Source organism: Solanum verrucosum, unplaced genomic scaffold (genome assembly GCF_900185275.1).
Source record: "Solanum verrucosum unplaced genomic scaffold, falcon-dt-bn FXZP01000218.1, whole genome shotgun sequence".
NCBI classification, from domain to species: Eukaryota; Viridiplantae; Streptophyta; class Magnoliopsida; order Solanales; family Solanaceae; genus Solanum; species Solanum verrucosum.
In genome coordinates, this window is record NW_026020464.1 from 449,717 (window position 1) to 517,878 (window position 68,162).

General features: G+C 31.3%; 6 protein-coding genes and 2 pseudogenes across 6 annotated transcripts; 6 read left to right on the top strand and 2 right to left on the bottom strand.

The window, feature by feature from the left end:
- Positions 1–8,794: 8,794 nt before the first annotated feature.
- On the top strand, positions 8,795–10,637 carry LOC125808816 (protein THYLAKOID ASSEMBLY 8-like, chloroplastic). The gene is made up of 2 exons (XM_049488476.1): positions 8,795–9,288; positions 10,080–10,637. The coding sequence occupies exons 1-2, from the start codon at positions 8,908–8,910 to the stop codon at positions 10,467–10,469; spliced, it is 771 nt and encodes a 256-aa protein (XP_049344433.1). The 5' UTR covers positions 8,795–8,907; the 3' UTR covers positions 10,470–10,637.
- A 3,558-nt stretch (positions 10,638–14,195) lies between these two features.
- LOC125808893 (Werner Syndrome-like exonuclease) lies at positions 14,196–18,060 on the top strand. The gene is made up of 6 exons (XM_049488564.1): positions 14,196–14,556; positions 15,154–15,333; positions 16,187–16,317; positions 16,413–16,571; positions 17,497–17,607; positions 17,693–18,060. The coding sequence occupies exons 1-6, from the start codon at positions 14,274–14,276 to the stop codon at positions 17,732–17,734; spliced, it is 906 nt and encodes a 301-aa protein (XP_049344521.1). The 5' UTR covers positions 14,196–14,273; the 3' UTR covers positions 17,735–18,060.
- Positions 17,035–17,355, bottom strand: LOC125808899 (uncharacterized; annotated as a pseudogene).
- Positions 18,061–28,394: 10,334 nt separating the features above from the next.
- Positions 28,395–30,175, top strand: LOC125808796 (UDP-glucuronate 4-epimerase 6-like). The gene has a single exon (XM_049488457.1). The coding sequence runs from the start codon at positions 28,628–28,630 to the stop codon at positions 29,972–29,974; it is 1,347 nt and encodes a 448-aa protein (XP_049344414.1). The 5' UTR covers positions 28,395–28,627; the 3' UTR covers positions 29,975–30,175.
- Positions 30,176–36,509: 6,334 nt separating this feature from the next.
- LOC125808847 (glycine-rich RNA-binding protein 4, mitochondrial-like) lies at positions 36,510–39,807 on the bottom strand. Its single transcript, XM_049488509.1, has 5 exons — positions 39,695–39,807; positions 38,002–38,143; positions 37,834–37,902; positions 37,108–37,214; positions 36,510–36,788 (listed from the first exon to the last, which is right to left on the bottom strand). The coding sequence occupies exons 2-5, from the start codon at positions 38,135–38,137 to the stop codon at positions 36,645–36,647; spliced, it is 456 nt and encodes a 151-aa protein (XP_049344466.1). The 5' UTR covers positions 38,138–38,143; positions 39,695–39,807; the 3' UTR covers positions 36,510–36,644.
- Positions 39,808–41,977: 2,170 nt separating this feature from the next.
- Positions 41,978–44,566, top strand: LOC125808897 (toMV resistance protein Tm-2(GCR236)-like). The gene has a single exon (XM_049488567.1). The coding sequence runs from the start codon at positions 41,978–41,980 to the stop codon at positions 44,564–44,566; it is 2,589 nt and encodes an 862-aa protein (XP_049344524.1).
- A 3,493-nt stretch (positions 44,567–48,059) lies between these two features.
- Positions 48,060–49,754, top strand: LOC125808682 (toMV resistance protein Tm-2(2)-like; annotated as a pseudogene).
- Positions 49,755–51,008: 1,254 nt separating this feature from the next.
- Positions 51,009–53,597, top strand: LOC125808896 (toMV resistance protein Tm-2(GCR236)-like). Its single transcript, XM_049488566.1, has one exon. The coding sequence runs from the start codon at positions 51,009–51,011 to the stop codon at positions 53,595–53,597; it is 2,589 nt and encodes an 862-aa protein (XP_049344523.1).
- The last annotated feature ends 14,565 nt before the right edge of the window (positions 53,598–68,162 follow it).

A 68,162-nucleotide genomic window follows, 5' to 3' on the forward strand; every position in this document is an offset into this window, starting at 1 on the left:
ATTCTAAATATTGAGGATTTGCTCTAGAATTTTATTTACTGATTAATATTTTATTTCTTATTTCTCTATTATTATTGTAAACAATAAATATGTCAATTAACCATTCATTAATACTTTAATAATTTAAAACTTGATGGTCTTTATTTACATTACTCCAATATTTTTTTATTATCATAACTCCTAAAATAATTAATAGTCATTATATTATTTCGGTATACATATTGTAGTTCTATAAATAAAGACATGGTAAAACATAAATGATTACATTATAAGTCTCTCAAGTTATTATATTTTTGATACGAAATTCTTATATTCATGTTTTAGTTTGACTTGAATAGTAAATGAAGGCTATTGAATGATGACCGGCTTGTGGGAATGAATGTTGACAAGAGTTAGGAAAATTGTACATTAATTTCATATTTTTTTTTCTTCAATTTTTTAAATGATCAAGATCATAATAATGATGTACATTATTTATTATTTATCGTATGTTCTATCCATAATTTTCTTTGTTTTATATTTTATACGATTTTTTTACTATTGTAAGTTTATAAAACAAAAATTGGTTCCAATAAATGACTTATGACATTGTTTGGAGTCATGGGACTACTAATCAAACGTTTATCTTTATGAAATCAATTATACGTCTGGATGCATATATATAGTATACATGTACATATTATAAATATCTCTTCTATTTATATTATATTTTAATAAAATTATCGACATCTTATCATCTTTTTTAACTGCGCGAAGCGCGGATAAGTTCACTAGTAATTCAATAAACTTAAAAATCCGTGATTCAACAAAGAAGTATTATAACTTTTTAATATTGATAAGGTTTTAATAAAGAAGTATCACGACATCATAAACTATTATCCTTCACCAGCTAATATATCTGTAACCCTCACCTTTTTCGTTACTCAAATAAATACCATCCTCTTGTGTAGTCCATTGACAATAAGTTTTGGAGGTAATTTGCGAATCTGAAATGCAGTTATCTTCTTCGTTGAATACATCAATTTCTTGGGCTTTCTCACCCCACCAAAAATGACAACTGAATACAGTTCTAGCTAAAAAACCACTTAGTAAATTTAAATGACCAACTAAAATTTTCATAGGAAGAAAGTACATGAAATCCTAAATCATTATCTTTAGAATAACAGTGAATCCTTAATTTTGGAGAGTCAACTGGAAGGCTATTATATACACAAACAGTATATTTCCGACTCCCTTTTGCTTGAGGACAGCAAAAAAAGAAAAAAATGCATAACAACACTATAGTCTTGAATTGTGAATAATCCATGATAGGAAGAAACTATTCAGCTTTAACTTGCTAGAGTTTATGGCCACTATATAATTGTTCCCCCTTTTATAAAAGAAGAAAAAAAACCAAAATTTATGAGCAGAGAAAATTTCAATTTATAGATATTAGATAGTAGATAGTAGATACCATCAACATTAATAGCCTAGTTTGACTATATTAATTAATGACTGTATATTTTCCTCTAGTTCATATTACGTGTATTATTAGGATTTGACACAGAAAAATATATTCAAGAGTGGGAAATTAAAGACTATTTTCTTACTATTTTTTTTTTTTTATTGTTAAACTAGTCAACTAAAAAATATAAACTATTTAAGATCTCTTTAAATGAAGGGTAAATATGGAAAAAAAGTTCAAATATTTCTTTTGAATGTTGAACAATTCACTTATTTTAAACTATAAAAAAATCTCAATAATTTACTTAATAACTAGAGAGAGTACTACTTATAAAATGATAACCCCCCCCCCCCCCCTCCCTCCAAAAAAAATTGCTATGAGCGATTTTTAATTCTTCGTAAATCTAATTTGTGTACGCTAATAATTCAATGAACTGCAATTCAACAAAGTACTATTTTTTAAAAAAAAGTTAACAAGGTTTCAATAAAAAAAAAAAGGTTCTGCGATATATACCATAAAGTTTTATTCCTCACCATGTAACATATCTATAACTATCACCTTGGTCATTAGCCAACCAAATACCATCCTCGTGTGCAGTCCAATAACAATAATTTGTGGCACGCATTTGCGAATCCATAACGTAATGATCATAATCATTGAATACAATAAAAGCTTTGTTTTCCTTACCCCATCAGAAATGACAAGCGAATAAAGTTCTAGTCCAAAGTCACTGATTAAATTTAAATGACCAACTAAAATTTTCAGCAAAAGAAAGTACATGAAATCCTATGTCATCATCTCCCGAAAAACAATGAACTCTTAATTTAGGGGAGTCATTTGGGAGGCCATTAACTACAGTAACAGTATATGTCCCCCAATGATGATTCCCTTTTGCTTGAGGAAAGCAAAATATGAAAAAAATGCATAACAACAATATAGTCTTAATTTGTGAATAATCCATGATAGGAAGAAACAATTCAACTTTAATTTGCTAGAGTTTATGCCTTCACATATATATATATACTAGTAAAGAAGCTCGGGCGCTGCCCAGGTCCAACATTAATAAAGTTATATTGTTACTCTCTCCGTCCCATATTAGATGAGAATCTTACTAAAAATATTTTTTTCATATTATTTGAGCACTTGTTAAATTAGGATAGAATTAATTAATTATTTTCCATTTTACCCCTACAATTAATATGACCATTCCTATATTGTATGTATATTTTTTGTAACTCATTTCAATGTGCATTGATATAAACAAAGGGCAAAATGGTGAAGTCTTCCAATGTATTAATGATTTCTTAATCACCGTGTAAAGTTGGAAGTGCCCATCTAATATGGGACGGAGGGAGTATAGTTTATATATTGTTATAAAATTAGTAAAGATTGTTATAATATATTTTGCTCATAAGTGAGCTAATATAGAAATTTATTTGTCATTTGTCTTTTTAATTTCAATTTTAAATAGCAAATAAATGTAGCGATAAGATTGAGAGTAGAAATGAAGCATATCTTTGTAAATTTAAGTAAAAATAAACAGAGTAGAAGTAACATTAGGGTTATCGATAGGACGATTTATTCGGTTATTTTTTAAAAAATTATATCATTCAATTTTTGGGCTATTTTATAATGTATACCCTAAATTAAAATTTTAAAAGCATCCCAATCCTAATTTATGTGACAGAAGCAGTACAAAAATTAGTCTTTTTTTTGTTGTCTTGTAGATATTTTAAGTTATTATTTATTGTAAATTATAGTACTTTTTATTAAAGTTTTGAATAACATATGTTACTTTTTATGTTTGAGAGTTAAACCAACTTTTTTTTATATGTCTTTTAATTTTATAATCCGTATGTGTTTTGTCCTTTTCCATTTTCAAAAACTAATACTCTCTCCGTCCCATATTAGATGAGAATCTTACTAAAAATATTTTTTTCATATTATTTGAGCACTTATTAAATTAGGATAGAATTAATTAATTCTTTTCCATTTTACCCCTACAATTAACATGACCATTCCTATATTGTATGTGTATTTTTTGTAACTCATTTCAATGTGTATTGATATAAACAAAGAGCAAAATGGCGAAGTCTTCCAATGTATTAATGATTTCTTAATCACCGTGTAAAGTTGGAAGTGCCCATCTAATATGGGACGGAGGGAGTATAGTTTATGTATTGTTATAAAATTAGTAAAGATTGTTATAATATATTTTGCTCATAAGTGAGCTAATATAGAAACTTATTTGTCATTTGTCTTTTTAATTTAAATTTTAAATAGCAAATAAATGTAGCGATAAGATAGATGGTAGAAATGAAGCATATCTTTCTAAATTTAAGTAAAAATAAACAGAGTAGAGGTAAATTAGGGTTATCGATAGGATGATTCATTCGGTTATTTTAAAAAAAATTATATCATTCAATTTTTGGGCTATTTTATAATGTATAACCAAATTTAAAATTTTAAAATCATTCCAATCCTAATTTATGTGACAGAAGCAGTACAAAAATTAGTCTTTTTTTTTGTCTTGTAGATATTTTAAGTTATTATTTATTGTAAATTATAGTACTTTTTATTAAAGTTTTTAATAACATATGTTACTTTTTATGTTTGAGAGTTAAACCAACTTTTTTTTATATGTCTTTTAATTTTATATGTGTTTTGTCCTTTTTCATTTTCCAAAAATAATACTCTCTCTATTTATTTTATATGTCATTTCTTTTTATAAATATATTGGTCCCTCTTCTTATTGGAACACATGTTGAGTTGTTGTGGTTGGTTATTCCCTCTTCTTATATAGTAATATAAAATATATATATATATATATATATAATAAAATAATTATCCCCTCATTTTACAAAAGAAGAAAAAAAATCAAATTTTATGAGCAGATTATGAAAATTTCCATTTATAGATAATTAGATACCATTAACATTAATTGTCCAGCAGTTTGACTATATATTGACTCAGTATATACTCCCTCTGATATATATTGAGTAAATTACTTAAAAGTTTGGTAGATTGGTTAAAAGAAATATTTAAGGACATATATTAAATGTTATTTTCTAGTATTATCTTTTTTAAAAAAAAATTATTCTCAAACTAGTCTAACTAGAAAAGACCTCAATAAATGTATACTTAGTAAATATGAATAAAAGTCTAAACAATTATCTTAAACGTTGAACAATTTATTTATTTTGAACTATAAAAAACGTTTTAATAATTTACTAATATAGATCAGAGAGAGTATTATTTTATCAAATGATAATCCACCCAAAATTGCTATGAGCATTTGGAGATCAAATATAATATATTTCTTTTTTATTTTTCGTGAATCATTTTATTTTTGTTGCAAGTAAAATCATAAAATCAGCTTAAATTAGAGATATATACTTTTAATTTAACTTCAATTAATACGTACTAAATTAGAAGCCCAATTACCACTATTAGGGACATTTGCACTTAGTTACCTAAAAAGCTTTTCTATATCAAAAGAATCAAACAAGATCACAAACGAATTTCTTAAGATAAATATAAAATTTTGATTAAAGCTATTGAATTTGACTGTGCTCTAATCACTAGCTTTCACCCCTAGATAGGACTGACAAAAAAATAAATAACAATTATTTCTACCAATGGACTTTGGGTTAATTCATGTATAGTTATTGAACATTAGCAACTATCCACAGTAAAAATATAAAATTGATTTGTTATGCACATTAAAGCAATTAAATATTCTTTAAAATAGTTGAAATATGTATGAATTGCTTAGAAAATATAAATAACACGTCACTTTTTGGTTAGCATGTTAATTTCTTATTAAACTTCAACGAAAAATCTAATTTATTCACTAATAATTCAATTAACTTAAAAATCATCGATTCAACAAAGAAGTATTATTATTTTTATAAGGTAAAGTTTCAACAAAAGTATTACAATATCACAAACTTTTTTCCCTCACCATTCAGTATATCTATAACCAATACCGTCACGGTTAGTCAAATAAATACCATCTTCTTGAGTAGTCCATTGCCAAAAAATTGTTTTAGGAAGAGGCACAATATAAATGCAGACATCATAATCATTGAATACCTCGAAAGCTTTATTCATTTTACCCCACCAAAAATGACAAATAAACTTTGTTCTAGCCCAAAGCCATTGATTAAATTTAAATGACCAAGTGAGATTTTCATAGGTAGAAGGTACATAAAATTCGATATCGTCATCACCAGAATAACAGAACCCTTAATTTGGGAGCATCAGATGGTCGGCCATCATATATAGAAACAGTATATTTTCCCCAATGGTGATTTCCTTTTGCTTGTGGAAAGCAAAAGTTGAAGAAAATGCATAAGAATAATAATATATATAGTTTTGAATTGTGAATAATCCATGATAGGAAAAAACTATATTCAACTTTAATTTAATTTGTTTTAGAGCCTATATGGTTTCTTATATATGATCATTTTATGGGAAGAGATGATGAGATAATTTAGATATTAATATCCATATTAATTTGCAGTTACTTTTTCCTTTACTAGTTTTGGAGTCTTTGAATAAAGAAATTCAATATTTCTAGTTTGACTACAATCTATATTGGATGAATTTGATCTTTTTATTTATTTATCTATTATATTTTGTTTATCTTTTTTTTTTTCTAATTTTAAAAGATATAAAATTCCACCTTAAAAATTTATTGAACATAAAAAATAGTAATATTTGATTCCTTTCATTACATCAATGCTATTAGTATCTTTTCTTAAGCTTGAGATTTTATAGAATATCAAGGATATTATATTTAATTTCTTTCATCATTAATCTATTAATCTCTTTATTTCCTAAATTTTTCTCAATTTCACATTTTTGTCTTCTCTTAATCTTATTATTGATGTTATTTATATAATTTCCTTAAATTACTTATTATACTTTCGTTCCTTTTTTACTTTCTTTTATTTATTTAATCCAAGAGGTTTATATTTATATATAATATAAAGTTATTTCTTTTATCTCCTTTTATTTGTGTTTTTTTCTCTTTTTTTTTTTTTTGAAGGTTCATTTACATAACTTATACCTATTAAACTTTTATTTCTAATAAAATAAAATCATCAACTCTAATTTATACACTAATAATTCAACAAGATTGAAAATCAGTAATTCAACAAAGAAGTATTGTTATTTATATAAGGTAAGGTTCCAACAAAAAATATTATTATAAGATCATAAACGTTTATCCCTCACCATTCAGTATATCTATAATTATCCCCTCTATAGTTACTCAGCCAAAAACCATCTTCTTGTGTAGTCCATTGACAATAATTTGTCGTAGGAATGGGCGAATACAAAATACAGTGATCAAAATCATTGAATACAACAAAAGACTTGTTTTTTCCACTCCACCAAAATTCACAACCGAACCTTGTTCTAGCCCAAAGCCATTTATTAAATTTGAATGACCAACTGAAATTTTCATTTGCAGCAAGATCATGATATCCTAGATCATCGTCTGCAGAATGACAATGAATCGTTAATTTCGGCGAATCAAATGGAAGGGCATTATATATAACAACAGTGTATTTATCCGCTCGATGATCCCCATTTGCTTGTGGAAAGCAAAAGAAGAAGAAAATGCATAACATTAATATAGTTTTGAATTGAAAATAATCCATGATAGAAAGAAACTATTCAACTATATGCTTTTTTATATATGATCATTCCTCCTTTTATACAATTAATTTTATGGGTAGAGATTTTTTATCTAATCTACTTTAGATTTTACCATCATTATTATTACTTGATTCTTTTTCCAAATTTTGGAGTCTTGTATAAAAATATTCATTCCTAGTTTGACTACATTGATAACTCATATATATGTCATAATTTCAATAAATGACAATCACCAATAGTCAATACTACCACAGTCTACTTTTATTTGTCATGTTGCATTTTTTGAAAATTAATTTGACTAATTTTTAAAGTTAGATTAGATTATATTAATTCAATTTTTTTTAAAAAGAAAAATTAGATATTCAAAAACTATACGAAAAATATTATAAGTTTCAATTTTTTGCATATCAATACGATGAAAAAGTGCATCGTAAAATATTAGTCAAATTTTTTATAATTTGACTAAAAACAAACTCTGACTATTAAAAGGGAGTATATATTTATATATATAGCTTTGGTGATGTGGCACTTTTAGCTCATATCTTGTATTTGTTTATATAAATTCACAAATTCTTGTTTCATGAGACCCTTTTTAAGATCATCTTTTTTATTGCATATTTGCTATAGTATTTTCCTTATATTAGTATTATAGTGTCAAATTCATGCTTAAATTTAATTTAAAATAATGACTCTTGAATGTTGATTTAGTTTAACGGAGAGAGAGTTGATGAGAAAGTGTAGAGAGAACACTTGCAACAATTACTAAACATTTATTTTTAATTTGTTGACTTTTAAAGCCAATTTAATTCAACTAATCTCATATATCATTCAAAAACTTTTGGTTGCCCACATTTTTTTTGTTGCTAAAAAAAACCCATTTTTGATTAATTTTGGCTAAATTAAAAGTCACGCTGTTGTCTTTCATTCCTTACTTTCTCCATGGTCCCATGTGTGAATTACACGCCATTATAAAATTGAAATCCTAAATTTCATTGATCGATAAATAATATATAAAATTATCATTATTAAATTAGAAATTTAATTTTAATACGACGATTTAACAAAAGAATATATCACGAAATCCAAAGTTCATGATATCTTAAATCACCGTCTCCATATGCACAATGAACTACTATTAGTTTTGGTGTGCCAATTGGGAGGGCACTATATATTAAAACAGTATATCTTGGAGACCCTTTTGCTTGTGGAAAGCAAAAGAAGAAGAAAATGAATAACAATAATATAGTTTTAATTTGTAATTGATTCATGATAGGAAAAAATTATTCAACTTAGTTTTTTTAGTTGTTATATTTCTTTTTGAGAGTCAATCAATATGATTTTGATTAATATTTTAAAATATATTTTTATCATATTAATACGAAAAAAATGCTATATATATTATTTTTCATATTATTTTAAAATATATAAAATTAATGTAATCTAATTCAACTTTAAAAGTTAATTAAATTAATTATCGAAAAATAACAAGGAACGGACGGAGTTCCGTACAACTGTCCACGCTGGACTGCCTAGGTGGACAATTTGGGACTAATTAAGTATTTTTCAAAAGCTATTCGGACTAAATGTTACTTTTTGTAAACATAAGGTGTCTAAAAGTAAAACACTACTACTACTACTATTTCTTTCCCAATTTCAACTTCATAATCGGAAGTTCTCAACCCTAGTACACAATTTCACTGATTCTTCCGCCGGAGCATAACCGGCGCCGCCGTATCCATCGCCTCCGCCACCATCACCGGCGTACACACTTTCCCTTTCATAGACAATTTTTAAAAATGGCAATTAGAGCCATTTCAAGACTAAAAATTCCATCTTTGCTCCTTAAACACCTTTCAGTTTCTCCATTACCATCAGTTTCTTCCACCTTAACATCTTCTTCTTCATGTTTTACATCATGGGTTCCAGAGCTTTCTAGAAGTTCAGTGAGGGATGTGAGGTGGTACCATGATGGAAGACCAAGAGGGCCACTTTGGAGGGGAAAGAAATTGATTGGAAAAGAAGCACTTTTTGTGATTCTTGGGTTAAGAAGATTCAGAGATGATGAAGAAAAACTTGACAAGTTTGTTAAAACACATGTCCTTAGGCTTCTTAAAATGGATATGATTGCTGTACTTAATGAACTTGAACGCCAAGAAGAGGTCTCGCTTGCTGTTAAGGTAAAGCTTTCTAATGCCAAAAGATGTAATTTTTCTTATATCTGTTCATATTGGGAGTTAGTGAAATTGATAAACAGGAATTGCACTCGTAGTACTTTTATTACTGGTGTAAGGGCCAGCTTGTATGCAGCTCGACTAATTGCACTGAGTATATGGGTACTAGGTAACTCTGCCCACCAGGATTGAGCTGCTTTTTGTCATTCCTATTTAAGAAGTTATATTGTTGCATTTAGTGAAAGAGGAAGTTGTTGCTGTTCGAATTATCACAATAACACAAAGCTGTGATCTTTCTCTGTTCCCTTTTAGTGTCTAGGTGCCCAAATTTAGTTGGACGCGATAAAACTTGTATAGTTTCACTTGTAAGGCGATAGCTGCAGTAAAGTGCGTTCGGTGCTTTAGGATTATCGAGTTTATAGTCAATGCTATGGTAATGAGACGTAGGAGAAGGTGCTTATATTAGATCATAATATAAATAGAATTGGTCATTAGTGTTTGCTTTTCAGTGGTTTTATAATATTTTTTCTTGTGAAGTTGTTCTTCTATTTTAATTTATCAAATGGGAAAACATTGTTAAAATTGTGCTGTTGGTTTTTTGGATATCTGTTTACAGCTATTCTATTTTCTTCCTTTTTGGTTGAGATCATACATTTTGAATCTTGATATGCCTGCTAATTTCATTTTCAGTTAATTTATCGAAGTGTATTTATTCTCATTAGCTAAGCAGTTGCCTTTTCTACTTTGGGGGCATATGGAATGGCATTATCACACACAGCTAGTTGTTTGTATTACAGGTGTTTTGGGTAATTCAGAAACAAGCCTGGTACCAGCCCGATGTCTATCTTTACAAGGACCTGATCATTGCATTGGCAAGACGGAGAAAGATGGATGATGCAATGAAGTTGTGGGAGAGTATGAGAAAGGAAGATCTATTTCCTGATTGTCAGACATTCACTGAAGTTATTAGGGGCTTCTTGAGAGACGGATCTCCTGCAGATGCTATGAACATATTTGAGGACATGAAAAAGTCTCCATACCCACCCGAGGAGCTTCCTTTCAGGGTTTTGTTGAAGGGACTTTTGCCACACCCCCTATTAAGAAACAGGGTTAAGCAAGACTTTGAGGAGATTTTTCCGGATCGGCATATATATGATCCTCCAGAAGAGATTTTTGGATTACGTTGAGGTTCGTATGCTTTATATTTTGCATTAACTTGTTTCATATGGAGTTGCTCGTTGGTGCTCCTTATAACTTGCAGGAAGTGGCTCCCCATTAGCTCCTGCATCAACTACTTATAGAAGTTGTAGCTTATTACGCTTATTATCTCATTGGAAAATTACTCCTCTTAATACTTGTCAAAAGATAAAATTATTCTCTGAATGGCTAGCTCGTGATTCTAAGTGGTTGCAATTTAAAATAATAGAAGTGTGAATATCAATGTGATTCTCTATTCGGGATTAAGACTTGGTGCTGCTATGAGGCATGTACAAGTGGGGGCAGGGGAACAATGTGGTGGTTCTTCAGTTTTCATGAGTACATTGGCTCTTAGGAGATCATAGAAATTCGTTGTGCCCTGCTTACTGGCGCAATCTGGTCTACAGCTCACAAAAAGCATCAGTATTCATAAACGATAACTTTGAACAATGTTCCTCTTCTTTTACCCCCTTGGGTTCTTGCACAAGTACAGCCTTTTAACAAATGTTGAATAGGATAAAAAAAAGAAGCAACTGAATAATTGACTTTACAGAAAATAAACAAGTTCAGAATTACTTAAGTAGCTCTGTGCTATTGGCATGTTCTTATGTATCCAATATTTCCAAGGTCTCATGGTTCTGGTGTAATAAGTCTACTTAGTCATTCATTGTTCTTTGTTACACCGTGATTTTAAGAAGCATTTTCCATCATATTCTTATGTCCAACGTTTCGAGACTAGGTTATTCTAGGAACTGAAAAGCTTGCTGGACAAAGGACTCTTATGATGAAATTAAATGGCCTCGTTCTTCTTACCTTCCCATTTTAAACCAAAGGCACTTTACTTTCTGCTTATGCCTTTGCTTCAGTCTTAATGATTCTGGATTTTGTCGCTTGAGACTCTAGGAACAATTACCGTTCATAGATTAGGTTGTAATTGTATGATGCTTCTCTTAGTGAAGTGCTTCTTTCATTATGTAGGATTTCTGTATTCCAAGGGGCAAAATATAACCAGAAATTAGGTAGACATTGTTAGCTGTATCTTGTCTATAACTTATTAGGAAGTTTCTTCTCAGCATTGTTTTCTTGCCTGCATTCTGAACAATATCTGAAAATTGGCAAGTACATTGATAATATCACCACTTATGATTCTCTCTGTTTTAACTCATTCATTCTTCTAATAAATTGCTCGACGGTATTAGCATTCAGAAGCACCCCTTTGGAAATGGGGAAAGAAAAGATACTTTTATTATATCATATGCTATATTATCCATTTTTTTTTTCCTGTTTATGCTATTATGTTATTTTTGCTTCTTTTACGCTTCAATAATACATGACTCTTTTGTTTGGTCTCCAGGCTTTCATAAAACAGTGCCAACAATTGTCTCTATTGCTGCACAAATATTATATTAGTGGGGAAGATCATGATATCCTGTTGTGGGAAGTTTATTCCACCTTGATATCATGTAGTATCCAAACACTGAGAGTGAGTATCCGTGTTTCTTGCTATCCTTGGTCCCCGAGTACTATGGAATTTGAGTAGTGGTTCTTATAGTTCTTTTGGACCAGACATGTTGATGCTAGCGTGAAGTTCAAGACTTTATCTTAGGCTCTTAGCTACGCGACTAAATGTTGCTGCTCCATTCACATGAGACGGTTCCAATTTGGCTGCTACAACTTAGGTACTGATGTACACTTGATAATAAATTAACTTCTCATCAATCTCCAGAGTTCCATATTTTTCCTCTTGGCAAACTTATTCAGATTAAGTTGCTATTGCTTAGGTAGGTCAATAGTATGTTTTGGTACCTTTTCTGAGATTTTGGTTGTTGACTTCTTGTCATTATAGCTTGTAAAGGTGCTTTTGACATTTAAAATGTAGAATTATGTTACATTTGGTTTACAAACCAAAGATTTGATACTTGGGCTTATTGCCTTTTGCATCTCAATTTACGGATTATGGCTTATACACATATCTCGGTTGATGAATAGTGTGTGAATTCAAATTCAGAGACAAAAGATTGTTTAAAATGTGTTACTTGAGCCGAAGGTTCATCAAAACCACCTCTCTACCTTCAAAAGGTAAAGTACATCACCTTCTCCAGATTTCACTTGTGGAATTATACTAGATATGTTGTTATTACCATATTTAACACTTTAAGAACCACAAACCTTAGAGACGATAGAAAATGAAAGAACAAACATTACAACAAAACAAGATCTTTAAGAATGATTAAGCTTTCCCTTTTTTCCCCCTCAACAAATGAATGGTCATTACAAAGATAAAACACAATCCCTTAATTTTAGTTCATTTTTACAACACAAGAATAAAATTAATTAAACCCCCCACAATTTTTAAAAAAAAACCTCTCTTCATAAAGGGTGGTAGAGAGATCATTTATCTCTACCAATCTTTTTCAACTATCAATAACATTTCCATATAAAACAAAGAAAACAAGAAAAGAACAATGATAATACTCAAGTAAAATTTGGGGTTAAAAAAAAGAAAAAAAAAAAGTTTTTTAAAAAATAAAACTAATTATGGCTTTGATCTCCTTTTCTTTATCAAGGAGGTCAAATTCTTTTCTTATAAAATTAATTCCTTTAGCCTTTTTCCTTTGCCTATCTCTTCAATTACCAATTGTCAAAGGAAGAATTCAACTTCAAACCTTAAATATTATTCCTCCAAACCTTGCCAAAGCATGTAGCAACAATAATGAATGCATTTCATGGATTCAAACAGACAGGTCAAAAGCCGACCTCGATTCGCTCCAGAAAGCCGATTTAAAAACAATCGGCTTTCTGGCGCTTAAAAAAATTGAGCAAGAGGCCACTAATGTGTCAATAACGGTCCGTATGAAGCTCCTTAACAATAGTGACAGATTATCGTCCGATACACAACAAGCTTTAAGTGATTGTAATGATCATTTTATACCGGCTATCGAGTTAATCGACGATGCGGTCGATTCTACGGTGAATGGTGCGTTTAATGATGCGATTAATTATTATACGATCGCGATAACGGATTTCGAAGTGTGTTATCCTCGTCTTAAGGCAATGCGTACCGCTAATTCGGTTGATGTTGATGATTATGTTGATAATCATATTGCTGAGGTTGCTAATGCACGTAATGCTTTGGTTAAATTTATTCATATTCCTTTAGATATTCTTAAAGTTGTTGCAGCTAGTAGCCCACGTTAAGTAATTTTATTTCGATTTGTTATGTTGGAAATATTAATTTAGTATAATGTGTGTGATTCAACAAATGTTTGTTGTATCAAATGTATAAAGGGTATGTCATACATAATTTGACATACAATAATAAATATTTATTTTGTATAGCCTTTATCTTTCGCGATTCTTCATCTATCGATAGATAAAATGCTTCAATTTTTCATATGAGGCCGAGAAGTGAATTGACAATAGATCAGTTCGAAGTGATTCATCATGTTTAAATCATGAGCGATTGCTTGTTGTTAGGGAAAGTTTTGACACAAGCTTAAATAGAACTACATGGTCATGTGGAGATTTATATAGCTGACCTCAACTTACTTGGAATTGTCGCGTAATATAGTTATTGTGTAATATCATTCGTTTCAAATTAATTAAGGTTGACAATATGAATATCCGACATTTGTGGGTGGAAAGTGTAATTTTCAAATAGATAGTGTGTCAATCAAACCATATAATAAAACTAAAAGGGAGTACAATACAATTTTAAAAAATCAAAGCTCAATAATGCCGCTATTTTAGCTACATAAAAAAGAAAAATCAGTTTTGGTACTCTTTTAGCGAAAATGGGAACTCCGATCTCCGGCGAATTCGACGATTGGGATCGACCTTTTACAGAGGAAGAACTCCAAGAAATAGATGCTGCATTTCAATCGGCTACAAAGAGACGAAACGATTCTGAAGATGTAGCCGCTGCCGGCGAAGAATCTCGTCGGAAAAGTCGCCGGAGATTGCCGGAATCTCTTTTTGTTTATCATCAACAAAATGAAGCTTCCAATTCGTCGTTGTTGTCACCTTGCTCTAGAAATCGGTCTCCGTGTAGTTATTCCTATCGTTCTTCTAATCAAGGTGACGGTTTCTCCTATCTGTTTGCCAAATTGTAGTTATTTTCGTGTGCAGTTAGCTTTTGTTTTTCGATTTGAGCTCTATTTGACAAACTGTAGTAAATTGTTAATCAGGGATGTCACTGGCGGGAGGTGACGGTACCCCGCAAAATTAGTCGAGTTTGAGTGAAAGCTGGACAGACACCAGATAGTAAATTCAGAAGGGGAACATTTTAGGGGTGGTATTAATATTTTGTTTTTTCACCTAAAGATTTAATTTTTAGATTTATGGGTAAATTTTATGCTAATTTCCATTTTAGTGAATTAATGGATTATCATGCTAGCGGACATTTATTTTGAATTCGATATAATGAGAATCAATCCTGCACACTTTTTTTTTTTTTAATCATTTTTAGGCGAGTACTTGGAATAAGCTAGTTAAACTTATTGGAGGAACGAACACAGTTTGGCATACCGTTTTACTGCTCCGATAAAAAATTGTCTCTCGAGCCTTTAGAAGTCATAAATTGTTTATGTTTGTGTATTATAAATGTTTGCTAGTTTGTTAAAGGATTTTAATGTCCAAGTTTTCGTTTTCATTTTTGTTTTTTTGATGTAGCAGCTAAGTTAGTGATGCAATACCCGGAAATGTCTTTTAAAGGACAAGTTATATACAGCAGAACTATTAAAGAGGTGGAGAAATCTGCAGTAGAGCTGTTAAATTTTGTTGAGGAAAAGAAGAGGAAAGAAGGGAATGTTGCTCTTGGATTTGACATTGAATGGAAGCCCTCTTTTAGAAGAGGTCAGTTCAATGTTAATCGAATGATAGTTTCACTACTGTCTGAAATATGAGAACTATAATCAGAATTCTTGAGTAGTTTTAGAATTCTATCAGTCTTTCGATTTACTAGCTTTTGCATTTATTCTCTTTCTTTAGCTTTTTACTATACTAAGCTTCACTGAGGGGGTGTTAAATGGAATGTTGCAAGTTATAAAATGTGACATTTGTTGAAGAATCATCCCACAAGGTCAAAAGGTTACATTGTTTGTTATGACACCCGGTGAAGTTTAATAGTTCATACTTGATGTTGGGGAACTTACTTGATCTTGTTTTGTCTTCAAAACTTCAACAATCACTACTATGCTTCATCTCGAGCTAGTTGGGGTTGGATATATGAATCTTCTAAATCATGTAACTTTATCTGCTGTTGTTTTCTTGGAGCAATGAGAGTGTATAGACAAATGTCATGAAAAGTACATCCAGAATATGTTGACGACAAAGATATTTTGAGAAAACAGACATAAGTCATTGCATCTTAGTGATTACATCTGCATCTTAAGTAGATATGTCTACCAAGAGTTTCTCAATATACTTGTGGTGATTAGAAAGACTTCTTTTCTCTATATAAAGTTTCTCCTAAAATATATTATTGAGAGATTATTCTTTTGTATGTTCCTATTTGGCTTCACTTCTTGCACTCATACTCTAGTTGTTTAGGCATGCTATTTAGTCTATAAGTAGGCGAATATAACCCCCCCGACCTTTTGTTTTAGTTATCACATGTGTAATTAATTGGATTTCTGTTTCATTTTACTTGTGTTAAGTGGAATGTTGTAAGTAATAGTGATTACAGAATACTAGGTGTTCTCTTCAGGTGTTCCACCTGGGAAGGCCGCTGTTATGCAGATATGTGGTGACAAGGGTAATTGTTATGTTCTGCATATCATCCACTCTGGAATCCCTCAAACTCTGCAATCTCTTCTTGAGGATCCAACTGTTGTGAAGGTTGGCATTTGTTCACTTTTTCTGGTAACATTTATCAAACAATGAATTATAATAGGATGTGGTTTCTTAACTTTGTAGTGTTCGAACAAACCTAGGTGGGTGTTTGCATTGCAAATGATGCTTACAAAGTTCGCCGAGATCACAATGTATCTGTGAAGGCTTTGGAAGATCTTTCTGAACTTGCCAACAAAAAGCTTGATGATCCTAAGAAGTGGAGTCTAGCATCACTAACTGAGAAGCTTCTTGCCAAGCAGGTCTTTTGGTTTCTGATTCAACCGTTTATATTGTCTCTCTATTTTATGCTTTTCCTTTCTGCTTTTGAGATCCTTGACCAGGGGTCAGGGAGGAGGCAAAGGGGAAATCCGGGACTGGTTTCTTGCCTGTTCCAGTCAGTTTCGTATCAATAGAGTTGAGGTTTTTTAGTTGACTTGTTAAGGAATGTAAAAACTATAAAGAACTTCAAACTTGCAACTTTTAAAGAAGAGACGAGGTAGAAATGCTACCTCATCTGCTGGACATATGTGCATATTAGAATGTAAAATAATTTTTTTTAAAAACTGAATCAGTCAGCAGTATTTACTGAATTAGAGCAAATTTCAGAAGTTCTGAAATAAGATTCCAATTTCCACCAAATCCCAAATTACAAAAGAACCAGTCTTGTGCTTTTCTTGACAGAAATTGTTGCAGACAAAACAAAACTCAGAAGCCAATCTCCCCTCAACCCCCAAAACCATACAAAGATGAGCCCCATCTCTTGAAGGCATACACACCATCCGTGGCAGTCCTTCCTCCTTGCATGCTCTGTGTAAGTAACCGCATCAGGAATCACATTCTCCAAAGAAAATCTTGAGCACCCCACGAGTCTCTTCATAGATATGCCCACTAATACACTTAGCTCCTCTATGTGTCAAACGCCTAATGGCTGGCTTTATGTATACCCTGAATGTCATCACGGAGGACCTTATGGTGTTGATTTGCTCCTCCTTTTCCCAATCCTTTCCTCCCTTTTTACGATCCTACATTTTGATCAATCTTGAAGTGATTATAAAATCTTGCTGGACAGAATTTGCCTTATTACTACAATAACTATGTTGTGCTGCTACACTCTCCAGATCTTTCTAGTTGTTCTTTTCTTCCAATTAAGTGTGAGATTCAACTGAGATTTTCTATTTTTTGCAGCTCCCTAAGCCAAGCAATATCAGGTTGGGGAATTGGGAGGCTAATGTGTTATCTAGGGACCAACTACATTATGCTGCTACAGATGCCTTTGTTTCCTGGCACTTGTATCAGGTCAGCAGCAAGAATCATTGTTCAATCACCATTTCATAATCTTTTCTCTCTCCCCCGTTGGTATTAATCTCTTTTTCTATCACAGGCACTGAAGAGCCTTCCGGAGATTGTTAATAACAAAGAGTGAAGACGGGTTCCTTGGCCGGTGAAGGATCTTGTTACTCTGGTTGCTGAGAAGAAATGCAGCCTGAACTTCATTAATCTAAAGTAAGCTCTACTCGAGCTTTCTCCATGAAAGCTACTCATTCACTTGTACTATGTAGTTAAGTTCCATGTCTCACATTGTTGTGCAATTCCTTGTTACTGATTCATAATCGTAAAACCTCATGATAAGTTAAAGCGTTCTAGGTAATGCTACTGTTGTAAAATAGATAAACCCTCTACATGATTCTTACAATGTAATAGCCCTCGGGGCTTTGTTTCAATGGTGAGAGTGCAGCCTTGATGTTTGAATAGAGCTCGAAACTTTACTTTTGTGAGGCTTGATTCTTCTTCAATCCTTCTGTTCTACAAGGTATTCTCTCCTCTCATATTTGAAAGAAAGTAAATGGAAAAACAGTAGACATGTCTCTGAGAGAATGATTGATTGAGTGGTTTTGGCATATAAGAGTAACAATCTAATGATCTCAGGTTCGAACCTTCAGCTACAACGTTTACTATGAGCCTATTGTTATTTAACTTTGTCTGACAGATTTACTCGATATTTGTGCTCGTTGACTAACATGAGTTTACTTCATCGTCATTATATAACCCATATTCAGTGAAATTCCACAAGTGAGATCTGAAGAGGGTAATGTGTATGTTTTACTCCTACCTTGTGAGGATAGAGATGTTGTCCTCGATAGATCATCACCTTAGACAAAACAGATTAAACAATATAAAAAGGAAATACAATAGTATAAAAATCATGTAGAATATAATGTAGAAAAGAATAATAACAACAACAAATATTACGAATACCGAAAAAGCAAGAAAACAACATGTAGTAACAATAGGATAGCGAGAGTCATAATAATGATACTGATAAGAGAAACTAGACAATATTCAACTACCTTCTAATCTTTAACTTTAATACTCGACCTCTATATCCTCATATTGGTCATGTCTTCAGTATAATCACTTGTCCCAGATACTTCTTTGGTCTTCCTCTACCTTTGCTTAGACAACCTCTCACACCTCCTCATTGAGACATATATACATCTCCTTTTCATATATTCAGATCATCTCAACCTCGCCTCCCAGATTTTACATCTAATGAAATTTTATCAAGAGCACATAAGGTGGAAAACAGTACACAAATGATTGTGATATGTGAGATTTTGGTAACTGAAAATACTTTTTGTCTCTTTATTTTATTTTATTTTCAAAAAAGTCGAATATGACTTAAGAAAAGAAATACTCCGTACATTAAAAAGATGATAGCAACTCAAAATATTGACTTATTAATCCATTGCATGTGGGTGGGCCTTTTGTGTACTTGGATTTGTTCATATTCCTTTATTATCCAATCACCTCACTAACATATACTCCCTCCGTCCCTATTTACTTGTCCATATTTCCTTTTTTAGTTGTCCCTATTTAGTTGTCCATTTTGACAAATCAAGAAAGGACAACAATTTTTTTCCTATTATACCCTTATTTACACTTCTTGAAAATTGTAAAAGTGTATGTTGTTTCCCTCCAATTTATTTCACTTAATTCAAATAAGTGGTTGTAATTTTGAAGTGAAAAGTTGTCATAAGGATAAAATTGTAACTTCACTGTGCTAATCATTGTTGCCTTAATCTGTGTGCCATTTCTAAAGTGGACAACTAAAAAGGGACGGAGGGAGTATATACCAAAATAAAATGAAGATTATATTGAAATATATTAGGGGAAATTACAACATATCTCTTTCCCTTTTCCTTTTTCAAGTTAAACATTTTTCTTATTTTTTATTGCATAGGGACCGCGAGAGGGGAAGAAGGGATTAACGAGAATCGAGCTCACACTTATTATGAGGGAGACTCCCATCGATATCATTAGACTCTAAACATTGTGTTGTAGCTAGGTTGGACATATTAAATCAAGTGATTATTAAAAAAATTAGTGGATAACAGTTGTGCAAAATTGAAATTAAAAAATAATACTACCTTCACCTATTAAATGTGGTAAACACTTATTGAACTTGATGTTTACACTAATTTAATAAAAACATAATACAAGCCTTTTTATCGTTAAACTATAGTTAATGACTAATACGATCGCTATATAAATATGATCCTTGCAACAAAGAAATAAAACTAGCCATAAGAGAAATAAAAAGAAGCTAAATTTACTTAATAATAGAATAAAATGATTAAAAAATTGAAAAATAATACGTGAATATTTCAATCAATTAACAATATTAGTAACAAAAGTCAACATGTACGTAGTCTTCTCCATGTCGTGGAATTTTTTTTTGGGACATAAGTCTATAAAATAAAATATTAAATCCCTAAAATTCAACTCTTAAGTAGTCAACAAATTATATTCGTGTTAAATTGTAAGTCTTAATTAAAATTCATCGCTAATTCTATTTAAGTTATTTATTAATCGATTAACGATGATATTTATAGCTAATTTTAGACAGTTTATTCTTTTGTCATATATATTTTTCTTTTGAATTTGAATATACACATACGTAGAAATCTAGTTAAATTTAACCGCACCATATAATATTAGATTTTTTTCTCTTTAAAAAAAGTCACTTGATTGATTTCTTCATCAAGATTGGAAATTGACAGAACATAATTAATTAATGAGAAAAACCTATTTTTTTTATTTTGCACTCAATGTTTATACTTGTATTGGAGCTCAATTATTACCAATTCACACCGCATAGTGCCCCATTCCGGTTGAAGTATTCCTACAAAAAAAAAAAATTCATACTCAAACTCAAACCTGAGACCTCTCGATAAGAAAAACAGTTTCATCCGGTGCATTGCATTTGGTAAGAAATGTCTATTTCAGGAACCAGCACAAAAAGAAACAAAACAAAAAAATAGGAAGGGACATGTCTATCACATTTGTAAACGTGTGGGGTCAATGTGTAGGGAATGTAATTCAATTATATATAGAACTTATAGTTCATGAAATGACATTAAAACACCAAAAGTTTCATGAAATTACAACAAGAAGGAATAAAAGTATACTGTGGACTATAGTTCTCTGCCGACATTTTTTCATGGACGTTGTATATTAATGATAGGTTATAATTATAAAAAATAATAATTATATAGGTGATAAAAATAAAATAAAATAAAATGATATAGGTGATATAAGAATATATAAATATAGCAAAAAGGAATTTGGACATCCTACCTTTGTCGTTTTGGTTGTTTTATTTATATTTACCTAATGAAACCACATTTCTTACTACAATCATGCCATTTAATTTCCTCATAAAAAATGTGATAGAATAATAAATATTATTTAATTAGATGTTTTTGATCAATTCTTGGATGTAGAATCGCTTAATACTTCATAATGTGAAATTTCTTTGTACGAAATTGAAGTTATAAGTTGAGGTTCAATACTAATAGTAGATATAGACAAATAGTCTCAAACCCAACGCACATATAAGTTCAGACGATATGTTATGAATTGAAAAAATCAAATGAATTGTGAATACTCATGATAAAATTTAAATACTGAATTCGTTCCGAAAGATATTTGATAAGTTTTCTTTTTGAGTAAAAAAGTTAGATAGAGGGGCAAGTAGCTAGTCCACTTGCACATTTAAGGACAAATGAAGAGCTGTGGAGTTTGGTCTGTCCTTATAGCTTAGGGGTGCCCTCATCCTTCGTGTACAAATGGGAGAAACAATTTCAGAATTTAAAATTTATGAATCATTTTAAAAACTTAGTTACTTGAGTATGTTATTTATACTCTATAATATACTTTTGAAAAGCAAAACACAACAATTAAGATGAGATGAAGAGAATAATACTTAACTGTAATTATTAATAAGCATTCTAATCTCATTAAATTACTTAACTTTAATAAATTTTATATAATTCGACGTAAACACTTGATACTCGTAAATATTTATCCGTTAATTATATTTGAGGTGGACCCTCTGGATTATTATATTGCATATGTAACATGTTTTACTGATACAATGTCCCATTGTTCTTTTGTCAGCTCACATTAATTAGTTGTTTCATAGAATTTTATCATCCTACTCCTGCAATTCCTAAGTTGTCTATTTGCATATAATCTAAAAAGAAAGAATAAATGAAATGTAGAAAAATAAATGCAAAAATTGAAGCTTTGAATTTACTACTACCACATTTATGATTTTCAGTGTTAATTATCATAATTATTATTTTGGTTTTACTCAACTATTCTATAAAGAAAGAGAGAGCATGTCACGTCTACCACGACTAACGATTCTAAGAATGTTAAAATATATATAAAAATAACAAGAATACTAAGAAATTAAATGAATTTAACATGTAGCATATATATATATATATATATATAAATATAAAAGATTTTTAACTAAAGTGAAATATGATTTTAAATTGACCAACAAGGGTTGTGATGGAGCGGTAAGTACTCCTTCATTCTTAACCAAATGTTTCGAGTTTGAGTAGTCCCATGTGTACGGGATCACCTTTGTTAGATAGCACTTTACCCCAATGTGGGACTTCACAGCGCGAATCTGAATTTAATCGGATTTTAATATGAGTAGCGAACATCAAATGAAAAATAAATTAAATAATTTTTATGATCAAACGGACTCGCAAAATATGAAATAATTAAATATTTGTACTTCCAACTTGTCTACTTGCACATTTAGGACGACAAGGAAGTCTCAAATTACTCAGAATAGTATATAGGGTAGTCCCAAGGAAAATTACATCTCAACTTTATGCTAAAAGGAAAAGGATTCAATTAAATTATGTACCAATCATAGTATATATATAAAGATTTTTACTATCAGTATAATTTAACTTGTAATAACAAATTACTTACGATAATTTTATTACTATGTATGACGAAGGGTAACGAACCACCTACATCGTCATAATCTGAATATTTTATCGGATTATTCCATTTGTAAAAAAAATTAAAATATACACAAAAATATAAGATCATTATTGAAACTTACAACACTATGATAGCGATGCTTATCTATATAAATAATCTGATCGTATAAATATTTCTTTTAACTCGAACAAACCCTTTGAAAGTCAAAATTGATATGACTCCACCTCTCACTCAACCAACCATAAATTAATGTTGTGAAAGCAAGAAAAATAAGGACCATGCATTATTTTCAAATCCCTATATATTCTATGAAAACTGTGGGCTTCAATTAAATCTTTGTAGGGGTACCCCTTCAAAGAAAACACATCTTCTATTTATTTCATTTAATTTGTCACATTATTGTATTTTAGAAAAAAACATACATGTCACTATAGTACTATGTCCCATAGGTTTTGTAACTCTCACATTAGATTTTTGAACGCATATTTAATTTAGTCAAATTTCAATATGAATATTGAATATCGAATAATCGACGAATAAATAATTGTTGTTTTGTTTTCTAATATGAAATTGGTAATCGTTAAGAGTGTCGGCACATATCCAATTCAATGATTGACAAAGAAATGGGCATAAGTAATTAATTAATAAATTTTCCTTTTTTTTTCTTTAGTAAAAAGAATAAAATAAAAAGTGAGTAATAAAAATATCCCGTGACTTCAATATGACAATAGCATGATCATTTAAAATATTCTAAGTTGGATAAGGCTATTTAGAAGGTCTAGGAGTAATCATAAAGAGCATTTAAAATTAGGGAAGGGAAAATAATAATAAAAAAATCTGCAATTGTTTATATTTTTTTTCAACTTTCTTAAAATTTATGTTTCTTATATTACTTTGGGTTTTGATAGCAGTAGTGATCGACTAATTTGCATGCATTTTAATTATTTTATTAAATAGTTATAAGTATGAAATAACTCTGTTCATCGAAATTATATTTCAAGGCAAATGGAAATTATGGTTCTTTTTTTCCTTATTTTATTTCACTTAACTATTTTTAATCTATAAATAAAGCTGACTTTTACCTTATGGTTCCTCAAAGAAAAATTATCATGAAATATTAAATGATCAATTTTCTATGTTTTCCCATTCTCAACATAATATTTATCGGATTTTTCTTTTGAACCTAGCATTCATGTAATTACTCAAACATGACACAATTATATCTAGATTCTCAAATTCAAATTCTGAAAATGAAAAAGAAATCTGCATATAATATAATTAAATCATCTTTGTATTAGTGCCCATGTGAATAAGTCACTTCAATGAATTTCAAGGTACATTAAAATGTTTGCGATACATGTACCATCTATATGTGTAATATCGACATATTAACCTAGGCATCATTAATCTGCTTCAAACTATTTATCTTATTTATAATTTTCTTATCGACCATCACTATCATATAATTAATCATGTTAAATGCTAAAAATGACATTAAGGTTGGTACATTTTGGATAGTACATACTTGTTTGATAAGGCCATAATAAGTGAAATTCTAAAAGTACAAAAATCTAAAAACAAACAGTTAAAATCTCTTATCTTCCAATATTGAGGCAACCTTAGCCCCATCAAATTAAAGTCGACCTAACTCTAATTAGTTAATTTATTTAATACAATAAATGATAAATCAATCTTTAATGTACTACCGTTGGCTTATAATAAATGAGTAGCTAATTTGTGGTTTCATTTCTTTTTCAATTGTCTTTTGTATAGTGTGTATAATATAGGTATTAACCAATTTCTTGATGAGACAGAAATCAGAATCCATTATTAATAAAAACAAAAATTGAATAGTAAATATAAATTGTCGTGAAATTAAAGTGTTTATGGTCTACCATCGAGAGTTGTAGTCGAATGATAAAATCTCTCCTTTCTTAACTTGAATTCTCGAGTTCGAGCTTTTGGAATAGAGTTTTTTTTTATAGAAAATATTTTTTCTTTAACAAGCCTTATGCGGACACAAGAGAATTCAAGACTTTAAACTATGTTGGTTCAATTTTTCAAGATTAAAAAAATTGAACTATTATTTTTTAAATTAAAGTTATAAACTCATATCTATATATTTTCTTTTGTAATTTTAATGAATTAATGTTTACGCATAAATTTATACTCCATAACAAAATATTGATTTTATATTTATAACCCGCTATTGATATGCTATACACTCCCTTTTATATGACATAAAACCTAATTAATCGATATCCAAAGTAGATATTGTATTAACGGACAAAAGTATTCGGTTATTGAGAAAAAAATCTTGATTCTTCATATACTTTTCATTTTAACAAGGTATCTTTAACACCTTTACAGCTCAACTTAGGTATATTTGACAATTTTAATTTATTCAATTTATTTTTAAAAAATTGAGTGGCTTGAATCCCCCCCATCCCCCACCACCCACCCCCTAGGGCCCCCCTCTCTATTCCCACAACTCCTTCTTCAATGTTCTATTAATGTTTTGCCTCCATGTGATAAAAAGTGAAGTTGATGTATATGTGTGTATGAAGTGAACCTTCATTAATTTGCCTTTTGCCCTCTAATTGGTGTGTAGTATTTATTTTTATGTCAACAACACCGACGTAACATGCAATTTTGTTATGGGTTCCACTTCTTACATATTGGAGACATTCAATTTGGACTTGGATTTTTAGTATAGTCTCTCATGCTCAAAATCTCCAAAATAATAATAATAACATATTCAGTGTAATCTTATAAGTGGACCTGAAAAAAGTAAAGTGTAGGCAGCCTTTAATTTACCCTTGCCTTATAGAGGTAGGGATATTTCCAAAAATCCCTCGATTCAAATAACATATATCATAATAGTTTGAAAAAAAAACTATAAATATATAACAAACAATAGGGAAAATAATTATACAACATTGAGCAAACAAGACAGTAATAATAGCAAAATAATGTGATTACAACCGAAATACAAAAAATAATAGATAATAACAAAAAATGTTTGATGACATGAAACTACAAAAATAATACAGCTACGATTGGTATGACCGGAAAATCTACAATAAGAAAGGGACAAAAATACCTAATTAATATCCCCACTAACCAGAGAAAACTCAATTAATCGATCACAAACCACGATCATCATCTTTTATACTGTTAGTCCATATAACTTAAATTTTGACTAAGTGCCTTACAATTTTGGCCAAACCGTTCCATATGAAACTTTGATATAAAAAGACAATTTTGTAAAATCAGCAAAATATATTTAATTCCATACATATAATTAAAAGTTAGTTCAATGAATTTGTTACGTAAACTACGTTGTCGCTCACTACCCATGCACATGCACGTTGTATTTCCCAGTGCATAGTGATGATGAATGTGCCTATACCTAAAGGTTCAGTCATCTCAATAAATTCTCAAAATTTTAAAATCAACAAACAATGTAAATATAAAAAACATACGTACAAAATAAAATATTGGTGACATTAAATTTGGTTTGTTTTGATGTCGTCTTACTTCATGTGATTTACGCTAAAGTATAGATGTATGCAAAGACTGAATTATATATAATCGATCCATTAATTTGACACCTCTATAGGCCATTCCGCGAGCTCTACTGCACCTCAATTAAGAATACTGTTCCAAAACATATCAAAATATGACAAATAATAGAACTTTTTTTTAATCTTGTCCAAACTAAACCCTAGATCTAAACCATTTATAACCCTTCATTAATTAAATAGGTGTATAATATTAATAATTAGAATTGCCTAAGCTCTCTAGTTTAAAATATTTCGTCGGTGACAAACAAACAGTCACACACTTTATTCCTAATAAAATAAAAGAAAATATTACTAAAAGATAAAATAGGGAAAAAGGAAAGCAACAACAATAAAATGATAATAATAATTGAAGTAAAACAAGAGGATAATGGCTTTTTAGATTCCATCTTTAAAGTCATTATTTTTGTAGACAAAGGATCAATTAAATCAACAATAGTAATTTCTAACTTAAACATTTTTATTTATTTTTTACAAACTATTTCACTAAAATTAATTAGGTTTAATCATGATAGTAGTCACGTATTCTCTTCTTCTTTAATATGTATTACTACTTATTCATTTGCCTTGTATCTTGTCATATGTTCTTGCAAATCGAGTTTAGTAAACTTTACTTTTGAGCCGAAGTCTATTAGAAAAATCTCTTTACCTCCACAAAGATAAGTCTGCGTATGTCATACTTTCTTCATGCCTCATTTGTAACAACTTTTTTTTATATTTCAGTAAGAACGGATCACGCATTGCAAGGTCCATTCAAGAGTGGCCTTTTTAATATGATTTCTTCTATATTCAGAGTTCAAACTTGATCTAACCTCTAGTTAAAAGTAAAACAGTTTCATCACTGCACCGCAGTCCGTTCGTGAGTTGTATAATGTTGAATAAGAGTACGTAAGTCAAGGATCAGTGTTTACACTTCTCATAAATTCCTCATGTGTATCTCACATGGTTTTGAAATTCTTTATACAAATTTGAGTCAATTTTTAGCTGGCATTTCAACCCTTACATAAATGCAAGGGCCATTATATAAATATCTAAAAGTTGAGGACCAATTTGGCTTATTCCTAGAAAGCAAATTCTATTTACTCATTAATGTAGTATTTTATTATTTATATCTATGTAGCTACTTGTAATATTTTTTTTAATGCCAAGTTATTTTTATTTACTCAGTATGACCTAATTAGTATTCACTCTTGAGTGTCAAATAAAGTCTTTTCTTAACATCAAATCTATTTTTATTTCCTTGATTCATTTTTATAATGATATTAGAAAATTACTTATGTTTCACCACTTGTAGATTTATCTTATGTTTCATTAAATGTGCTTAGCTAAGTATCCAATGTGCAATCCAAGATATCTGGTTTTGCATTTCAAAATTCCCTTAGAATATACTCCATGCCTCCCTCTAACTCGCGAAGGTAGGAGTGAAATCTGCATATTGTGCATTTTTTTCAAATCATTGTTTGTTTTTCATTACTTTTACTTGTTTATGATATTACAAATATGTCCATTTTCATCAAATTTAAAAATTCAAGAGATGATTGACCATTTTATACCTATTTTATACTTGTTATTCATATTTTAATTATTTTCAATTCATTTTCCAACATAATTAAGATGAGTTATAATCTCTTCATCTCATATTAGTTGTCAAGATTACTATAAGTACTTGTCTCAATTTATTTATCATTTCATAAAATTAAAATGAAATTATTAAATATTTTAGTCTCATTTACCCTTAGTAAAAAATTAGCTTGATTTTGTTCTTAAAGAAAGTGTAATTTATAATTGAAGAGAGATAATCATTAAGTAGTAAAAAGATGGAAGTGTAAAAAAAACAAACATAATGAGTAATATGAAAATGAAAGAAATAGTATTCAAGAATAATATAGTTAACTTTTTATTGTATTTATAATTTTTAAAAATATATTAAATCAAATATAAACAAGTATGTTATAAAGATCAAATTTTGGATCAAAATATTATAGAGAATGGAGATCAAATAGTCCTAGTCTCATAGAGATCATTCATAAACCAATTCACCTAATTTTTTTAAACTTTTTTTTTCCACTTAATTTTTTTAATTTTAAAAATATAGATTGTAGAATACTAAAAAAAGAAAGTGGCCTCCAACCAACTACAACTCAATACCACCCTCCCTCCCTCTCTTTGGTCCACCACTCTTATTTCTTTCACACACACACCAATCCTTCTTCCTTTATAAACATCATCTCTTCTTTCCCCTTCTTTCCTCAGGGGCTTGCTCAATCCAAAGCACTCCCCATTTCCACATTTCCCAATAACCATACATCTTTCATTTCACTTCATTCTCTTCCTCTTATATTCTGCAATATCAAAACGATAAATTAATCATTTTGTGTATTGATATAGATACATATATAGCAAAAGTTTTCAAAACTATAATGGCGTCGCCACCTGACACAAGCAAAACCACAAAGCTAGAGCGCTACAACAGCTATATTCGAAAAGTAAATAGCACAAAACTCATCGCTGCATCGTCTAAACTTTTATTTCGTGTCACTCTATTAGTGGCGCTCTTACTTATTTTCTTCTTCACTATAAATTACCCTCCGTTAACTTCGGAAAAAACTTTCAACAACAATATTCACACAACTACCCATAATCTCCTTTCTTCCGCCATTTATGGCGGTGGGGCGTCGTGGGAGAAACAAGTTCGTCACTCCTCGACTCCCCACCGCCCTAACGGGCTATCCGTCCTCGTGACGGGAGCAGCTGGATTCGTTGGTTCCCATTGTTCTTTAGCATTGAAGAAACGTGGCGATGGTGTTTTAGGTCTAGACAATTTCAATTCATACTACGATCCTTCATTGAAACGTGCTCGTCAAGATCAGTTAACGAAGCATCAGATTTTCATTGTGGAAGGTGATATTAACGATACAGAGCTTCTGAGAAAGCTTTTCGACATTGTTCCTTTTACTCATATCCTTCATCTAGCTGCACAAGCAGGTGTTCGTTACGCGATGCAGAATCCTCTCTCTTATGTAAACTCAAACGTAGCTGGGTTTGTAAATCTGTTAGAAATCGCTAAAGCTGCAGATCCACAACCTGCAATAGTCTGGGCTTCGTCGAGCTCTGTCTATGGATTGAACACCAAAGTTCCATTCTCCGAAGATCACAGAACAGATCAACCAGCGAGTTTATACGCTGCAACGAAGAAAGCAGGGGAAGCAATTGCACATACATATAACCATATCTACGGGCTTTCATTAACAGGTTTGAGATTTTTCACTGTTTACGGACCTTGGGGAAGACCAGACATGGCGTATTTCTTCTTCACAAAGGATATGATTCAGGGGAAATCGATTAACGTGTACGTCACTCAGGACGATAAAGAGGTGGCGCGTGACTTCACGTACATCGATGATATAGTAAAAGGATGCGTCGGCGCGTTGGATACGGCGGAGAAGAGCACCGGGAGCGGCGGAAAGAAGAGAGGTCCGGCGCAATTGAGGGTTTACAATTTGGGGAATACTTCGCCTGTGTCGGTGAAGAAGTTAGTGGCAATTCTCGAAAATTTATTGAATGTTAAGGCTAAAAAGAATGTTATTAAAATGCCACGAAACGGCGACGTTCCGTTCACACATGCTAACGTGAGCCTGGCGTTAAGGGATTTTGGATATAAGCCTACAACTGATTTGTCAAGTGGGTTAAGGAAATTTGTGAAGTGGTATGTGAGTTATTATGGGATTCAACCAAGGGTAAAAAAGGCAAATGAAGGGGAGAAGTGAAAAAGACTATTTTACCCTTTATTTTAATATTTTTTTTGTTTCTTATGATGTAATATTTGGATCAAAATTATGTTTACTTGTTTATTTTTAGAATAGGAATAGAATTTTATATTTATAAAAAATAAGAAAATTAGAGAAGGGTGGAAATGGCAAGTGTAGATCTATGAAAAGTGGGGTTTATAATAATGTATTTTTAAGGTATTATTGGACGTAGGATTTAAGCAAAAAAAAAATAATATCAATCATAAATTGTAATATTTTGGAACAACAATGATGATTCCATCAAGATTGATCTCCTGTCTTTTATTTGGTTTAATTTGATATAAACTATACATGTGTTGGTAATAAATATTTTTTTAAATTTTAAATTAGATGTCTCGAGTCTTAATTTGAGCTTGTCTTTGTTAAGAAATACGTTAATATAATTGCATTTTTTGTGACATTTTTCCTTTGAGAATTCAGATTTAAACAAACCCCAACATAGATACAAAGTATCGGATAGGGAAAAAAAGTAATTATTTGAGTAGTTGCAAGTAGATGAGAGAAGAAATATTCATATCCTTATTGAAGATGCCTTCTATGATTGAAAATGGGCAAGGTTGTCTTCAAGTAGTCATTTAATTTACTCATCCAAATATTCTTACAAAAAGAATAAAAAGAATTCGCCCCAAATAAACTACCCACTCAAAATCTTACCGTCTAGCTATTAATATTTCGAATTTCACATAATTTATATATAACGAAGAAGATTACTCACATGACAAGAACTTTCGCTACCAACATATATAATCAGAATTACCTTCATCATTTTCTAAGATTTTCATTCAAAACTTATAATATTTCTCCTTTAAAACTTTTGCTATCAACACGTATCAAACTTTATATATATTGTATTACACTTGGAAGAAAAATTAAAACGTTTGGAAAAATCATAATGCGGTTGTCCACATAATTCCTATTTTTATGTGTATGTAAAATAATGATTCTCAAAAGTATTAGAGTAATATTTAGACAGAAAAAAGTGATGTATAATTATAAGCGCGCTTCACATAATAAATAGTAAAAAGATAACTTAACACATGATTAAAGGGAAAGATATATACAACTTTAAGAATACGTTAAATAAGCACTACTTAATAACTTAAACTATTTCAATAGGCCACTCATGAATCATGCATGCTGTGTCTTTTTCTTATTTATTTCTATTCTTTGTCTTGTACAGCTAATTATAAAAATCTTAGCATTATTTTTATGCTAAAAATTTTTAGTAGTATATTTCTTGAAGATAAGCTTCATACATTTTCTACTTTATACAGTATCTAAAAAAAATACTCTATCGACAATCAGAAACAACCTCTTTGTTGTATAAAGTAGGAATAAGCTAAGATACGATAGACGTTATCCTCTTCAAACTCTAGTTATGAAATGACGTTTGTGAAGTGTTTCTATTCCCTTTCCTATTTTTTGATAATCTAGATGGACTAATAAGAAGGAAATATAACTACTTCAACTTATAACATATGAACATATATTCCATGAATAGTAAATTTAATATTCAAAATGTGTGTGTTTGGAAGTTATAATCAATGAAGAAAAGGGGTCTTTGTACTTTTAAGATGAAATTTGGTTTCACTATCTCAACAACCATTTTTTGCTATATGTACATTTGAATCTATCTTAGTCTCCCACTTTTTCTTCTTTTTAATCATTTTTATAACGATGGAGTCAAAATTTTAAGTAAGAGATTCAAAATATTAAGAAGTACAAATACAAGAAGCTAAAGAAGCTTCAACATTTATTATAAATACATAAATTAAAAAAATAATTTTAATCATATATAAATTATATAATTTTCATTGATCGCTAAAATTTACTAGGCCAACCTCAGACAGCAAAGCTGACGGTACAAAATGAACACCTCCAAAGGCTGTTTTACCCAATCATAGAACTTAAAGCTGACAGAAAATATATAGCTGTGATAATTGATCGTGACTGAGTAATAAATATTACTATATTTCATCCTCTGTTGATGAGCATGTTGTCCCCTAATATAAAAATTTTCGAAGCAAATTCAGATTTAGTCGAATCTCAATATAAGTATTAGACAACGAATGAAAAATAAATATATATGTTTTCATTCTTGTATTTAATTTTTTTTTTCTGTTTTCTATTTGGTTTTTTACTATGCTGACATAAACTATTTTCAGTTCTTATCTGTTGCTGCTTTTTCAGAAACATTTGCCAGTACCTTTACAAATCAAAAGGTAATGTCATTTTTTCATAAAGTGGATTCCTTCATATATTTCATCATATTTGTGGACCATATAATACATATTAGCTTCTTTGTGCTCCTCATACCCCACTGTGATTAATATAATTGGATTCAAAATTTTAAGTTTGTGAATTGGTTAATAATTTTAAATACATATTATAATATTGAATAGATATAAATATTTACAATTAAATATAAAATTATAATCGAGATTAATAAATTTGTGACTGACATTAAAAACTATCAATATATATCTAATAAGATAAATTATACTCTATTAATTTGTCAATTTATTAACTTAATCAAATTTAACCCACCCAAAATCAGTCTAATCCATCAATTCGACACTTTTAATATTATTTATTTTGGAAAATTCAAATATAATCTTAATTTTCTATTTTGTTATGATTTACTGTTTGATTTGGACATGTTATAAAAAAAGTCCACATATAACACCTTGTGATTTTGACAAATATTAGGCACCGGCGCACAACTTAATAAACTCAATTAGACAAGAAAAATCTAAGCATAAATAAAGGCATAATTTCCTTTTTTAAAAAAGAAAAAAATAGCAAAAATAAATTAATAAAAAGAAAATGGTCCAGCTAGATAAAGAACCAAGAATATATTTTTTGTCTGCCTACCCCACACGCTCTTCTCTTTTTACAAATATATTTTGACTAAATATTTATATATGAGTTCAGTTATTATTGTAGTATCTCCTTTGGCAGATTTTAACCTAACATGAAATTTAAGAAAATAAAGAAGTTTTTTGAACGGTGTTATTTTAAATTAAAAATAAATAAAATTATATATTAAAATATTTTTTTTAGTCTTGTGTATTAAATATGTTATGTTCATATATGATAAGCAATTAAAGTTCAGATATCTATAAATATTTATTTGTGTGTAAACTCAATTATTGTTATAATATTATTTAAAGTCATTACAAAAATTACTTTAAATTTTGAATCCGTTTATGTGTTACACCTACAATCTTCCCATCAAAAAGCAAACGCTAGTCGTGAGTATAATACTTTTTAATTTTCAAAAGTTATTTTTTTTTTTAATATGTATAAAAATGAATAATTAAAGAGAGCATATTTTTGATTATTTAAATGTATCAGTCTCAACATTTATATTCACATACCCAAATCTATATATTTGTAGCATATCAACACACTTCTATTTTTTCTCCAACATGTTAATATCTAATGAAATATATCTGCAGAATATTTTTATTTTTAAAAAAACTATATAATATTTTAAGACAAATAATCTAGAACTTACCATTTTTTTCTTGGCCTACCGTGAATGGTGGAGTAAAAATAATTAGTTGAGTCTTTGAAAGTACCACAAAATTGAAGAACATTGATTGCTAGATCTAGATTGCTGACAATGAAACATGCTTTGTAATTATTTCTCAGAAAATATATTGAAAATTTATTCAAACTAACTTCAAAGGCGCCGATCCAAATTTTGAATTTATAAATTCTGAATTCAAGAAAATATAGCTTATTCAATTCTAGATAAATTGGTTTTGATTTTGACTAGGACTATTCGTTTCTATTGAATTTATAGCTAGAACTCTACCCTACTAGAAAATATAGAATTAATTTTCAAATTTATTGATAATGCCTAGCTAATTTGTCGCTAAATAACTCTTTAACTAATTAAATTTTCATATAATATTCCGTCGCTAAATGAAGTTAATATGGAATTTTTATAAGTTTTATTTACATATACATACTTTTCTGAACATAAAATTTGTTGGACAAGATCCAAAATGTTTGCAACAACATGATACTTTGTTATTTGATTTAATTATGAAGTTACTTACAAAACTATAGGTTTAATTGTAACCTAAAATAATAACTTACCAAGAACTGATTTTTGTAGCTTTTGGTCAACAACAAACGTGTTCACAAATCACAATATATATATATATATATATATATATATATATATATATATATATATATATATATATATATATATATAAGGATTTAATTAGAAAATATTACAAGAATAATCTGAGGTAATAGAACCCCGTAAAGTATAAATATGTAATTGATAGTTGGGTAATAGATTAGGGAAGCATTTGACTATTATCTCAATTTTTCATGAAATTTAAGATTGCTTTTATATATTTAAAGTCTAGAATTCTTACTAAACTTCATATTAGCGTCTTAAAGTTTCAACAATATAAGGTTGAACTTCATAACACAATCATAAAATTTCGTTTATCGAAAAAATATTTATAACAAGGCTGGTATAAACTCAACGTCAGATTAATCATGATATTTTTATTCATAGAAGTTGAAATTCCAATGGGTCAATTGGTTTAATACTCGTATTTTATAAATTTATTTTTAGTTTTATATATATTTTCATTTTCACACATAATATTGTAAGCTGCTATAAAACTTAATATTCTTCACCCTATATAACCCTAAAGTCTCTAACTCAAGATTCATTCACAATTTCCTCTCATCCTATTTTCTTTATACCAAACTCTTCGAGCTTGTTTCACATGTTTGAGCATAGACAATAACTTTGCTTTGTAATTAGTAATGTCACACTCTTAATTATAACAACAATAATAACATATTTAATCCGTTATAATTTTTAAAAAAAAGAAGTTATTTTTGATGAGCCCCTTAATTCAAGTAAGTGTCATACTCTTAATTGATTTGTAAATATCAATTTATTTGGACCATAGGCACATGTTAATAACTCAATCATGAAAAGGACATTAAAGAAAATAAAAGTGTCGGCAAGGCTTAATTTGTTGCACAAAAAGCCAATTAGCAATAAGATTATTAGACATTGAAAAGACTTTAATTTACTCTAGAATTTGTATGTAAGTAGTGGGACAACATTCTTATTATTATATTAAATATATTAATTAAGGGCTATGATTTCATGTCAATTGAAATTTAGACTTTAGAAAAGCAATTAAAGTTCTTTGTTAACAAGAAAGTGAATAATTGGTGCTACACATGAAGTATGAAAAAAACACTTTCTTAGGAAAATAAGTTCATTAAGAATAAAAAAAACGGACTTATCTAATGTAAGTAGGAAAAATAAGTTATACAAATAACATTTCACATTGATTGTGTTCTTTGCATCGTTCAACACACCTCATCTTCACCTTTACCTCTGTATAACCCCCATCATCACCACTCACCACCCTATCACCCCCAGGGGCGGACCCACGTTGGTTCCAGGGGGTTCACCCGAACCCCCTCGGCAAAAAACTACACTGTATATATAAGGTAATTTTCTGTATTTATGTGGATATATATATTTTGAACCCCCTCAATGACAAGGAGAAAGAGATAGCCCGGTGGCAGGTTCCTTGAAAATTAAGTCTCATGTTGAGGGTTCGAATCCCTGCATTAGCGTTTTATTTTTTTTAGTTTCAGTTTTTTTTTTTTTTTTTTTTTAAGGTTTGTGTTCCGTTTTCACGTTTTTTTTAGTTTTTTTATTTTATAAAACATGCTAAAAGTATGGTTTTAAACCCAAAAAAATTCAAGGGTCCGCCATTAAAACTAAATACTACTACTTTCTTGAAATTTTGTTTTGTTAGCTTATATATACACGTTTATACTTTTATTTTTCGAACCCCCTAAACGAAAGTCCTGGGTCCGCCACATTCACCCCTACCCTATCTCGACCACCTCCCCACAATATTTATCTAAATTATATACAAATGTTTGTAATTATAATTTTTATCTACATACTCACAACAAAAAAATAGAAACAAACCACTTATAAATATTTTTCTTCGTATTGAATACACCCTTAATTCAAAATTAATCGACATTTGCATCTTTTCTATATACCTTGGGCTTTAAGACTTGTTTCCTGGGCTTTACAGAACTAGACCAAATGGTCCTAGCCCAAATTAATATTGTATAATTGCATATATAAGGGTGAAGTGTATGGATATCCAATCTTAACATCGTCATTTAACTAGCGTGCTTACATAATTTCAGATATACAGTGTCTTTAATGAAGTCTGACTGCACAAAGTTTACATTTAGGTACATATGACTGAAGTTCAATCACATTTTTTTTTTTAACTTAAGCACATAAAAAACTCGATCAATAGTAATATACTCGACTATACTTCTCCATTAAAATACCAAGTATTTTTCTAATTCGATCACCTTGCCAACATAGGCCAAGAGTTAGGGCAAGGGGATACCATGAAGTTAAGAATAATTAGAAGACAGAAGTAGTCAAGTGACCATAAGATAAACCTTAATATAAAAGCATACATTAAAAGCTAAGGAAAATCCGTTCAACACAACATCACGTTTAAATCCTATCTCCTACCTACGAAATTCGCCATGCCTGTATAGACAAGTGAGCAAAGATTACAAGTTTTACTTAGTATGCATCATTTTGTCTAGATCCACCATAGCCACCGCCAAATCCACCACCACCATATCCACCGCCACCTGAACGAAAACCACCACTGCGTGGAGCTCTCTCTTGGGCTAGAGAGACGCGGATGTTCCTCCCGTTGAGATCCTGCACGGAGCATAATGTGATATCAGCCATGATTCATGAATAATCAGCCTCTCCACTTCTGAGAGGTAGGAGTAAGATCTGCATATGTTTTACCCTCCCCATACCCCACTTTGTAAGACTACACTAAGTATGTTTGTTGATTTCAACTAATATCCACAACCGACCATGGTACAAAATTCAATCCGAAAATTTTTACACGGTATAAATGCACCTAATCCTTGTAACCAAACAGCCCCTTAAACTATACAAAGGCATAAATCAAAGGTGGGGTATTCCACTTGCATATTCAATGGTTTCATGTATTACTAACAAAATTTACCTGTCCATCCATTGCTGACATAGCCTCATGGGCAGATTCGCCGTCTGTGAAGTTCACGAATCCAAATCCCTTTGATTTCCCAGAATCTCTATCCATGATGACCTTAGCTGTGCCACAATCAAAGTACACGAGTATTTAACACACGAGCAAAGTTCAAACAGCAGAAAGTAAGAGCTAGCAAGCGAGATGAAAGGGAGAAGCATGTCAAAAAACCCAGAAATATTGGTTCAACTCCAATTTTAAACTAATCCTAGCACCCACAACTTAAACGAGGGAGATGACGATAGTAACTGATAATGCCTTAACCGATAGAACAAAATAAGAAACTATCAGAAAAATGCCACTATCCCAGCCCAATCACTAGAGTATGCAACCAAATATGCAATTAATGACAAAAACGTGAGGATCACTCGTTATATGAACATTTAAGGTCATGACACAAATCATGAGCTGCAGAAAACCCATCAAGTTTCATAGCCTAGTTAGCAAGAGGAACACAAGACAACAGGTAAATTTATGCATCCACCATGCCATATATAGGTTAAAATTATATACATCGTAAGCTATTATCAGATACATATCGTACTATGTATGCTCATTCATAAAAGATAGTATTTTTCATCTAACTTGATTTTCATTGTGTTGTTCATTCAAATATTCATCATCGGAGGATAAAAACAAGATGAAAACTAAAGCAAGACAGACTCTAGATAGTTTGGAGATTACCCTCGACGACATCACCAAAGCTGGTGAAGGCTTCCTTCAGTGACTGATCATCAGTTCCAAATGAAAGACCTATTAAATTGAGGAATAAATAAGCAAACTTTATATGTCGCTAAGTATTCACTAAGAAGCAATACTTGCGGTATTTTTTTCAGACTGCTAGTCACATACCTCCAACAAAAAGCTTTGTTGACATGCAACGGATGGCGTTAAGCATTGAAGGTGCTGATGATTGTGCGTTCAATGCATTGCCACTTGTTGAAATGCTCTGCCTCAAAAGACCACCAATTTTGTTGTAGAAAGCCATAGATATCTATAAAAAAAATAAAAGAAGGTTATACAAATTTAGCTTTTAAGTATGAAAACCTTTAATCTGACAGGCAACATCAATAAGAAGATTGACAAAGCAGAAGACTTATACAAAGGGTAGACGAGTGGCACGACTAAACGAAGCAAAACTCGCTCATTTAAATGCATACTCAAATAAAAAACACATAGTGGCACACATTCACAAACAAGATTTCTGAAACCACATATGCAGTGAAATCTATAAGCTCTCTAGGTCCCCCTCTTTCCCTTCACTCTTTATCCCCCCTGGGATTTGTTACTAGATATTAGAACTCATCTTAGGTTCACAGCCATCTTCACAAAGACTTTGAGTTTATGAGTTCTAGCTTTTAAAAAATTAATTTACTAGGTTCTGTATAGATAATTTATACATATTGAGTGAATTTTTCAACAGAAATACAGAGTTGGTTTTGCCAAACACGTACGCTGCATTGCGGATTTGTCCCTGCCAACTAGCTAATCATTCACCAGTGGTCAATTAAATTTCTGAAGCAAATAATAAGTGAGAGCAACTTTGAAGTATCTTTATTTCAAAACAGAACAATCATCAAACTCGTTTAACTCAATTACACAAATTAGAGAAATACACTTCATACATACAAGAAAAAGAAACACCACTAATAACAAACTAATAAGAAGGACAAGGCATTATCTCACTTTGAACAGAACAAAGAACAATTTTTTTTTCACCAAACAAAATAAAGCCAATGAGTAAAAGTTCTACAAAGAAAACATTATCAGACTTGAATAGGGTAAAGAGTGATTTTTTTTTAACCAAACATGAAAAACAATGAGTAAAAGTTCTACAATATTAAACCAAACTTAAAACCAAGATAAACCAAAGAATTACCAAAGCTCCATATTAACCAAAAAATAAAGAAACATAACATAACAATTAGGTAAATAACCATGATATAACCAAATAAGCATAAATCCATCTAAAAAAACACATTTTTTTCACCAAACATCAAAAGACAATGAGTAAAAGCTCTACAATATAAACCAAACATAAAACCAATATACCCCAAAGACTTAACAAAGCTCCATATTAACTAAAAATCAAAACCATAGCAAAACAATAAGGTAAAGAACCATAATATAATCAAATAAGCATAAACCCATCTCAAAAAACTCATTTTTTCATCAAACATCAAAAAACAATGAGTAAAAGTTATACCACATGAACCAAACATAAAACCAAGAGACCACAAAGACTTAACAAAGTTCCATACTAACAAAAAATCAAGAACCCTAACAAAACAATAAGGCAAAGAACCATAGCATAACCAAATAAGCATAAAACCATCTCAAAATACTCATTTTTATCACCAAACATCAAAAAACAACGAGTAAGAGTTCTACAACATGAACCAAACATAAAACCAATATACCCCAAACACTTGCAAAGCTTCATATAAACTAAAAATCAAGAACCATAACAAAAAAACAAGGCAAATAACCATAATATAGCAAAATAAGCATAAACCCATCTCAAAAAAATAATTAAAAAACAAACCTGAAGAAGACAAATTTTCAGGGTTTAAGAGGCAAGAAAATGAGAAGCGGCTAGGTCTTACTGTGGACTGTGGGGTTCAAGAAAGGGTATATATAAGTACACTGCCTTTCGACTTTTTCAGAGTGAAAAAAATACTCATATATCTGCGGCGTTTTAATAGCTCAAAATAGTAAGGCACTCGAGGATAATTTTACTGCTTAGAGGTGTTGTACCTAGATTTTCGAAGAGAGTATTTTTGGAATTAATGCACAACATGCCTTCTACGAACTCATAACACTTGTTAATAAGCAATTGTCGGAGTTAATAACTTAGATGGTCACTCAACTATCAATTCTTTTCATAGAAAGTCACTCAACTTTCATTTTCAACTCAAAAGTCACTCAACTATGATTTTTTTTGCACAGAAAGTCACTCAACCAATTTAATTATTTTTTTCATTAAAATTTGCTGACATGAAATTTTAATTATTAACCAAAATTTTAAGAACCAAATATATATCCATTTAATTACCCGTTCCATTTAACCCGACCTGCTATAAATATAATATTAAATTATTTTTTTAATACGCCAGTTTTATTGGCATACGGCTTAACCACCAAGTCATCCATCACCATGGACAACATCTACTTCAATTTATCAACCTCTCTATTTATTTTTTTGAAGTTTTCGTAACCTCTCTGTTCTCACTTAGCATCAAATAATTGTCTACCCAACTTCACAATCTTGATATATTATTGATATGTGAAGAAGAAGTTGAAATTGAGAAATTAAAAAAGAAAAGAAAAGAAAACGAAGAATTAAGGAAATAATGGAGGGAGACAAGGGAAAATAATTTAGAGAATTAATGGTAAAATAAAAAGTTTAATATTATATTTATAGCGGGTCGGGTTAAATGGGGCAGGTCATTAAATGGTTTAAATGGATATATATTTGGTTCTTAAAATTTTGGTTAATAATTAAAATTTCACGTTAGCAAATTTTAATAAAAAAATAATTAAATATATTAAATGACTTTTTGTGCAAAGAAGTCATAATTGAGTGACTTTTGAGTTGAAAATGAAAGTTGAGTGACTTTATGTGAAAAAAATTGATAGTTGAGTGACCATCAAAGTTATTAACTCCAATTGTCGAGATTGAGAAAGCTACTTTCGGATGTTATGTGAATTATTTATTATTTTTTTTCAAATAATTTTTCACTTTATTTCAAAGAAGTTTGATGTCTCGTTATTTTTTTCTTTCATTTGCAAGAAAAATATAATTAAACGTAATTCCATTTTCAATTTCAATTCTATAAATTCAATGAAAAATATTTGAATTTCACGATCAAACGCCTACTTAATTTTTTTTTTTAACTTTAATGCGACACTTTTTCATATTTTATATTTTCCTCAAATTATATCTTTTTTTTTCTTTTCCTTGTTGTAAGTCCTGGTGAAATAACCTCGTGATACCACAAGGATTTGAAGATTACACTCACAACAAAATAAAATATTTTTTTGATTCAAGCTCTAAAAATGAAAAAATACTGGTAGAAAGTATTTCTTTCTTAAACTAGCATTACGTGATATGAATTTGAATTAGTCTAATCAATAAATTTAGAACAAAACATTCCTTACCAGGAAAGTGAAGAGATTTTGACCATTCCACTAGAGTCATTATGGTGATGTCTCACCACCAAATCAAAGTTTAATAAAAATCGAACCGAATAACCGAACGTCCACTCGGACCAATTTTTTTTTTTTTTTTTGAGAGGATCAAATCGCATAAAAGCCTAATTTTCATGTAACATACAAATTGAGTCTCATAATATCCCAAACTCACAGCCATGAACCCAAATTGGGTAAAGTTTTGCAAGACATTTTAGGAAATTTAAAAATGGCGTCTGGATATTTAATTTTTTAAAAATATCGTGTGATTGATTAATTATACTAAAGATATTTGCTTAGTTACGTGACTTTTCAAAAAAAGAAAAAGAAAAGTACATTATCAATCATCAGCCACAAAATATTAAGTCACAGTTTGTTTCTTAAATTCCATATCGAATTAAATTGAATGACACTTAAATTGGAACGAATGGTGCAATTTCCTTCGACTATTCAACTAGTATCTTATCCACAGCATGTGTTGATCCTTTTTTCTTTCGTTTTTCATTTACTTGACATTATTAGGAGACTTGGCAGTGGACTCCAACTATTCTAAGCTGACCTTTCTTTTCCTTTACCAATTATCTTCTTCTTTCTAATTACTCATTCTGATCAGTTTTTTGTAGCTACTGAAAAAGAAATGGCTGAAATTCTTCTTACAGCAGTCATCAATAAATCTGTAGAAATAGCTGCAAATGTACTCTTTCAACAAGGGAGCCGCTTGAATTTTTTGAAAGAGGACATCGATTGGCTCCAGAGAGTACTGAGACACATTCGATCATATGTAGACGATGCAAAGGCCAAGGAAGTTGGAGGCGATTCAAGGGTCAAAAACTTATTAAAAGATATTCAAGAATTGGCAGGTGATGTGGAGGATCTCTTAGATGAGTTTCTTCCAAAAATCCAACAATCCAATAAGTTCAAAGGCGCAATTTGTTGCCTTAAGACGGTTTCTTTTGCCGATGAGTTTGCTGTGGAGATTGAGAAGATAAGAAGAAGGGTTGCTGACATTGATAGTTTAAGGACAACTTTCAACATCACAGATACAAGTAACAACAATAATGATTGCATTCCAATGGAACAGAGAAGAAAATTCCTTCATGCTGATGAAACAGAGGTCATCGGTTTGGATGATGACTTCAACAAGCTCCAAGACAAATTGCTTGTTCAAGATTTGTGTAATGGAGTTGTTTCAATAGTTGGCATGCCTGGTCTAGGAAAAACAACTCTTGCCAAGAAACTTTATAGGCATGTCCGTCATCAATTTGAGTGTTCTGCACTGGTCTACGTTTCACAACAGCCAAGAGCAGGAGAAATCTTACTTGACATAGCCAAGCAAGTTGGACTGACGGACGAGGGAAGGAAAGAACACTTGGAGGACAATCTAAGATCACTTTTGGAAACAAAAAGGTATGTTATTCTCTTAGATGACATTTGGGATACTAAAATCTGGGATGCTCTGAACCGTGTCCTTCGTCCTGAATGTGATTCAAAAATTGGCAGTAGGATAATTATCACTTCTCGATATCATCATGTAGGCAGATACATAGGAGAGGATTTCTCGCTCCACGAGTTGCAACCCTTAGATTCAGAGAAAAGTTTTGAACTCTTTACCAAGAAAATCTTTATTTTTGATAATAATAATAATTGGGCTAATGCTTCACCTGTCTTGGTAGATATTGGTAAAAGTATAGTTCGGAGATGTGGAGGTATTCCATTAGCCATTGTGGTGACGGCAGGCATGTTAAGGGCAAGAGAAAGAACAGAACATGCATGGAATAGAGTGCTTGAGCGTATAGGTCATAATATTCAGGATGGATGTGCTAAGGTATTGGCTCTGAGTTACAATGATTTGCCAATTGCATTAAGACCATGTTTCTTGTATTTTGGCCTTTATCCTGAGGACCATGAAATTCGTGGTTTTGATCTGACAAATATGTGGATTGCTGAGAAGTTGATAGTTGTAAATAGTGGTAATAGGCGAGAGGCTGAAAGTTTGGCGGAGGATATCCTAAATGATTTGGTTTCAAGAAACTTGATTCAAGTTGCCAAAAGGACATATGATGGAAGAATTTCAAGTTGTCGCATACATGACTTGTTACATAATTTGTGTGTTGACTTGGCTAAGGAAAGTAACTTCTTTCACACCGAGCACAATGCATTTGGTGATCCCGGCAATGTTGCTAGGGTGCGAAGGATTACATTCTACTCTAATAATAATGCCATGAATGACTTCTTCTGTTCAAATCCTAAGCTTGAGAAGCTTCGTGCACTTTTCTGTTTCACAAAAGGAGACTCTTGCATATTTTCTCATTTGGCTCATCATGACTTCAAATTATTACAAGTGTTGGTTGTAGTCCAGCCTCGAAAAAATTATGATTTCAGCATTAGCCAAATCAAAATTGGGAACATGAGTTGCTTACGCTATCTGCGATTCAAGGGGGATATTGATGGGAAACTGCCAAATTGTATGGTGAAGCTCAAACATCTAGAGACCCTAGATGTTAGTAATAGCAGCATTGATCTTCCTACTGGTGTTTGGAAGTCTACACAATTGAGACATCTTCGTTCTAACTATTTCAATGAAGCAACTAACTGTTGCTTTTCTATAAGCCCATTTTTTCCAAACGTGCCTCCTAATAATGTACAAACTTTGATGTGGATGAATGATAGATTTTTTGAACCGAGATTGTTGCACCGATTGATCAATTTAAGAAAACTGGGTTTAGTGGATGTATCCGGTTCTACCATTAAGAAATTATCAACATTGAGCCCTGTGCCAACGACACTGGAGGTTCTAAAGCTCAGCTCATTTTTCAGTGAATTGAGAGAGCAAATAAACTTGTCATCGTATCCAAATATTGTTAAGTTGCATTTGAGCGGAACAATTCCCTTGAACGTCTCTGAATCATTCCCTCCAAATCTTGTCAAGCTTACTCTTTGGAACTTGATGGTAGACGGTCATGTAGTGGCAGTGCTTAAGAAATTACCCAAATTAAAGATACTTAAAATGTATCAGTGCTACCATATCGAAGAAAAAATGGATCTCTCTGGTGATGGTGATAGCTTTCCGCAACTTGAAGTTTTGCATATTAAAGATCCAGTCTGCTTGTCTGAAGTAACGTGCACGGATGATGTCGGTATGCCTAAATTGAAAAAGTTATTACTTATAGAAAGAACTGATTCCAACGTTAGGCTCTCGGAAAGACTTGCAAAGCTGAGAGTATGAAAATCCCAATGTGTCAACAGGTTAGTTATTTACTTTTAATATCTCAAAATAAGCTCATTTTTTATTAATTAATTCATGAACTAAATATTTTATGTCTAATAAATTGCAGATGCTTTTCAGAATGATTATGTCTTTGCTGGAGAGCATCTTTTGATGCCTGTTTGTATTTGTAATAAATAAATTAAATGTTTGATTGCTTCTTCAAGTTGATGTATTTGTGGCTTCTAATTTGTAAAATAAATATATTTATTCATCTATTTATGGTCTTATGTATATTTACCTTTGGAATTAGCAGTAGCTTAATTAGTTTCTTTTCTTCTTCAAGAATCAATGCTCACAATTCTAGTTTTAAACACGTTACTAAACTTACATTCTAAGTATTCTAATTAACTTAGTCCTTCAATTCTTAACTTGAAACTTTTAGACTCTAGAGCTTCTTTCCAAAAATTTTAATCTATGATCATTAAATTCATCGCACGTCTTGTCAATCAATATTATGTCATCTAACATCCGAAAATAACATACACTGGCACTTCACTTTGGATATATCGTGTCGATTGGTCCATCATTAAGACAAAAAGGAACATGCTAAGGGTTGATTCCTATGCAATTCCATCCTAATCGAGAAGTGTTCTGACTCACTCCCACAATTCTAATCCAAATTTTAATTCCATAGATAATGTGGTAAAACAAATTAAATTACAATTAATCAAATTAAATTACAATTAATAGGCCTTTTTTTTCTTTTTAAGAAACGTCTCTCAATTTATACAAGAAATAGCTGTGTATAACATACTGACATTTTGGTTATACCAAAGTTCTCCTTACATTTTACTCCTTCCTTTCCGAAATATTCTGATGACTCGCTTTTTGAGAGTCAAATTATATGGACTTTAATCAATATCTTAACATGTATTGTTTTTAGGATCATATTATGTTATTAAATTTTAATTATATGAGGGGGGATTATCATATATAGTACTATTTTATAGTTTTTAAATATTTAATTTAACTAATCAAATTTAACTTCAAATATGAGTCAAATTATAAGCACAACAACACAATTATCAGGGATGCAATCTACCACTGAGCTAATAGCCCGTTGTGCGAGCCTCCCACTGGGGCCGCTAATATTGTTATATACCTCTACAAAAGGCAACTATTTGGGGGTGGTTGAAGTAAATATTGTAGTGGGATGACCTAAAAAAAGTGCATATTACAGTTGTCTAGTTATATGGTACACTATATATAGTATTATATTATGTGCAATTCTGGTAAAATATTTAATATTGCACCTCTAAAATTGGTACGTATATTTATTTACACTTTCATCTTTTGCAATGAAGGAGATGGCTTAAATATGGGTAATGGATAACATGCAACTCGGGTTTGCATATATCTGATAAGGTTGTAGTAGAATGGTAAATAACTAAATATCCATCTATTTTTAATCAAAGATTTTGGATTTGAGTTCTCTTTTGTACGAAATTGTCTTCGTTAAAAAGCACTTCACCTCTCAATCTGGGACTCCTGACGCGAAATTGGATTTAGTCAGACTTCAATGAGGGTACTAGCCACCGGGTGAGAAACAAAAAAAAATGCATTTACTTGCCATGTTTCGCAAAAGTTAATTTGATTAATTTTCGGAGTCAGGTTGAATTAAATTAATTCAATATTTTAAATTTGGATGTTCAAAAATTATACTATCAATCTTTCTCATATTAATATAATGAAAAATATATTTTAAAATGTAAATCAAAGTTTATGTGGACAATAAAACGGAGTGTGTAATTTATTGCAAAATGAATCACTCAACTACCTCAATGTGGACAATAAAACGCCATAGATAACTTGCAATGAATTTCTCCAATTACCTAATTTAAAGTCTTGCCACCTATGTATATTTTTTTTCTCCATTAATTATAAGACTTATTAGCTCTTTAATTACTTAGATAACGACTACTCTTTTATTCCATTTTATATATGGAAAAATTGAATTTCTATATAAGATAAGTTTATAAAATATTTTTAGCTAGAGAACTACTCTTGCAGTTCAAATTAATGTTAGCGGTTTTAGAATCTAAAATTGTTTTATAACAGAGATCTCGAGTTCAAATTTTAAGTGTAAATTTACGTTTAATTAATAGGAAGAGTTCTACTTCAAAATGGAATTGTCTCGCATAAATCCAGATTATTCGAATTCTAAAATGAGTATGGTATATCACATGGAAAAATAATATATATCTTGAAATATAGGATAATAGGAGTGGATAATTTCATGTAAACCTTCTTAATTTTTCCTAGTAGGGACTAGAAAATGAGCAAAAGTGGCATCTCAATCATGCAAAAAGTTAATTAAAAAATAAAATAAATTAAGAGCCTTGTGCACTAAATTCTGACTAGAACAGAATTATAAGATTTTATAGTACGTAATCTTATTTTATATTTCTATAAAAAAATATTTTCATAACTCGAATTTATATTGATCTTCCGATAACACATAATCAATTAATTAGTACACAGTACTTCATTCCTTAAAGTTTTTTGTCATGATGAAAGATTTTGAAAGTTTTGAATTCTGTCCAAATCCTGAGGACAAAAACTTCTATATCACACAGCAGAAAAAAATAAAATTAAAGAAACAAAAATAAAATAAGAACAAGAGTGAGTATGTATATAGCTATGCACTCGTTATAATGATATTTCATTATAGCCACCTGATTTTTTTCATAATCAATTTTTCATGTTATATTTACTTATAACCACAGTGTCATTCATTATAGCAGTAGACTTTTTGTAAAATTACTCCTCTATGACAATTATACTCAATATTATATAATAATATTTTGTAAAAAATATATTATATATAAAATAAAATATTCAAATATTTATGATAATTATCATTAAACGAGGCAAATTTTATTAAATTTTTAGGTAATTATACAAATTATAAGTAAAACTCTCAAACTTAAGTAAAAATTTGGGCGAATTAAGTTATTATGACCCATGGTTTTAGCCTATATGATCCAACTTATATCAACCTAATAATATATGATTGGGCCATCATTTATTAACTCAGTCTATTTAGTTTTAATCAGCTCAAATATAATTCAACTCGCTCATTTAACACCGCAGCTATCAATATATACACCTATTTAGTATACCATGAGCTACATAAATCATTGCTAGTTTATAATCTCACCTCAAAAGCCTATATAAACATTTCATTGAGCCATCATTTATTAACTCAGTCTATTTAGTTTTAATCAGCTCAAATATAATTTAACTCGCTCATTTCTCACCGCTGTCAGCTAACAATATATACATAATACACCTATTTAGTATACCATATACCATGAGCTATATATAAATCATTGCTAGTTTATTATCTCACCTCAAAATCCTATATAATCCATCCTCTACATAATCAAGAACATCCCAAATTGTCTACAAGCTCCTCTACTCCCACTTAGGAAAAAAAAATAATCCAAAAATGGTGTCTTCAAAATTAGAAGATGGTCTAATTTACAACATAAAATTATCCTCAGTTGGACCAGCTAGAGTAACAGGACAAGATGTTGTTTATGAGCCAAGTAACATGGATTTGGCCGTGAAATTGCTTTATTTTTTATAGTAATAATTCAGCTGACTTAGTAAATATTGGTAGAAGTATAGTTGAGAGATGCAGAGGTATACCACTAGCCATTGCGGTGATAGCAGGCATGTTAAGGGCAAAAGAAAGAACAGAATATGCATGGAGCAGAGTGCTTCAGAGTTTGGGTCATAAAATTCAGGATGGATGTGCTAAGGTACTGGTTCTGAGTTGCAATGATTTTCCCATTGCACTAAGGCAATGTTTCTTGTACTTTGGCCTTTACCCTGAGGTACTGGCTCTGAGTTACAATGAGAGTTCCCATTGCTAATGCTTTTGATTTGACAAATATGTGGATTGCTGAGAAGTTGATAGTTGTAAATAGTGGTAATATGCGAGAGGCTGAAGATTTGGTGGAGGGTGTCCTTAATGATTTGGTTTCTAGAAACTTGATTCAAGTTGCCAAATGGAAATATTCGCATACATGACTTGTTACATAGTTTGTGTGTGGACTTGGCTGAGGAAAGTAACTTCTTTCACACTGAGCACAATGCATTTGGTAATCTCCGCAATGTTTCTAGGGTGCGAAGGATTACATTCTACTCTGATAATAATGCCATGAATGAGTTCTTTCGTTCAAATCCTTATCCTAAGAAGCTTCGTGGACTTCTCTGTTTCACAAAAGACCGTTGCATATTTTCTGAATTGGCTCATCTTAACTTCAAATTATTGCAAGTGTTGGTTGTAGTCATGTCTCAAGATGGTTATGGGGGTTTCACTATGGGAAACAAATTTGGGAAGATGAGTTGCTTTATGCTATCTGCGATTGGAGGGGGTAATTAGCGGAAAATTGCCAAATAATATTGTGAAGCTCAAATGTCTAGAGGCCATAGATATTGGAGTGGGCGACATTGAACTTCCTTGTAGTGTTTGGGATTTTAAACAATTGAGACATGTTCATTGTAGAGAAGAACTTAAGGATTTCTTTTCTATAAGCCCAAACATGTGGCTCATGATAATCTACAAACTTTGATGTGGATGGATGATAAATTTTTTGAGGCGAGATTGTTGCACCAATTGATAAATTTAAGAAAACTGGGTATAAGTTCAGCATCTGATTCTACCATTAAGATATTATCAGCATTGAGCCCTGTGCCAACAGCGTTGGAGGTTCTGAAGCTCAAATTTTGCAATGAATCGAGTGAGCAAATAAACTTGTCGTCGTATCCAAATATTGTTAAGATGCATTTGAACGCAGCAATGCGCTTGAACTGTGAAGCATTCCCTCCACATCTGGTCAAGCTTACTCTTGTCTACTTGACGGTAGACGATCATGTAGTGGCAGTGCTTAAGAAATTACCCAAATTACGAATACTTAAAATGGTTGTCTGCGAACATAAAAAAGAAGAGATGGATCTCTCTGGTGATGGCTTTCCGCAACTTGAAGTTTTGCATATTCAAAATCCACTCTGGTTGCTTGAAATAATATGTACGGATGATGTCAATATGCCTAAACTGAACAAGCTATTACTTGTAGATACCAAATGCGAGAGGTCAGTATGTCTCTCCGATCGTCTCGCAAAGCTGAGAATATGAAAATCCCAAGCTTATTTTCTATTTAATTAATTCATGAGCTAAATATTTTATGTCTAATAAATTGCAGATGCATTTCAGAATGATTTAACTCTTCTTCTGATGCATCTTTGTATTTGTAATTAAATAAATAAAATGTTTGATTGCTTTCTTGTGCCTTGTGATTTGTAAAAGATATATAAAGTAGTAAGGGGTAGAGATAAACATTTGATATATATGTACGGCTGAAGTTAGTGAATTATTATTGGTTGACACAATAATCCAATATTAAAAATAAAATTGAACCAATAACCCACTATTTTTTTTTTAATAAAATCATTTAAAAATCGTTGACCCTATAACCCAAGAGGAATAAATCAATAGTATTTTTTTCGATTCAATTTACATACAAAGGGACTTAGTTTTAAACTAAACAATGAATTTATGTATGCTCCACTATGATTATATAAATTAACTTTTCTAATGTCAATTAGGAAATAAACTTGCAACGCACGTTCCTAGAACTAGTGTATATATATATATATATTCTAGTGGGATAATCATATACTGCTTCAATCTGCTGACGACTCTAAAAATTCTTTGTTCTTGTTTGAAAATGAAATATATAATAAAGATTTAACAATTGTTTTAATGAACTGAAATATAATCGGACGAAGGAGATTCCAGAAGCTTCGGTGTGAACTCATCTTTGCCATTGAATTTTACGCGTAGTACTGCCTCAATTGTCTGACCTTCAACGTGGATCCAAGATTGTTATTAACGGTATCAATGGTTGTAGTAAAAAAAATTAATTTGAGGTTAATAGCACAAAAACACACAACTTCAAGGAACTTTCGTAATACCTTAACCACTACACTAAACCTTTAACTTGTGTCCAGAGATGTTAATACTTGTATATATATTTATTTAAATCAAAATTTGACCTCTATATACAGTGTAATTTTCCGACAAAGGGGTATGGGTAAGGGCGGCGCCCCTGCATTCTTGAAAACGAAATACCAGCTAATATGATTAAGAAACGATGAATTATTGTATTTAATATGAACAGAGTAGTTGCTTCTGTCCATTTGTTCTTTCATTTTCATCTACTTGACATTATTATTATTATTAGTAATTACAAGACTTGGCCGTCGACTCCAACACCTAAAGCAAATAGTGCATCTTTCTTATCCTTTTACCAAAAATTGATCATCTTTTTCTCTTACTTTCCCTTGCTAATCCTCACATTTAGAAAACAGAAATTCAAGGAAAAAAGAGATGGCTGAAATTCTTCTCACAGCAGTCATCAATAAATCAATAGCAATAGCTGGAAATGTACTCTTTCAAGAAGGAATGCGTTTATATTGGTTGAAAGAGGACATAGATTGGCTCCATAGAGAAATGAGACACATTCGATCATATGTAGACGATGCAAAGGCCAAGGAAGTTGGAGGTGATTCAAAGGTCAAAAACTTATTAAAAGATATTCAACAACTGGCAGGTGATGTGGAGGATCTCTTAGATGAGTTCCTTCCAAAAATTCAACAATCCAATAAGTTCAAAGGCGCAATTTGTTGCCTTAAGACAGCCTGCATCCCTTGTGCCAATGAGTTTGCTATGGAGATTGAGAGGATAAAAAGAAGGGTTGCGGACATTGACCGTGTAAGGACAACTTACAACATCATGGATACAAATAACAACAATGATTGCATTCCATTGGACAAGAGAAGATTGTTCCTTCATGCTGATGAAACAGAGGTCATCGGTTTGGATGATGACTTCAATAAGCTACAAGCCAAATTACTTGATCATGATTTGCCTTATGGAGTTGTTTCAATAGTTGGCATGCCCGGTTTGGGAAAAACAACTCTTGCCAAGAAACTTTTTAGGCATGTCCGTCATCAATTTGAGTGTTCTGGACTGGTCTATGTTTCACAACAGCCAAGGGCGGGAGAAATCTTACATGACATAGCCAAACAAGTTGGACTGACAGAAGAGGAAAGGAAAGAAAACTTGGAGGGCAACCTACGATCACTCTTGAAAACAAAAAGGTATGTTATCCTCCTAGATGACATTTGGGGTGTTGAAATTTGGGATGATCTGAAACGTGTCCTTCCTGAATGTGATTCAAAAGTTGGCAGTAGGATAATTATCACTTCTCGAAATAATAATGTAGGCAGATACATAGGAGAGGATTCCTCGCTCCACGAGTTGCAACCCTTAGATTCAGAGAAGAGTTTTGAACTCTTTACCAAGAAAATCTTTACTTTTGATAACAATAATAATTGGGCCAATGCTTCACCTAACTTGGTAAATATTGGTAGAAGTATAGTTGAGAGATGTGGAGGTATACCGTTAGCCATTGTGGTGACCGCAAGCATGTTAAGGGCAAGAGAAAGAATAGAACGTGCATGGAACAGAGTACTTGAGAGTATGGGTCATAAAATTCAGGATGGATGTGCTAAGGTATTGACTCTGAGTTACAATGATTTGCCCATTGCATTAAGGCCGTGTTTCTTGTACTTTGGCCTTTTCCCTGAGGACCATGAAATTCGTGCTTTTGATTTGACAAATATGTGGATTGCTGAGAAGCTGATAGTTGTAAATAGTGGCAATGGGCGAGAGGCTGAAAGTTTAGCGGAGGATATTCTAAATGATTTGGTTTCTAGAAACTTGATTCAAGTTGCCAAAAGGACATATGATGGAAGAATTTCAAGTTGTCGCATACATGACTTGTTACATAGTTTGTGTGTTGACTTGTCTAAGGAAAGTAATTTCTTTCACACTGAGCACAATGCATTTGGTGATCCCGGCAATGTTGCTAAGGTGCGAAGGATTACATTCTACTCTAATAATAATGCCATGAATGAGTTCTTCCGTTCAAATCCTAAGCCTAGGAAGCTTCGTGCACTTTTCTGTTTCATAAATGACAGTTGCCTATTTTCTCATATGGATCATCTTAATTTCAAATTATTGCAAGTGTTGGTAGTAGTCATATCTAATAATGATATACGGAGTGCCAGGAGAATCCCAAACACGTTTGGGAACATGAGTTGCTTACGCTATCTGCAATTCGAGGGGAATATTTATGGGAAACTGCCAAATTGTATGGTGAAGCTCAAACATCTAGAGACCCTAGATATTGGTAAAAGCTTCATTAAACTTCCTACTGGTGTTTGGAAGTTTACACAATTAAGACATCTTCTTTATAAAGATTATAGTCAGGCATCTAACAGTTGCTTTTCTACAAGCCCATCTGTTCCAAACGTGTACTCATTGCCTCCTAATAATCTACAAACTTTGATGTGGATGAATGATAAATGTTTTGAAGCAAGATTGTTGCACCGATTGATCAATTTAAGAAAACTGGGTATAGAAGAAGTATCTGATTCTACGATTAAGATATTAGCAGCATCGAGCCCTGTGCAACCGGCGCTGGAGATTCTGAAGCTCGAATTTTCCAGGGACATGAGTGAGGATATAAACTTGTCGTCCTATCCAAATATTGTTAAGTTGCATTTGAACGGAAGAATGCCCTTTAACTTTGTAGCATCATTCCCTCCAAATCTTGTCAAGCTTACTCTTGTCGACTTTGGCGTAGACAGTCAGGTAGTGGCAGTGCTTAAGAAATTGCCCAAATTGAAGATACTTAAAATGGTTTGCTGCGTACATAGTGAAGAAAAGATGGATCTCTCTGGTGGTGATAGCTTTCCGCAACTTGAATTTCTGCATATTAAAGAATCATTATGCTTGTTTGAAATAACGTGCATGGATGATGTGAGTATGCCTAAATTGAAAAAGCTATTACTTATGGATACCATTCCCAACGTTAGGCTCTCGGAAAGACTTGTAAATCTGAGAGTATGAAAATCCCAATGTGTCAACAGGATAGTTATTTACTTTTAATATCTCAAAATAAGATCATTATTTATTTATTAATTAATTCACGAACTAAAAATTTTATGTCTAATAAATTGCAGATGCTTTTCAGAATGATTAAGTCTTTGGTGGAGACCATCTTCTGATGCCTGTTTGTAATAAATAAATTAAATGTTTGATTGTTTTTCAAGTTGATGTATTTGTGGCTTCTAATTTGTAAAATATATTTATTTATCTATTTATTGTCTTATGCATATTTACCTTTCGAATTAGCAGTAGCTTTAGTTTCTTTTCTTCTTCAAGAATCAATGCTCACAATTCTAGTTTTGTAAAGTAATATATTTAGGAAAAATCCTTTTGGTTTGAATGGTATTTTACTTATGTACTTATTTTATCTTTTTGAACATTTTTATCTTTTTAACTTTAATACCTTTTAATTAAAAAAAATAGAAAAAAGATCAATTTATTTTAAAATAAAAAGGATATTATAATTTTTTAAAATTTCTAGCCAAATTGTGGCCAAATTTTCTAGTCATTTAGCATTACTCATATATTTATTGTCTTTATGTATATCTACCTTGACACATGCACATTTCTTTATGAGATCGACCCCAACCTTTGTTGAATTTATTATTGCTATGAGTCTACTATTTACATTTTATTTTAAAGTGTAGAATTGGCCATGATCAGAGTATAACTCCAGCATTCAATAATTTGAAATATAAAATACAAATATAGTTTAATCAATTTTTTATCTATGTATTTTGGTTTTATTTATGTCAAATACAAGGTATGCATCCTTAAAGATTAAAAAATCTACACATTTCATCCCCAAACTATAAAATATTTCAACATAAAAGTTTTAAAATTCATCTAACAAGGTATCATGAGGAGCTGGCCTTCCTAATAATGACTTTTGTTTGCTAAAGAATTTCACAAAATTAAAAATCACTCACAATCTGTCACGCCCCGAGCCTACACCCTGGACGGGATCGGCACCCGAAGACCATTTCTAGCCCCAAGCGAACCCTTGGCCTGGCTTTCTTAACTCAGTGGAAACCTAACCCAACAGAATAACTCAATGCTAATGCAAGGTTAGAAAACAACTTAACTTATAAAATATGGCCATAAAGGCAACTCGAATCTCAAAATAGAATATTTACATATATATATAGATGAGAGACTCAAAACTAACGGACTGACTGTCTGTCTATGAAGCCTCTAAAATACTGAGATGGATGTTGGGATAGACCCCGCAACATCCTAATAAAACAAAAAACTAAGAACACAAAATAATTGAGTCCTCCGGAATGCAAGGAGGCTCACCACTGACTCTGGAGTGCTCAGCTGGATCAACGACGTGCAGGATGCTGATCCGGGGCACCTGAATCTGCATCATCAAACGATGCAGGCCAACTGGCATCAGTACATGGAAATTACGAGTATGCGAGTTGGAAAACTAAGCAACAAAGGCTAGAAGGAAATCTGGAAGAAACTGAATAGCTTACCTGGCTCAACTCAACTCAACCTGACTGACTTCTTTCAATATAAGGCAATTTAAAACAAGTGCGATATAAAGAAAGACTGTTTAAAACATGCTATAAACTCTGTGTGTATACAAGGATACAATAAGCCTGAAATGTATATAGAAATACAATGAACTGATGTATATAAAAATACAATAATCTCTGTGTATGAAAATACAATAACTGCTGTGGGAGTTTCTCTAACCGACAACCATCACATAAGAGCTATAGTGATGATACAGCGATCGACCTCACGCTGCCAGAGCATCTTATACCTGGCCAAAGGTACAAGACCTGAACTGCCTAATGGATCCACTAGTCTAATCTGAAAAGGATTCATCTAAAAAGTATGATCCTTTTCTACCCATGGTGGCTAACATGGTTCTATGGGGGCTGTGGGTTCTTTGAACGCTCCCCCAATTCGGTGCTCGATACTACTCCCAAAAATGTACTGGCTCTTATGTTTTTAAAACATATTTTTTCCTGCTGATATGAGATAATTACTCAAAAACTAGCCCGAAGGCTCTTTTGGAAATCTCAGTTTCCAACCTTGTTTAAATGTAAAAACATTTCTTTAAAACTTCTTTGGGAATACATAGTTCCCTAATAACTTTGAGAAAATAGCTCAACTTTAAACTCTTTACTTTACTTGAACTCTTGGCTTGATGTGAAACTCTTAACTTTTGACTTGACTTGAAACTCAATACTTAACTTGGAACTTAAGCCTTAGAATGAAGTTAAAACGTTCAATGAAGACTCTTGGAAAACCTTAAAGACTTGCTTTGACTTACTTACTTCTAAGCTTGACTTCACTTGACTTGGAAACTAACTTCACTTGAATTGGAAACTAACTTCACTTGACTTGTAGTTTTACTTGACTTTTAGAAGTACCTTGGAGTGTTGGAAACAACTAGGAAACATAGGTATAATACCTAGGAACATGTATGAAAAAAATGGTGAATGAAAGGGAAGGATTGGTGTCCTTGGCACTAGGAGAGGTGCGACAGCCCAGCCCCTTTTTCCCCAAAAAATCTGACTTTTTCCCCTTGTTTCTTTCCAATTCTAAACCCTCTCAACCTCAAGGTTTCAGCAGCAACACTTAGAATCATAAAGATCCTTATTATACAATAGATTCAACTCAAAAATCACAGCCAGAAATCTGTACTAAACCAGCAAGAACTTCAACACAACACCACTACAACTTCAACAACCAATAAATCTTTTCTTGGAATTAAAAACGAGTTGGTGTGTGGGGGTATGAACCAACCAATACTAAGGATCATCAATCTCTCAACATACAATAGATCACAACTCAAATACACAGCCCAATCCTGTCCCACAACCAACAATAACTTCAACAACACAACTAACAACATCAACAACAACTAACAACTTCAACAACAAATCCAATCTTTTCTCAAACCATAAACATGAGCTTGGTGAGTGGGGGAAAGGATCAACCCACACAAAGAACTCACATACCTTGATAGGGATCACCCCCGACGAAAATCCACAATGATCTTGACGAATCTTGTTGATCTCCTCTTTCTTCTCTTCTTCTTCTCCTTCTTCTCTTCTTCACCCTCAAGAACCCTAACTCTTTCTCTTTCAAAATGGGACAAAATGATCCAAAGATCAGCCTAATACAACAATATAAGCTCAAAAGAAATGATTTGTGAAAAGACTAAAATGCCCTTAAATTTCCGGACGGACTCCTTGCCAACTGCCCCAACTTTCAAAGGGCATAACTCGCTCATACGAACTCGGAATCGAGTAAACTCGGTGGCGTTGGAAAGATCATTCCACAAGCTTCGAAACCATAATTGGAAATACTCCTAACTCATCCTGAGCTAGGAGTTACGACTGCTCAAAGTTGGCCAAAAACTCACTGATTTCCACACTTAGCCAAATTTCCAGATTTTTGAACTTAGCCAAATTTTCCAGATTCTGGACTGCCAAATTTCCAGATTTTAAATTTTTCCAAAAATGACTATTTCCAAATTTCAAGCTTCTTCAAAGCCACTTCAAATTGTCGGATGTTACACAATCAAAGTTAGAATTCTAGCTATGTATATGATAAAGTCTTATAATTTAGCTAAAATCATATGTTTATGTTAAAAATTCATTGAATATATATATATTTAAATAATTAATTCAAAATCATAAATTATTTTTTTTATAAAAAAATTTAAAGCTCATGAACTCAAAATTTTAAATTTGGATCTGCTCACTATTGACATCCAATTTTGGCCCTCCCCGATAATAATTAATTGCCGAGCTTCTTAACTTTCAAACGATTTAGAATAATTAGCTTTATAAAATTTAAAATAGTTTCGAGGTTTTTAAATAATTTCAATCGATTTTCATAAGCATTTTGAATAAGCAATATATTTCATATAATCATATATGTAGTTAGTACATCTTATAAGTATTTAAAAATCATACAAAAAGATTTATACGTTGTTAAAATAAATATTTTATTAACTTAGTTTCATTCGGAACTATAGTTTTAAAATTTTGAATCAATTAGTGGGTTTTTTAAATTAATTGGTTTATTAATTAAGTTAACTATTTTATTTCAATAAGAATAAGAAGCTCACTAATTAATCACACTAATTCGTTTTATTTAAATTTTAATCAAATTTGTCAATCGAGCTCAATTTAGTTAAACTCCAATTCCAATCGGCCACAATTGAACTCAAAAGGCCATATCTTAATTTGGAATATAGCATTTTTATTTATGAAATTAGCCATTTGCCTTTCAACTTTTCAAATTCCTTAAAAGACCATTTTTGGGCTTGCTTACTTTTTCAGCAGTACAAGTTCAATTTCCAGCATAACCCAACAACTCTTCAGCCCACTCTCTCTATTCTAATTCCCTTTCCTCTTATTTCCAGCGACCCAATCCAACCCCCGAGCCGGCCCAACTCCTTTCCAATCCTAAAGAAACTTACACGGCGTCTTCATCAGCAACCTCCAGATGTCAACAACACAGCAGTCCAAACGCCTCAACATCACAGCGAGCACACAGAGAAATTCACGGCGATACACGGCCAGACCAAGAGTCAACATTGTGAGCAGTATGTTGTGTTCTTCTTGTCCTTATCCTCGACGTCCCTTTCAGCTTATACGAATCGCAGCGGGCAGCACACACGCGTTTTCTCCCCTTTCCTCTTCCGGAATGGGGTGAAATTTCAGAAAAAATGTTAGTCTCCCTAAAAGGGTGAAAGAATTGGAAGTTTTGAAATCGAAAATGGGCCTCGAATTGAGATTCGTCCGTTTTCCCCCCCAATTCGTGAACCCTAATCTCCTTCTATTTATTCCTTTTTCTTTTCAGTATTTGGGGGGGATTTTTGTGAGAAAAGTGGGGAGATTTTTAGTGGAAAAAAATTTAACTTAAGGCAGCAAAATTATCTAAAATACCATACAAAATATACTTCAAGGAAAAACAGAGGAGATACTCTTGTTTTAGTGCTTAGGTTTGACATTATTGCCCAGACTTCTCGGCTACTGTTTGTGCTCAAGTTTTCGTGGTGAAGGTTGTCATTTCACTCGCTTGGTCTCTGTTTCGCTGCCCGAAAAAGGTGAGAATATCGCATTTATTTCGCTTATAGCTTTTTCCTCTTCTCAACCTTTGTGTATCTACTTCGGTCTCTCTAGTAGTTGTTTTCATTAAGATGTCTTTGTGTCATTTTCGAAGTGATCTAGTGCTTACTTGAATATGCTTTTCTCTGTTTGTAGTCTGCTTAAGTCCTTGGTTGTTGTTCTCGTTTTAAGCTCAGCCTATTTATTTGTTGATCACTCTGACTTTGTTTTGTCTCCAGCGGTTTTGGATAATTTTTTCTTGTTTTGTTTATATGCGCTGAAAATGTCGATGACACTATTCTGTCACTCCTTTGTATATTCTTAGGCCTAGATTCGAAATTCATGCTAATGTAGATAGGCGTATATTTATTCGCTTTTCACAATCGTTTTATGTTTTAGATGATTTTGCTATGAGGCCCATATATTGCTTCTTCTATAGTTCTTGTTCTATCAATGGTATTATGTTTTGCTTACTAGAATGCTATCTGAAAAGAATGCTAAAACGTGTTCCCCTCTCTTCCCCGTCTTAATGAAGTGTAAAGATGTTGAAGCTCCTTTCCCGTTCGTATTTGTGGGTTCTTATCTTACTTTATTAATACTGTCTTTGGTGCATGTGAAGCTTGTAATTTAATTTTAGTACCGTATGAGCCATTTGCCATTTTGCTTAATCTTATGAGAGCATAAGGTGTTTATCCTCATTTAATTATTAGGAGTTCACTGATTACTAAGGATGAGAAGATTGTTTATGTGCATTTATGCTGTAATAATGAGCTAAATATTTGTTAACTGTGGGCTGTTCTAGCATTTTAGTATTCCCTTAACTTCACATGTTTCATTTTGGAGTTTAGTCATATTAATTTATGTAATAAGAAGCATGCTTTGACCCTCTTATTTTTTGTTACTTGCTGTCACTAGTATGTATTTTCTCCTTTAAATGTTTTGCCATGGAATTATTATTGGGGTATAGGTTTATGCAAAGTCACGTGATCACAAGTTGACCATGGTTTGACTAATCCCAAATGGGAAATCTCAAATTATAAATAAAAATAAAAAATAAAAAAATAGTGTCCTTGCATTATAATTTGTTTGTGCTAGTTGAATGGATTATTTTTAATGCTATGTTTGTTGGTTGTCTTAGTTCTAGACTAGTATCTAATCTTTTTTTTTTAAGAGTTATATGTATGTGCTTAGTCGCCTCTTTTTTTTTTTAGTTAATTAAAGGAATATTTATCTAAGTTGGGCTACTTTTTTCCTCAAAATTTATTATGTAGTAATAGACCATGTGCCCATTTATGATAATATGCCATATTGATTAGTTTATGTTATGATTGAATGTGATATCTCTGTCAGTTGATGTAACTCGGCATGTGACTTTGATATGGCGCTACCATGTGACTTAGTTTTACTAAATAATGTGTCGTGCGAATACTCATTCTCGGTAAAAATGCAGTAAATCTTATTAATTAGTCAATGACACCATTTTGTTTTGTATCTTAGATTTTAACATTAGCTTACACCCAATTGATGCCTTATTTAATTATTGTTTATAATAATTCTAATTTCTTATCATTCTTTTTTGTTGCATGTGAAATCTGTCCGGGACCTACGGACCCTATCCTTGCATTTTTCTTTGGGCCATGGAGGCATAATTCTATTTCTATCCGAGTCTAACGGCCATTAAAAGTCGACGAACAGGTCCCGAAGTTGAAAGGAGCAACCGATTGAAAAATTTGAAAAGATTGGGCCAAAGGCCCACTCTTAATTCATAATAGTTGTATTTCGTTACTTCTGGGCCTAAGCCCTGTTGACACCTAATTTTGACCCTCCCCGATAATAATTAGTTTTTGAGCTTCTTAATTTTTAAACGATTTAGAATAATTAGCTTTATAAAATTCAAATAGTTTTAAGGTTATCTTAAAGTAATTTCAGTCGGTTTTTATAGTATTTCGAATGATAAATATATTTCGTATAATTATATGCATAATTAGTATATTTTATAAATGTTTGAAAACCATGTCAAAAGATTTTTACTTTGTTAAAAATAAATATTTTATTTATTTAGTTATAGTTTGAATTGTGGTTTTAGTTTTGGATTAATAAGTTTATAGGTAAATCGATTAGTTTATGGTTAAATTAATTATTTTATTTTGTTAAGATTAAAGAGCTCATAAGTTAATTATGTTAATTTGTCTTATTTAAATTGCTAGCCGAACTTATCCCAATTAATTCAATTTGGCTACATCTCTAGTCCCCGATTGGCTATGATTTAAGTCAATATGGCAAAAGCTTAAGTTAATTCTCACCAATTTAATTTCATCCTTGACCCATCTTAAATGAACAAACTTTGGACTTGCATTTTGCATTTTTAACAAACTTCCAGCCTATACTTTATTCCTATCACACCAAAGACCCAACCCCATACGTATAGCCAAATAAGGCCCAAAATCCATCAGCCTTGTTCATCACAAATATCAGAAATAAGTTCAGCCCATTATTAGGTTTTCATCCTTATTCTATCATTAAGACTCACAACATCTCTTCCTTTTCCTTTCTTAGGCAAAGTTCCAATTTGTTTTCATCCCAATTCAGATTGGTTTCACCATTTTCAGCTAAGTTTTTCCTCTCTCCCTTGCACATTTAAAGCTCCTTATTGAAAAGCTGAATTTTTCTTTTTTTTTGTTGACCAAAATTCGCTGCAACTATGGAGAAAAAGGACGATTTTGTTGATCTCTCTCTGTCACATTTTGGACTGATCGTGCTTTTTTTTTTTCAAAAACTCAAACAATTTTCCATTCTCCAATTCCCGCTTAAAAAGGTTTTGGCTATAAAGGTTCAGAAAAAATCTTCAGTAGGGGGAAAGAAATTTTTTTTTGAGTTAGAAAGAATATAGAGAATTAGCTAGTATTAGAAAGGAAGAAATACACTCAAATCATATAGTTCCTAAAATCACAGAAAGACTTCCTGTTCTTGCTTGCTTCCTCTTTGTTCGTTGGAGTTCTTGGATTCACATTCTAGTGGTAGTGAAGTCACTTCCTTGCTCGCTCTGGCCTCAGTTTCGCTGCTCCAAAGAAGGTAATGCTCTCTCCTTTGTAATGTTTTCCTTATCGTTTTTTTTTGTTTCCAGCGTGACATCTATAGATATGCTTTGTTTGGTTTGCTAGTACTTGTCGTTGAGTTCGGGATGGTTTGCTATAATATGACTTCTTTAAGCAATTTCAATATAAATGGATTCATATGTCCCGAGTTTATTTCTTTGTCTCTGTCGGGTATGTTGATTTTGGACGTCCGAACCTATATTTCTTTATTTTCAATGGCTTAAGACGTTAGAATGGGCGCTCATTTTGTTAACGTTGATGGTATGAGCTATTTTTTCTTAAAATGAAAGATGATTTCTCAAACTGTCTAAAATGGAAATTGGATGTTATATTACGTACTGTTTGAGATCTAGTCGCGGCAGCTCTCCCCGTCTTGTTATATTTGTTTGGTTTTGGCGTCTCAAACCAGCATGTTGGTATTCATGGCTATTTGTTTGTCCTGAAAGTCTAGTTTTTAGTTTAATGGTATATCTCGGCCAAAAATATGATTGTTTAGCTTTACTATTTGCCATGTTTTGGAGTTACTGTTTGATAGACCCATCCTGTAAGGATATTATTTCTTCTTTTTGCCTATTTGTGTTTATATTTGCTATATATTTTGCTATTATGTATTCCCCTGTTAAGGTTTAGTTCCAACTAGCCCCCTTAGGAAAATTTTGGAAGCATAAGGTATATGTTGACCAATTCTTATTTTTATGTGTTGTTTATAACCTCTTTAGTTATCACTTTTCTCTGCTATGCTATTCCATGCTGGAGATATTTTAATTTATGCTTTGTCAGTTCTTATGTTTTGGACAAATATGTATATTGTTCCTATATTCCTCTAACCATTAAAGTGTACTGTAATGAACAAGGTTTATCTTTGTTTCTCCCTCTTTGTCATCTCGTAGGTGTGTTAAGTCAGCATATTTATTTAAGTGTCTATTGTGTTCTCTTTACTTTTCTCTTAAAATTATTGTTGCCCATGTGCCACTGCATGATTCTCTCAAATGAGATTATGTGTTAATTTATACATTCTCGAGTTAGTGTGCCTTTTCCAGTGAATTAATTCATCCTCCCTGCATCTATGTTGATTGAATTATCCACTAACTCCCTTCCGCTATTTCATTTTGCATGTGAAATCTATCCGAGTTCACCATGGACTCCATTTTACTTCTCCGCATTTCGCGAGAGCCATAAAGGCTCAAATTTCTTTACCGAGTCAACCGGCTATAAAAAATCGACGAACAGGTCTTGAAGTTGGAAGAATGCGAAAGCGGAGGAGAATTGAAAAGATTGGGCCAAAGGCCCACTCTTTATACAAAAATTGTATTTTGTTATTATTGGGCCTAAGCCTATTTAGCCATTATGTTTATTATTTCGATAGAATTTAGGACAGGTGAGAAATTGGGTCAAAGGCCCAAAACGAAAATGGACCCAAATACCGGTCCAGGCGGACATGAAAACCGGATTTGGGCCCAAGTTCCTTTCTCTCTTTGTTTTATTATGTTTGTTTATTTGTTAATAATTGCTATCGATTTTAAGGTTCCAAACATTCAAACCCCCCAAAAGATACCCGTTTTGATTTTATAACTTAACTAAATCAATCACCTTTAACGAGGCCTAAAAGTTTTGCAAAACATTTCACTTAGATAAAATCTTAATGTTTCCCCTTTCCCGGTCCTAAATATAAAAATTTGTTCAAATTAAGATAAGTTAAAATACTTTAGCCAAAGGATTAATTGTCGGATAACCACATTAGTGGATATTCTAGGTGCCTTAAAAACCTTCCTAGAATATTAATAGGAACCCCGAACCCCCCCCTTAAGCATTTTCAATTGATTTTCTGTTTTAATCTTTTGAAAAATAAGTTTTCTTAATTTTCCTTTAAAAATTAAGTGGCGACTCTTAAACCAGTCAAAATACACTTTCCAAATAAAACAAGCCCATTTTGCTATTTTGTTAGAATTTAGGACAGGTGGAAGAATTGGGCCTAGGGCCCAAATAGAAATATTTCTATTACATTAGAATATGACAGGTACAAATGACTTAAATGGGCCAAAGGCCCAAAACTGAAATCAGGCCCAAGTACTGGCCCAAGCGGACAGGAAAATCAGATTTGGGCTCAAATCTCTTTCCCTCTTTGCTTTATCGTGTTTGTTTACTTGCCGATATCTGTTACTTAATCTTAAGGTTTTTTTTAAAAAAAAAATTCAAATCCCCAAAAGACACCAATTTTGAATTAATCACTTAACTAAACTATTCAACTCTTACTTGGCCTAATAAATAAATAAATTTACGAAATACTCCACTTGGATAATATTTTAATATTTTTCTTCTTTTTCTCTTAAATGGTCTTAACTATAAAAATTGTTCAATTCAAATTAAGTCAACGAATTTAGCCAAATAGTTAATTATTGGATAACCGCGTGTTAGCGGCATTTCGGGTGCTTTAAATCCCTTTCCGAAATGCTAATAAGAACCCCGAACCCCTTTTAAGTTTTTATTAGATTTCTGTTTTAGTCTTTTGAAAACAATAGTTTTCTTGATTTTTCTTAAAAATTAAGTGGCGACTCTAAAATCTTTCTAAATCTATTTTTAAATAAAACACTCACAACACTACATATACAACAATAACAATTGAGTTTAAGCAAACAATGTGTTTCTTAGATCGACAGAGCATATATCATACACATGACTTCTATGGACTTTAATTTCACAGAGAGACGTATCAAGAATTTGAATTTATGGATTCGATTTTAAAGATTTTTGATGTTGAATAAATTTAAAATTATAAGTTCAAATTTATCATATTTTCTAATTTTTATATAAATTTATGTATAGCATTAAAAATATTAAATGCAGAAGAACTCGAGCCCCAACTCTACATCCGGCACGTGCTTCCACGACATTCATAAACTTGTCTTATCCTTCTCATAATAGCTCTTTGTTTCAACTCTCAACTATAAGTCTGTATTTATTTCTATTTTTATTATAATGACAAAGAAGTATACCTATGTTATTAATTGGTCTCATTTATTTTATGTGGATCGTATTAATTAATATTTTTTTAATTGTGGATTGGGAATTAATTTAGTTGTAGATATATGGAAGTTTACCCACAAACTTCTTTTTCATTTGATATTTGATACCTCCTTTAAAACTCAATTAATTTTGTAAAAGAAATTTCTATAGAGTAAGTTTTTTTTTTTTTTCAATTAAAGTTTTCATTTGATGTTCAGTATTCATTGAAGCCTTATTATTTCGGATTCACGCCGAATAGGACCCCATTTGGGGGAAGTGCTCTCTACCAAGAATTTTTCCATACTCAAGGATCAAACCCAAGACATCTCAAGATATCTGATTAAGTTGTCTCAAGTTGATGTATTTGTGGCTGTCTTATGTATATTTACTTTGGAATTAGTAGCTTTAGTTTATTTTCTTCTTCAAGAATCAAAGTTCACAATATAAGCTATGGCTTTGCATCGATTGGTTCGGGTCAATTTTATGTATTGTCATTTCAGTTTATCGGTTTTTGGTTATGGTTTATTGATCAATTGATTTAACCAATAAGAAAATGCTTTTAAAACAAATATATGACTTCTCTAACAATTTAACATGACAAGATAATAACGTAACTTTACAAATGTTCATAAAATAGAAACAATAATAACTAATATGAAAAAAAACTATACAAGTGTAACACAAAGAGATACTAATAGGAATAGTGTTCTTACTTTATTTTTTGACGTTTTGTATAATGGAAGTTTTGAACTCAATGTCACTATGAAGTGTAAAGGGAAGGCTAAAGGACAAATGCACTAACTAGTAAGATATTGAGATTAATATTTAACATTTATGTACGGGTAACGTACTATATTACTATAATCTTATCGGGTTATCGATATACCCAATAACCCAATATAAACCAAAACCGAACCGATAATCCAATAAATTTTTTTAATAAAACCATTAAAAACTGTTGACCCAATAACCCAATAGCAATAAACTAATTGCACTTTTTCGGATTTAATTTTTTTACCCCTAATAAAAATTACCTGTTCTAGCAAGTGCAAGTAGACAATTGATATATATAGCTCACAATTTACAAATTCTTTCTAGTGTTAATCGTCAAAAGCATTAACTTCTCAATATATGGCTAATAATTATTTGAAGTATTCATATTTGTGACAGTTAATAATAATTATTTGAAGTATTCATATTTGTGACAGTTAATAGGTTTAAGATGAGAAAAAGTATTTTTTTTTTATTTTTTTAAAAAGTATATAATTTTCTTCACTGTCACGCGAAGTGCAAGTTGTTTTATTACTCTCCCGATCTCAGTTGATCATTTTCGTTTTTTACAAGCATATATTAAGTATCTTAAATAAGAAGTTAATTTTATTAATTCATCCCTTAAAAAGTGTTTGAAAATTTAATAAACAAATGTGAGCACTTTAAAATAGAATTAATTGCATGAATAATATAGGGAAAAATTATTAATGCTTTCTTCATTTAGAAAGATGGACAACTATATATTTTTAATAAAATGATCAACTAATATGAAACAGAACTACAGAATGAATAGTTACAACTAAAGTGAAAAAAGGAGTTCTTCACGAGAAATACTTCCGTTTGAAATATTCATTTATCTTTTTGTAACATTTACATCTAGACAAAAGTGAAAATATGATTATTATTTTTTTAATTCTCCAACATTATACTTTCCTTTTGCTTTTTCATGAGAAAAAGGTAAGATGCCTATATATGGTTTAAGTAAAGAATAAATTGGAAATTATGACCCATCTTCCCCTCACATTCAAGTGAAGTACTATTGAAGTAATTTTTTTTTTTTTTTTTTAAATATACTTATAAATAGAATTGAAGTGCTTGGTTAATTTGTCAATTTCCATCTTTTGAAGAAAAAAAAAAGACTTATAATTAATATTTACTCCAATCAAGGAACTGCATCAGCCAAATTCCAACCTATCAGGTACACCTACTTCTCCTCCTTCATTAGCTTTAATTTATATTTGATTCTTACAAAATAGTTAGAACTAGTAGTAAATAAATTGTTTAATAACACACGCACACAAAATTATATCGAGGGAAGGAAGAAAATGGGGAAATTATCATAAAAGATTAAAGTCATTCATTTAATAATTGAGATTTGAATCATTCAATATTTCATTTTTTTTTAATGGTAATTCTTGTTTGAAAGTTGGTAACATTAATATATGAAAGACATATTCTTTAGTTTTCTATCATCTTTAGATTTTTTTTTTTTATTGTTATCCAAATGAAAATTAATGATTGGATTACTATTCTATATCAGTTAAAGAGATACGTAGAGTTATTCTATTTTAATTGATAAAATGATATTAAGAAGAAAAAAAAATTCTTTCTACTTATTTATTAATTAAAGTTATTAGGGAAAAAAATAAGAATATGATTCTTTAAGAAAATAAGAATATGGTTCAAGATTGAAACGTATGCGATAACTCAACCACACAATTAACTTATTGATATTGTGTTATCAGATTAACACTCGATGAAGTTAATCAGACTTGGGTATAAAGAATTGACTTGGTTTATTGTCAGATGCTTTGTTCACTATAAATAATACTATTTTGTTCGGTTAGTGTGTCTATGTAGTTTAAAAAATAACTTATCAAAAGTGTCTATGTAGTTTAAAAAATAACTATAAAAAATGACACAGTGGGACACGACATGAAGTGTCTAAAATGAACAAGCTTAGTTGAGGTGTCTAAGTGAAAGTTGGTGCCAACTTTAGGAGGTCACCGATGGATTCAACCGATATTTTATTGATAATAAGCTAGCATATTAGTACATTTAAAGTTGTTAAATAAGTCAAACCGTTGAGTGTAATTTTATCCGTTCAATAAGCAACCCTCATTAATGTATCAAACAGACATTCTTAAGGCTTAAAAAATGTCATTAAATCGTGCGAAATTGAACAAAAATGTCCTAAATTAATAATTTGTTCCAAAAAAGTAATTGCTGGTCCAAGTAAATCTATTATTCATTTTTTTAATATAGAAAATGGTTATTCTACTTCAATTAGAGTTTTTTTTTAATTATTTCTTTATAAACGCATTATTTTAAGGGAAAATAGTCAAAAATGTCCCTAAACTATGAAGTGATTAAAAATACCCTCCGTTTATCGTTTGACTCAAAAATATCCTTGCCGTCAATACTTTGGTTCAAAAATGTCCTTGTCGTCAATAGGTCTAGAAATTAAATGCCCCTATGAGTCAAAAATGCTCCTTTTTGAATAAATATATATTATACTTTTTCTTTTTAAACACATCTTCTTCCTAATTAAAATATATTCAAGACTCATATTC

Excerpts from the sequence above, each read along its gene's own strand:
- LOC125808816 (XM_049488476.1), top strand. The coding sequence starts at position 8,908 with ATGGCAATTAGAGCCATTTCAAGACTAAAAATTCCATCTTTGCTCCTT. Across the intron at positions 9,289-10,079 it reads AGGTCTCGCTTGCTGTTAAG|GTGTTTTGGGTAATTCAGAA; the intron begins GTAAAGCTTTCT and ends TTTGTATTACAG.
- LOC125808893 (XM_049488564.1), top strand. The coding sequence starts at position 14,274 with ATGGGAACTCCGATCTCCGGCGAATTCGACGATTGGGATCGACCTTTT. Across the intron at positions 14,557-15,153 it reads CTATCGTTCTTCTAATCAAG|CTAAGTTAGTGATGCAATAC; the intron begins GTGACGGTTTCT and ends TTGATGTAGCAG. Across the intron at positions 16,318-16,412 it reads AGGATCCAACTGTTGTGAAG|GTGGGTGTTTGCATTGCAAA; the intron begins GTTGGCATTTGT and ends GAACAAACCTAG.
- LOC125808796 (XM_049488457.1), top strand. The coding sequence starts at position 28,628 with ATGGCGTCGCCACCTGACACAAGCAAAACCACAAAGCTAGAGCGCTAC.
- LOC125808847 (XM_049488509.1), bottom strand. The coding sequence starts at position 38,137 with ATGGCTTTCTACAACAAAATTGGTGGTCTTTTGAGGCAGAGCATTTCA. Across the intron at positions 37,215-37,833 it reads CTTTGGTGATGTCGTCGAGG|CTAAGGTCATCATGGATAGA; the intron begins GTAATCTCCAAA and ends ATTGTGGCACAG. Across the intron at positions 36,789-37,107 it reads TGTCAGCAATGGATGGACAG|GATCTCAACGGGAGGAACAT; the intron begins GTAAATTTTGTT and ends TGCTCCGTGCAG.
- LOC125808897 (XM_049488567.1), top strand. The coding sequence starts at position 41,978 with ATGGCTGAAATTCTTCTTACAGCAGTCATCAATAAATCTGTAGAAATA.
- LOC125808896 (XM_049488566.1), top strand. The coding sequence starts at position 51,009 with ATGGCTGAAATTCTTCTCACAGCAGTCATCAATAAATCAATAGCAATA.